This window comes from Populus nigra, chromosome 3, assembly GCF_951802175.1.
Source record: "Populus nigra chromosome 3, ddPopNigr1.1, whole genome shotgun sequence".
In the NCBI taxonomy this organism is placed as follows: domain Eukaryota; kingdom Viridiplantae; phylum Streptophyta; class Magnoliopsida; order Malpighiales; family Salicaceae; genus Populus; species Populus nigra.
In genome coordinates, this window is record NC_084854.1 from 3,110,305 (window position 1) to 3,180,298 (window position 69,994).

The window sequence follows — 69,994 nt, forward strand, 5'->3', positions numbered from 1 at the left end:
ATTTTGACCTGAGACACCTAGAAAATACCCTAAACACATGGATAAACTCATATATGGTCTTAAACAACTCAAAAGTTCATCCAAAAACCTAAAATCAATCAAATACCAAAAAAATTTTAAAACTCAGATCTACCATATCAAGAGAGGTGAAAAGCAAAGAACACAACACCTAGGCTAAACTATCCTCATCAAATGGAATCTATTGATATCAAAATCGACATTTTTCATGATTGGTATTAGAGTCAACAAAAACTTTTTCTTTTTATTACCAGAATCGTCCGCTTTCTCTATCATTTCTCAAATCAGGGGCTAAAAAATAAGAAAAATTAAGCTTAGAACCAAAATTGAATTCTTGAAATATTAAGGGGCTAAAATTTTGTGATTTGAAAAGTAGGTGGACTGTGAAATTTGTTTACTCAATTTTGAAATTGCCACATGTTTTTTCCTTTTTTTTCACTTCAATCCATTTTCTTTTAATTTTTTCATTGCTCAACAAATTTGAATTGATTGGGCTTCAATTTATCTCTGAAGAATACAATCAATAAAAAAAAGTTTGATGACCAAAAAAAAAAAAGAAAAAATTGTCACACTGAGTCCATGATGAAATGTGAGCATGTTTAGTGTTTTGTCTACAATGGTTTTACCACAACATTTAGAGTGTTTTTATAACTAGATCATTGTCTATGCCATATTGCAAGTTAAATAAAATTTTTCTAAAAAATAATAGATTTTTAAAAAAAAAAAACGTATGAGGTTGGCCTAATATGATCCTGTTGATTTGACAGGTCCAAAAGTAACTTGGACAACTGGTAAAAATATAATTTGATTTTAAAAAAAAATTCAAAACAACTTTTCTAAAAAAAAATATAAAGAAGAAAACAAATTGGATTGATTTAGGTTAACCTGACAAATTCATAATCCGTATCATGATATCATAATAACCTAGAGAAAGCATATTAAAATAAATATCGAAGTCCAATTCTCAATAAACCAAATGTTTTTGGGAAGGAATTGAAAAAATAAATCACTTAAAAAAAACAAAAAACAACACGAGTCAACTTAGGTTACCCTGCAAAACATACGACTCGAATAATGAGATGAGGGTAACCTTAAAGAAAGCAAATTGAAAAAAAACCATGAAGCTCAACTCCTAATTAACCAAATGTTGAAAAATAAAATTGAAAAAAAATCAATTAAAAAAAAAGAATACAAACAAGTCAACTTGTTAAACATATGACATTGGTCATAAGACTAGAATAACCCGATAAAAGAAAAACTGAAGCAAATTATAAAGCTTGATTCTAGTAAACCAAGTATTCAATGATAAAATTAAAAAATAAAGCAAAAATAAAAACAAAAACAAAACAAAACATTATTACAGTGAATAATGCTTTATGAGAAGGTGAGTAATGAATTCACTTCCTTTTTAGTTTTTGTTAATTTCAATAAAACGATTTAATAACATTGTTGGTTTCTATCAAAGCTATTAAACCTGACATGACTTGTGACCCAAGCTTTGGACTAAGTCACAAGGCTGGGTGGGTCAATCCTAAACGACGTTATTTCAAAATTTTTTAAAGAAAAAAAAGTTAAAATAATATTGTTTTTAAAAAATTAAAAAAAATCAAACTATATTTTTACTAAATTAATCGAGTTGAACTGGTTGAAACTCGATCTAAAAGAGGTCCCAAATCAGTGAATTAGCAGGTTATACTGTTGAGCAAGCCGAGTTTAATAACAATAATTTATATGACTGGGTGATTCTATCACATGGACTTGTGGTTTGGAAAAGAGATAATTACAAAAACCTTTTGTAATTTATTTATTTTTCATTTTGTCTTCAATCTCTTAAAAATTATACTTTATATCCTTGATTATCTAAAATTTTTACATTAAATAAAATAATTAAATTACTCTCTTATACAAACGAACATAACCAAAATCAAACACTCTAACTTTGTAATAACAACAAACAAATCCATATCATAAAACCATAGAAAATCAAGAAACCCATATTATTAATTGATCTAGTTTTAATATTCCTTTTTATTGATTTTCAAATCTGTTTTCTCTTCTTCTTTTTTTGTCTCTCTTTTTTTTTAAAAAAATAAATTTTGCAAGTGGGTTTTATCAAATTTGTGCTGGGTTTTCGGGTTACTGAGAAAGGAGCTTTTTATTTCAGCGAAGAGAGCAGTGCCGGAGATGTTATATGTTGCTTTAGGCATGGGGTGATGGGTGGTGAACAAACCCAAATCAAGAGGAACATAGGTGAAGAGATGGAGGCGTGGGCACTTCAAATATGTTCTCTAGTCTCAAGCCTTGAACATTCTATTAGATAAGCTACTAATAACCCATGATTAAAAACTAGAATTCATTTTTTCCCCTAATCTAATCATAGTTTTACAAGCATTAATCGCTTCTTCAAGGCAATGAACTGGCCTTCGATTTTGAACCCTGCGTTCGTACTTGCTGCTTGACAATGTTTTGACTTTCTTTTCTATTCCACAAAGGGCAAAGCATTTAATTTAAATTAATTAGGATTGGAATAATTTGGGTAGTGTTTGTTGGTGCAATTAGACTATACTTTTAAGTTTTTTTTTAAAAAAAATTTAAATTATATTTTTAATATTTTTAAATTATTTTAATGTGCTGCTGTTAAAAATAAAATAATATTATTATTTTAATATATTTTTAAATAAAAAATATTTTAAAAAATAATTATTTCATGGTATTATCAGTTGTGACGAGAATAAGAAGGAGTTCACATTTATTGATTTGTAGAGAATCTAACAAATACTACAGGGAAGGCAAACACAATTTTTGTGGCATCTAACTTGATATGGCAGGGAAATTCAAGATTCATGCACACAAAATGTTCCCCCCAATAATACTGAGCATATCGTAATTTAATTTTTAAAATAAAATGATAAAAATATTAGAAATACCCATTAAATACTTCTTAAGTTATAAATTTTTAGTTACAAGTAGCCGAATAAAAATAAAAATTACAAGTAACCTAAAATTTAGTCTGAAGCTAAGTTTTATAACATGTGTAGACATTATAATCATTACTCTAAATTTATAATCCCCTCAGGAGGTACCTATACGTAAGTGTAATTAATAATAACTCACTCATTGATTACTCCCAGAAAGATACAATGTCAATTATTAATTACTCCAATAATTACCAGCGCCCAATTGCATTGAAAAAAATTTCTAAAGTTTCTAGTGCCTGAATCATTATGATTGGCAGAGACAGAGTATGTGATGTGAAGTATTCCTATCAGATGACATCACTCCCCCCCCCCCCCCGCCCCCCCTTCTCTCTCCCCCCTGTGTCTAACTCAGATTCCTATTCCATTTTCAAAGTTTAAGTCTTTCTCTGTTCACTCTTTCTAATTCTTGATCCTTAAAACATCAAATACTTTAGAGGGTGTATATACTTAACTAGTGAAACTTTTCAACAAGACCCAAAGCAGCGTATTTGTCAAATCTTGAAAAAAATGTGGTCTTTAGCTCCTAAGATCCAGGACCCATTTACCATTGCAGGGTAATTTCAAGACCCATTTCGTTTCACTGATACTTCCAAGCATTTTGGGCATCGATCTCCTTCCTTTGAGGGTATGTACTTACCTAGTATTTTTGGTTTTACGGTTTGTTTAGGTGAAGATTTGTGTTGTGGAGCTCATTATAGATCACTGACTTGTGAAATTGCATTTTGGGGTTTGGTTTTAGCTATTTATGACTGTGTTTGAGGTTGCAAGAGAAAGTTGCTTTGCTCTGCTTAAAGGGGTAGTTATACATGAACTTCGGTCCCCATAAACTGTTTGCAACATAGGAGACAGGTTTTAAATTTTGGCAATCCAAGATTTGTTGCTTGGCCATGTGTGTCTAGTCAAGGGTCTATTTTGGGTTCCAAGCAGTTGTTAAGATATTGAAGAGAGTGTATGAAAGAGAACATCTTTGTCGGCTTTGAAACTTTATATTTATGGTGATTAGTTGGTAGGATATTGAGATTTTAAGTGGATTTGGATGCTCTTTTTGTTGTAGTTGTAATACTGATTTGAAATTGTAAGGAGGTGGATCTCGAGGTTAGTGATATTCCGGTGGATTAGTTTGGATGGCATCTATAAGGAGAACATTGTCTCCTGTGCCTAGAGCTGGAACCTTATTAAATGGGGAAGCCTGTCAAGTGGCTTCTCCTTTGTCCAAGTCCTCATCGTCGTATTCTCAGAGCTACCCAACTTCTGGTGGATTTCTATCTTCAATTTTTGGTTCATCAGACGTTCAAGCTTTTGCTTATGGTGTTTTTTCACCAAGATCTTCGAGACCATTGGAGAGGTCAAAATCCAAGGGGCAAGTTTGGAAAAGGGCCCTTTTCCATTTCTTGGTTTCTTTTGTGATTGGGGTTTTTATTGGACTAACCCCATTTGTCTCGATGAATTTATCAACGAATCCCATGTCAAAGCACCAAGCGTTTTCATTTGAGGTGGTATCTACTGTTGGGAATTTTGATAAGCATGAAGATATGACAAGAAATGCAACAACAATAGCAGAAAGGGGAGGACTTGAGAACAGTACCACACTGGAGCCACAAGTGAAGGAAGATGAGTCAGGGGATGGGAATTCTAATGGTACCTCCATTAGCCTATCGCTCTCTGAAGATGTGAATTTGGTGTCTCGGAAACTCTTGATCATTGTGACCCCAACTCATGCTCGACCACTTCAAGCCTATTATCTGAGTCGTTTGGCACACACATTAAAACTGGTTCAACCTCCTCTATTATGGATAGTTGTGGAAATGACATTGCAATCTGATCATACGGCTGATATCCTGAGGAGGACTGGGGTTATGTATAGGCATCTTGTTTGCAACAAAAATTTAACTGATATAAAAGACAGAAGTGTTCACCAAAGGAATGTGGCATTGTCTCACATTGAAACCCACCACCTTGATGGAATAGTCCATTTTGCAGATGATTATAACACTTACTCTGCAGATCTTTTTGAGCAAATGAGGCAGATCAGGTAACTATCGGTCCATGCAGGCTACGCATCCCCATTCCTGTACAACTACTCTTTATTGGTTTTCCCTTTGGAATCTGCTATATTTTTATTATGTGACTTTGCACCTTCCGTGAAATTTTGCACAAGCGTTACAGTTCACAGTATGTTTGAAATTATGTATACAGTTTCCTGCTGTTCAGCTCTCTAATGAAATAAAGTAGTATCATTGGAATTGCATCACCAGAACCTGGACTTCAATGTATCATAATATAATGGACGATGGATATTTTTTCTTTGCTATAGACTGAGTTCCTGCTGTAGTGTGTGGTGTTAGAATGGATAGAAAAGCCAAGAAATACAAAAAATGTTGAATATGAACTCATATGAAAATTTCACATGGGAGGAAAAGATTGCATATTTGTTTTTTTATATAATTACTGTCGTTCTGAGAATGTTGTGAGATTGTTGACATGTATTAGGCTACAATTTCTCACAAGTGATTGGAAACTCTGCATTCATTTTTATTTTTTTTAATAAATGCTATGTATCTGCTGCAGATATCGTCCGCCTAGGGATTTGCATTTCTTTGCATGACTTCCAGCTCTCTGTTCTTTACTCACATCACTTGCTTATCTATTCTTGGTTTTATACCAGTTTAATGTTAGATGGATCACCCCTTTAAAGATATGCATTTTATGACATCACTTTCTGGTTCTCTACCTATTGTCATGAGAGTGTGTGCCCTTTTTTACTTGCAGGCGGTTTGGGACATGGACAGTTGCCAAGTTAACAGGAAACAAAAACAAAGATTTTGTAGAGGGCCCCATTTGTAATGAAACTCAAGTTATTGGATGGCATGTGAATGACTCAAGGAGGAGATTTCGGAGATTCCATGCTGACATGTCAGGGTTTGCCTTCAACAGTACCATCATTTGGGATCCAAAACGATGGCACCGCCCTACGCCCGAACCTATTAGGCAGCTTGACACAGTAAGGGATGGCTTCCAGGTCAGTACCTCTTCTTGTCATCTTATCCATTGAGTACACCACATTGCAATCTGTTCCATTAAAAATGAACCGGGAATATTTTCTGGCTTTCCTTTATGGGGAAGTGAAATATAATGAAAGAATGAACCCTGTTTTTGACAAATTTGTTACTACCAGGGGTTTATTACTCTTAACTGGGTGACAGCAATACAGACAGAAGCTTTGCCTCCTTAAAGATAATCAATCGTTCTTTTTTCCATCCTTGTCTTTTTTCATTTTTTTCCACTGAAAAGGGAAACATTCTCAATCCAACAATTCGCTCCTTATACCGGGCTTTGGCTTTAATAATTAACTTCACTTATCTGCTTCTGCAGGTTAGCTCATTTATTGAGCAAGTTGTGGAAGATGAAAGCCAAATGGAGGGCTTATTGGAGGACTGCTCAAGAGTCATGGTCTGGCTTCTGCAGCTTCAATCATCTAATTCCTTGTATCCTCCTAAGTGGTTCCTTGATGGTAATCTGGATGTCATCACCCAGGCTGCATGAAATTCTTGCTTTAAAACGAGTCCATTTGGACAATTAAGGTAGCTCAGTTTCCAAGATGTTTGTCTTTAATTCACCATCTCTTGCCAATTAATTGGATTCTTTTCTATTTGAAATGAATGAGGCGTGCTCATATGCTTCATGAAACTAACTGATTCTCGTTTACAATTAGACTAGTCATTTCACATTCCAGGGAGTATGTCCCCTCCAATTGGTTAACAAGCCTCGGCTGGAATCAGTTTCCTGCTTACTAATAGCCTATGGGGAGCAGTTCTTTGATTTTACTTATGCCATGTGGCATTTCAAGTTCTATGCAAAATAGTATAGAACTGGTTCCTCTCATGAGATGCGCAGAAATCTTACTCAAGAAACAAAATGTATCATGTAAAATTGAGCTAACACATCACGCCTTTATGATTTATTTCTCGGTATCTCTTCTATCTTTCTCCCACTAACTTTTCATGTTAAATGTAGGCCCGGTAGGAGGGATGCATCCAGAATCACAGATCTTCCTGCTCATGGGTGAAACCAGTTATTTGGACAGACGGGTGCTGGGAATGGCCTTGGATACCACTGGCTGATATTTTGCCTAATACATCAGAGTATAGGCAGCAGCACTGTTTAAACATTGCTTTTGTACAGTCATATCATTTGCCCATTTTCAGTGTTGCTGCTCTTTCCAAACAAATTGGCTAAATTTTTTATTACTTGAGGAAAGGGTGGTTAAAATTGTAAACCACCCTCAAGTTCAAGCTTGGCAACAACATTTTTTATTTGTTTTAACGTCAAAGGTATCCTGTGTGTAAAACTCAAAGCAATTTTGGAAAATCTACTTGGTACTTGTCTGTGTCTAATCCATTGTATAGGCTTCTCCTCAAGTTTTCTTTTTCTATACACGCAGTGATACCACTGATGCAATGAGCTTCTTTATTCCTTCCTGGATTGCCATCCAAGAGGGTGATCATGTCAATTATGTATGCTACAAAAGTTAAGGTCTTTTGCAATCTTTCCCACACAGATGGAAGGAGCTGGGGAAGCAACTTTAGAAAATGTAGCTGTGAAAAAAAAAAAAAGGAATTGATCAACAGTTTCATTGCTATTATGGCGAGACCAAGTGACAGCTCTAGCTAATAAACCGTTCAGCGAAAACTTAAATGCTACGCTGCCTTGAAAATGGGTGTAAACATCGATAAGACAAGGTTGATTTTAAGATTAAATAAAATATAATAGAGAACCTTTACTAAACCGTCGATATGTCCGAGTGGTTAAGGAGACAGACTCGAAATCTGTTGGGCTGTGCCTGCGCAGGTTCGAATCCTGCTGTCGACGTTTCCATCCTTTTATTCCTAGCACTGATGATTCGGACTACAGTCGTTTGTATGCCCTGATAATTTTGCTTCTCGCAAGCTATTCTTAGGACATGTTCCTTTCTGTCTCTCTATATATACTCTCTCTCTATATATATTTTTATTTTGGGGTTAGATGGGAAAATTTCACTTGACATATCTTTTTATAACAAAATAGAATGAGTGCCACTCACTTCATTCCATCTCTTCTTCCTCTGATGCATAAGCTTTCCCCAGTAATCCTACCTACCTAGCTTTCTCCTATTCACAATATCCAACACATTACTAGTGATGGAGCCTAAATTGGAAATAATCCTCCTTGTACTCCTCTGTGCATGGATGTTTCATTGCTTGTGTACGTAGTACTAGCTAGCTATTATCTAATTTGCCATCTTGAATGCCGCATTACTTGCGTTCTCCCTCACAATCCTCTCTATTGCTGTAATTGATCTGCAATCTTTTGTTTCTCGGTTTAAAATGCCTCCAGAGGAAAAGTCTGAGCTGGGTTTTGCTCTCCCTCTCTATATCATCATGTATCATGTCATTTTGGCTTCAAAACCTTTCTTCGAACGCACGTTTTCCGAATTCAAAGTGAAGGCTGGACATGTTTTGAACCGTACAGAAGCTTTTAGCTAGCTCTTTTTGACTCGAAGAATATTATGATGATCTTCTTATCAGCTCTTTTTTTTACCACTTGGGTACTGCTCACGCAATTGGTGCAATGGAGAATTAATGATGAGTAGCTCGCTGATTGCATATTTTTAAGTTCTATATGTATCTTAATTCCATGCCTAAAGAAATTGCCTTCATTCATGGTGTACTTAATGAGAGACATTTTTCTACTGAAAAATAACGGAACATGTGCTGTATGTCTTTACGGTTGTAATTTATGAATTGATGAAATTAAATTATATAGTTTTCTTTTCCTTTATTTGGTAGTCATATTTAAGACTGGATTTTTTTTTAGAATAATCATGTTTTTTTTATATAGATTTTCTTAATTCAAAGATATGAGATGTTTTTATACTTCACTCAAAATTCTCATTTCTTTGACAATTTTAAAAACACATCCTTCATATTAATCTAGTATATAAAATCTTTGACAATCTAGGCGGATAATCTCATTTCTACAATGACTCAAAATGAATGAACGTGCAAGTGCTGGGACGAAATGTACAAGAGAAGGATTGCTGGCGAAACGCAAAAGAACTATTAATGAAAAAGACAGTAATCTTTGAATCCAAGCATATGCATAGAAAGTAATTTTCTATTTGTATTATGATGAACTTTTGACCACTTGGTCAATGAATAATTAAGAGATAGGTTTGCATGAATAGTCATAGATGCGAACAATGATATCAGCCCTCTTTTGTATTTATATGCTTAGGATTGTGCACAATAATAATAGTAGAATGTACTACGCATGATAACAAAGCTATATAAGGTATATACATATACAAGGTAATTCCTACTTGAGACACTCTTTCCATAATACTTAGAGATTGAGTTGAGAGATTTATGAGGGCTCCTGTAATATATGATCAGAAGTTTTGTGGGAATCGGACTGTTGCGATTTGTTTTATCGCATGCCTTTTCTTTATGTCAATGGTGTATTAGGTAAATCATAGTCATGGTCACAGCTGGTTGCGGAATCTTGAGCTGTGGCTTTTAATACAATCCTGTGCCTTATACGTGGCAGGAACATCAGCCCGTTTTCCAATGCCTCAGGATCCAAGCTAATGGGTTAAGTCTTAAAATGCTCTGTTAGTCCACCACCCTGTCTTTGTTTGAGTTGGTGACCAACTGATCATCTGACTAATGGTTGTAGATCAAACATACTCTTGCTGGCGAGCTGGAAAATTGACTCTTTTTTTTTGTTCTTCAGTTGTTTTCAGTTTGTTTGAATATTGATATTTTGGCATGAGCAGAACTTCTAATTGCAGGACACATTATGTTAAAACTGTGAAAACTGCTCGTTGGGAGTGCAGGACTCGGCCCATTTATGGATGGGGTAGTGTTGGGTCTAAGCAAAATTCTACTGCAGGTTGGCTTGCTGCTTTTCCTGTATTCGAGCCTCATTGGCAAATATGCATGGCAAGCGGGCTTTCAACAGACAACAGGCATTGATTAGTTTCCTTATTTTTCTTTGGCAATTAATAATCCGGCTTTTTTGTTCATATTATTTTTGATATCCATCTTTTAGTTAAGCTGTTTGATGTTTATTTATCAGGAAAAAAAAGAAGGATTATCTTTGTAAAATTCTCTTACTTCTTATTGATCGGTGGGTCTTCCTTCTTGTATCCATCCTTTCGTTTTTCCTTTCCTTTCCTTTCCTTCCCTCCTGAGATATGGACAATGCTACAAGATCATTGAATGAATATAGAGAATATGGATCTTGAGTGTTTGAATAGTGGGCCCTCCTGCTCTAGGGGTCAAGAGGGATTAAGTATGTGAGACCACAGCATTCAGAGGCTCGAGGGATGGTTATATTAGAATGTTTTTTGAATATTTTTAGTAGACAGTCTTGCGGAAAGTATTGTGATGGAAGCTGATGTATTCTCGGGAATAATTGTTGGGTTTTGATTGGATTGCAGGCTGGATAGAGTGGGAGGGCGAAAGATTTGAGTTCAAAGATGCTCCTTCTTGTTCAGAAAAGAACTGGGGTGGAGCCTTCCCAAGAAAATGGTTTTGCGTGAAAATCCATTTGTTTCTTCACAAGTCGCTTGTAGTCCATATACTTGAGTTTCATTGTTGCTTGTTCCATTATAGAGAACGAACGACTTAATCTAATTTTCAACATACAAAATATGCTACCAGGTCAAAAGGTTTTTCAAATTATAATTTTGATGCCTGAATTTGGGATGGCGGTGCTTTACTTGGGCCAATATGCATTATAAGATGCAGTAACTTTTTCTGTGGTTATTGAGCCTGCTTTTTTCCTGAATCTGGTCAGATGGCTTACTTTTGAATGTTCTGTATATCAGTGCAACTTATTTGTTAAGACATCGTTTCCTGGTAGGTCTTTTATTGGATAGAGCTTATTTAATTTTCTAGGATGATCCCCGAGAAAATGAGCTGCTGAAGCATCTGTGAGTTGTAATTGTCTGCATATAAGTAGCCTGAAAAAGGAAATAATGGCAAAGAAAAGAAAATTTAATTGTCTGTATGTTCAATTGTTGATGTTTTGCTGCAGCTTCAGTGTAATGTCTTCGAAGGTACAAGTGGAGAAGTTACTTTGACTGCAGCTGGTGGAGTGAGGCAGTTGCCTGGACCAGCTGGCTCTGAGAAACAAGAAAATGCTGCACTGGTACTTCTCTATAACAATTTCTTCACTTTCCCATTCCAGTTAAATTTTTTTTCTCGTAAATCTTTTGAATCTGTCTTTAATTCTCCCAGGGAAAATACTCCAACAGGTGTAGAAAGAATGAAATACCAAAATACTAAAATTAATTAGTATTTTTTCATTTTGATTTCTTTAGAATGCCATTTGGTATCCTGAAATATCAGAAGAGCCAACAGTGCTCACAATTTTAACCAGCTGGGATCATAAGCACACACCATGATGTTTACTGGTGCAGATTGGAGTACATTCTGATGGTATTTTCTATGAATTTGTGCCCTGGAACGGTATTGTGAATTGGGAAATTTCTCCATGGGGTTACTGGCACATGTCTGCAGAGAACGAGAAACACTAGGTAAACTGTTAAAACAATCTCTTCTTTCCTTGTGCTAGACTGCTAGTGCTAATAGTCTCACATTATAAAACCTCTCAATATAATCCCTGTAAATTCTGGTATTGTTTTCTGCTTGAATGAGTGAAATTTAAAATCAGGATTCACGAAGCACCAGCAAATCCATATATTACAGAAAGTCTCAAGTCTTGTTTGGAAAAATACACTGGATGTATAGGGCGGCACAGTTATGAGTGTAATATGTTGCTTCTTGTCAGGTTGAATTGGAGGCAAGAGCAAAGTATTTGGGAACACCTATACTTGCTCCAACAGTGGAAGCTGGTCTTGCTCCAGCTTGTATAGATACATGTTCTGGTGTTCTGAAATTGCAAATGTGGGAGCGGAGACAGGACGGAACTAGGGGAAAGGTACATGTTATTAATCATACCAATATCAAATTGGGTGTAGTAACTTTCAGTTTTCCAGTTCATGCTACATGATTCTAACCTCAGCAATCATTTTTCTGTGGCATCAATAATCAACTGGCTATGAGACATGAGATCAAGAACTCTAAATCTTAGTTGTACAAACATGATTCGTCACCCGTATTCACCATTGATAGTTTACAGAAGGTTGTCCCATTTTTGCTCACATTTTGGGATAAGATATTCTTATTCTTTTAAACTTCGTTGTATTAGGTAATTTTGAAAGTTACGAGTGACATGGCAGCAGTGGAAGCTGGAGGAGGACCATGGTTTACCAATTGGAAAGGCAAGACATCTGCTCCAGAGCTCCTTAGACGTGCTCTTCGAGTTCCCATTGATCTGGATGCAGTGTACAATTCTGTTCCATTCTTCAAGCCCCCCGGTTTATAGTCAGTTGGCTCATGCTTTCGTTCCACCAAAGGAATCTCCTTTTCACTACTTGAAACAGAAAAGGAATTATGGCAGAGTGTGGGTGGGACGGTTTGCATGAACCTGAGGATCAGTCTGGCCAAATGCTATGGATATCATTGCTATCTAAGAAGCAAATATATATACGTGGCTTTGAATATAATCTCTAAATATTGAAATGATTTGCTTTGATTTTTGAATGATTATTTGCGTTAATGAATATAAGTTTTTTAGATCGTTAGTTCATGAGTTTTATCAAACAAACATATATACAAGTTATCTGAACATAACTATCTAGTGTTTTTGTGAAACATATTAACATCCTATTAAAAATAAACTAGTATACAAGTTAGGATTATGATTGCTATTATCTTTCTATATTCTTAGTCTTAGATTGCATGATACATATAATTTCCAAACTTATAAGACATAATTTTATTAGTATGGTAGACAAACAAAACAATCCATGTTGACTAGTCTAATTAATCTAGTAATTTTTGACAACACCCTTGTAATAATCAAATTGGTTTGCTTCTACTCCAGCAGGCGCTCCTCCTTTTCGTCCTTAGTGGGTCCATAAGTCCGACAGCAAACAAGAAAATACACAAAATTGATTATACTCAAGACAGTAATCAGCCAGTAATAATCATCTAACCGACCCTTGTTAAGATTACTAGACAACCAGCTCTCTTGCCCTCCTCTGGATGTAACTCTATCCACAACATCCACCAAACCACTCCCTATCATGTCAGCCATGGCAGTTCCGAAAGTGAAAATAGCCACCGCAATGCTAGACATGCTTTTAGGGAACTGAGAGTAGTAGAATTCTATCTGTCCAATTGAATTAAAAGCTTCAGCCAATCCAAGTAGGATAATTGGTGGCAAAAGCCAGACTACTGACATGTTCACCACACCATCTGGTTGGTCTTCTAGTCCTTCCTCAATAGCAGTTCTCCTTCTTATGGTTTCTACTACTGCTGACATTCCCCTTGCTGCAATTGGGATTAGCAAACCAATTCCTATCCTAACTGTAGGACTAGGCCCGCAGCGTTGCTTGCCAGTGAATTTTGCTAACAATGGTAGCAGAATTCGGTCATAGAAGGTTAGCCAGATTGTGAGAGTGAGAACCAGAAACACATTGAGAGATCCTGCTGGGAGTTCAAAATTAAAGATTTGCCTGTCCATTGTATTTGCTTGGAGGGTGGCAAATGAGTTTTGATTTAAGTTGATTTGCATCATGATGCCTGTAGACCAAATGGGGATGACTCTAAGCAGAGCTTTAAGTGACTCTACCTGATCAACTGTACATAGACGCCATGGATTTGAAGCTGACCCATCCGGATTTACATCCCTATCAGGGTCTGTTATGATACAAGCTCGGTTTAAACACCTGCACGGAGTGTTGAGAAATGTTAATCAACTTGTCATCTAATGTTCCTTAAAACAGAATTGATTTGGATTGTCAAGAATCCCGAGAAAAACTTAGATTCATCACCGTGCAAATAGCAATACTGCTGTACCTTAAATTAACCGTGGGGATCTGGAACTCAGAATCATCACTGTGGTAATAATACTGTTCAATGCTACTGTGAGATAGACTGAGCTTTCTGTTCCTGAATGCTGCAACTAAAACCTGAGCAAACCCAGTAAATAAGCTCGTGGAGGCCTTCACTTTTACGTACTGGGAAGAACCCACCAAAAACATTAGAGCAGAGAAGAACATGAGAACTGCAGGAATAGCAAATCCAACTTTCCAACCGAGGTTATCTTGAACGTAGACAATAGCAGTAAATGCTATAATTGTTGATAATCCTGTCGCAGCATAATACCAATTAAAGAAACTCTGTAAGACACTCTCATTATTGGGGTTCTCTTTATTGTCTAGTTGGTCTGCACCAAAGGCAATAGAGCAAGGTCTAATACAACCGGCTCCGATTGATATAAGGCCGAAAGAGGAGAATAAAATAGCTAGTTGGCCTGCAGTAGCTGAGCTGCAGACATTAGTAAAGCGGTCACAAGGTGGAGGGGTTAGTTGTGGGATCATGGCAGTTAACCAAAGAAGAATCATCCCCTGCATGAACAGAGCAGATCAAGAAATCAAGACTCGAAACCCCTATTTTCCCTAGAAACTTGGAAACAAGGCAAACAAAGAATCAGTGAATATGATAGCAAGAAATGGACTTACAAGAAGGCTGCAGAATGATCCCAAAGAGATGACCAGATACCGACCCATGAATGAATCGGAGAGGAAGGCTCCGAAAATGGACAATCCATTAGACATAGCAGACCACAAGAAGAGAATGGTTGACCCACTTGCAGCCTCCATGCGATAGTTTTTCATCAAGTAGAAAATCATATTTGGCATCAGCCCATAGCTAGCCACCCGCTCAAATGCCTCATTAACTATAAATTCACAGAACAAGAAAGCAAAGAAGCCAACATGATTCAACCGAAACAAAGAACAAATCATGAACAAGACAGAAATTTTAACAGTAGACTCTGGAAATTACCTATGATGAAGGGCATGGTCCTTAGGCCACCCTTTCTGGGGTCCTTGTCCTTAGGGATGAGAACCATCTTCTCCTCTACTATTGAGTTTTCCATTTTTCCTCTTCTCTAACAGTATTATAACACCATATAGTATATTGTAAGGTGGAAAGAATCACACACAAACACTATGTATAAACACAATGTTTGGAATAAGTTCCACAGAAGCACTGGATTCCCAACAAGTTCCACAAATCATATCATTTTAGCCTGATTTGTCAGTTGCACATAAAATTTGTGGTTTTCAAAAGAAAATAATTAAATTCTTGAACATGAAGTGTCCAAACAAATTAAGCAAAAATAGACTCAACAGAATCAAATTCTACACTTAAAAAGGAGTTCCTAAACAAACTGCAACTTTTCTTAAAAGGGTAAAAAGAGGGGTATAGCATGCAGTGGACTTTTGAAGATGATAACGAGGAAGGTGAAGCAGCAGGGTTTTTTGTTTTTTTTTTTGAAAAGTATACAGTTTTTTTTTGTTTTTTTATTCATGATGTTTTTTTTAGTTTTGTAATTTATTTTTTTATAGTCATTATTATTAAGATTTTGTAGTAAACTAGATTAGATTTAATATAGAAAAGAAAAACGTCCCCTTCATAATGGAAAATGGAATAGATATGCTTTTAGGTGTCCTAATCGTGGGGTTTATATTTTCTTTGAAAGGCTGATTCATGTGTGATGACTAACAATTTCTTCCACGAACTACCCAAATTTGTATTTATTGCCCCAATTTTTGCAGTCACGTATGATAGTGATTTGTAAAATATAATACAATAATCCCAAAAGTTTTGGAGCTCAGCAATGACATCAGTTTTTTTGGCTGGTTTCTCTCATTCTTTGTTACTAGTCTAGTAATTTTTAAAAATATTTTAAAAAATATTTTTTTATTTTAAATTAATATTTTTAAATTATTTTGATGTTTTGATGTTAAAATTAATTTTTTAAAAATAAAAAATATTATTTTAATATATTTTTAAATAAAAAATAAAAACACGGGAAGGGAAGGGAAGGGAAGAGAAATGTCGATAAAGAATTAAATGAAATATTTAATAGACAGCCCCTCGTAGAAATGCTTTATTTATTTATTATTATTTTAATGAATTATCAATTGTCAAGGATCAAGATTTGGACAAAGGTAGGAGATAGGAATAAAGACAAGGGTTTGGTCTTTTAGTACAAATTGGTGGCTTGTCCGATTGTGGTGGCTGCAGACTTTTTGTTTGCTCTATTTTGGCTTTTGAACGATGACCTCTGTATCGCAAATATTCCAGTCGTTGGCCTGGGTTTTTTTTTTCTTTTCTTTTTAGTCCCTGGATTCTTTTTTTCGTTGTATATCCACACGTTTGTGCAATGTGTTTATGTTCTTAGCAGTGTTTTGGGATTTGATTTCTTTTTTTAAATGAAAACCAAGCATTTACTGTGATTCTGATAAGGTTAGAGGATGGATCCGGGATTTATTAAGTCTATAATTTAATTAATAGTGAACTCTAATATATATATATATATATATATATATAAACAAGGGATAGCGTGTGTGTGTAATTAGGCAAACTAAACGTAGATTTGAATTTCATATTCTAATTTGACCAAATACTTATTAGAAAATTATGAGAAATGGCATCCCTCTAACTTTGAAGAAATTACATTTCATTTTACATTTGAAAATGTGTTTAGATGCAATTTAAAAGTGTATTTATTTTTAAAAAATATTAAATTAATACTTTTATTTTATTTTTTTGATAGTTTTGATGGGATAATGTTAAGAATTTTAAAAAATCTTTTAATATATTTTTAAATAAAAAAAACTTTTTAAAAAGTATACTGCACCACGATACCAAACACTCTATTTTCATGGTTTTAATAATTAAATAAATTAAACTATATTCTAATTAAAAGGATATATATATAAAAAATTAAAAGGAGAGATACTTGTGTCTTTGAATCCAGGATTGTTAATGTTAGATGAAGATGAAGACTTTGACTCAATTTATATATAAATTGGGTTGAAAATATTATTTATTGTTGAATAAAAAAAATATGTGAATATATGTAAGAGTATTATAACACTCGGTTATATTATATAAACTAATATGCTAAACAAATAAATCGAGTCAATAAAGGGGGACAGAATTAGAATTCCAGGTGTGGGAATGCTGACATAGAAAAAAAATAGAGCAAATAAAATAATAAAGAAATACAATACATAATTTATGGAGTGCAAAAGTAATTATTTTCTCTTAAATAACCCTTGGTTTGAATGGTCTAATTAAACTTTTTTTAAAAATCTTGAGACCAAAATGTAAACTCTTACAAATTTAACCTTAAATTCCCAACACGTAAGTAGTGGATGGCTCCTCTTCAAACTGCTGCAACGAGGAATCAACCTTGCGAGACCCCACTTTCTTCTCAGCAACTCCAACCTTCAATTCTGCGTCAGGACACTTTTGCCTTCTAGCACAGCACTCTCCTAACCTGACATTATCCAAAATTAATCAAATTGAAAAAAAATATTATTAATTAATTAAAATAAAATAAATAATGAAATCAAATCTAATAAATATTTAAATTGGAAAGAAGAGCAAGCAATAATGAAGAAAAGTATTGGTGATTATCAATAATCCAAGCTGTTTATTCAAGACCTTTGAGTTTCTTTCAGATTGTTTGTGTTCTCATGGACAAATATGCATGAAGATCCAGCTAAAAGTCATGATAATATTTAACACAATTCCCTCACTTTTAACTACCAATCCTCACCTGTCAAGACTCCCCCTTCATCTGCATCATTGCTTCCATCCTCTCACTTACAAGGACCATAAGCCTTGCTACAACCAAGATATTATATGAAGTTAACCAAAAACTCAAACCAGCAAGGAGCCAATGATTGCATTCATAATGCCCCTTGTTGATGTTGCTTGCAAGCCAACTTTCCTGATCTTCTCCCTTGATGCATGAAGTTGCGGACAATAGTTACTATCAAGCTCGCTACCAATTTTGCGGCAGACAGTCCCATCTCAAACAGATTGGAGGCTACGCTAGACATGCTTTTAGGCAACTCAGTATAGAAGAACTCTTTCTGAACAATACCACAGAAGCCTCAGAAAACTCATTTATGAAAAAAATTTAGCAACAACCACATTGCTGACATGTGTAGCACGGCATTAGGGTCGTCTGAAAATCCTTCCTTGATTGCGGTTTTTTGCCAGACACTCTCTATAATTTCCAATGCTGCCATGCATGGCAGTAGAAGACGATAGAATGCCAATTCCTATTCTTTGTTTTAAGCTGAGACGAATTGGCTTTCTCCTCATTTTTTATGCTAGAGGGATGAGAAAATATATAACTGAAATGTAGTCGATCGGTCCATAGTTGATGCCTGGAGTACTATAAAAGAGTGTTGAAGTACATTTGTAGACATTAAGACTCCTGTTGACCATATTGGGATTACCTTGATTAGTGCTTCAAGTTCTTCTGCTACTTCATATACTGCACAAATTAAGATTCCATGGATCTGAAGCTCTTCCATCTGGGGTCAAGTTTTCTTCAGGGTTTTGAATAACTCAAGCTTTATTTAGAAACATAAGACAGAACAATGACCTTTTGGGAGTCCTCTAAAAATCCTTGGTTTGATACCTCTCGTCTTTGGCTTGGGATGATGATTTGATACTTGTATTTTTAAAGGAGGCCACCAAAACTCGAGCAAATTCAGCTAGCCAGCTTGCCTTGGCCTCTGACTTGACGTAAATGGGAGAAGCCAAGAAGAATGAAGGAGTTGACAAGATCACAAGCACCACAGGAATGCCAAAACCCACCTTCCTTTATTCTCTTACAATTCTATATTTCTGAAATTAAAACAATATTTTGGATTTCAATCTCTTTTTGAAATAGAATTGTAAGTTCATGGATTCCTTTTTTATTTATTTTTTAAAAAAACTTTGTTAAATATTTTACGGTCCGTTGTTTAGCCATTGGAATAACAAAACACTAATTTATTTGCACCTTACAAAAAAATTATGTGGGGACGAGCTAGTACTTTTACACAAGGAACTTCCACTGATAAACTTCGACGTAGACAATATACACAGCGTGCCATTGAAAGCTTTAAATGTATGTATTTGATTGTTTGTTTTGGTTGAAGGAATTCGTCGAGAATTTAAATCTAAATTTTCAACTTTTTTTTGGAGAAAAATGATCCTTGCAATTACTGGATAATTCATACAGAAAACAGGCATTATATCTTTGATAAATTCTGCATTATTTAAGAATACCAGAAAGCCAGAGCATCAAGAATCAATAAATAGTCCATAACTTACCCTGCCACCCCATCAATATTGGAGATTTCCCTGGGTGACCCTTTGCCTGAAAATGCTTAATATATTAACGACGGGTAAGTAAAAAAACTGAAAAATTAATTAAATTGAAAAAATTAAAAAAAAATAACTAAAAAAATCAAAGTTGAAAATGATCATATATAGAGAACATCTTAAATCAAAGTTTAAATATTAGCTTTCAATTTATCTAAGTAAAAACATTTTACAAAACATGTGTTAAGAAACTGTAGTTCACAGTTTTTCATTAAAGGTTTTTCTCATGTTTTCTCTTTTTAATTAAACTTGGTATGGTGTTTAATTTTTATCTTTTATATTTAGATACGTGGTAAAAGAGATTCATTTAGGCACCGTTTGGGAACGCGGCTGCGGCCGCGCTCCCAAAAAATTTGAAAATTTTTTGTTTTTTTTTTTTGCTAAAATTTAATATGGTTTGTACGTTTTGGATCGTTTTGATGTGCTGATGTCAAAAATGATTTTTAAAAAATAAAAAAACATCGTTGGCATGCATTTTGGCACGAAAAGTTATTTGAAAAGCACCCGCAACCACACTGCCAAACACGCTCTTAGTATCATAGAGAAAAAAGCACACAAATATATATAATTAATAAAAAAGAAACATGTTAATAATATTTTCCAAAAATTGTGTGCACACAAAGAAATCAAAATAAGTAGTATAATTAACCATCTAGGTGGTAATCCAGTGGTAAGAGCTTGGGACCAAGAGGTTTGTTTTCTCTGTGATCTCAGGTTCGAGTATAGTGGTTGCTTATATGATGGCTACTGGAGGTTTACATGGTCGTTAACTTCAGGGTCCGTGGAATTAGTCGAAGTACGCGTAAGTTGGTCCAAACACCCACATTAAACAAAAAAAAAATAGTAGTACAATTATAAAACTACTATAAAGAAAACACACATAAAAACGTAAAATTAATATTAAATTTCAATTCATTGAACTTAAAAAATCAATTTATCATATTTATGAATAAAAATACACTCAAAACACAATAACGAATCAAAGAATTTCTAAAAAAAAAGAATCAAAATAAATAATAAAATTATAGAACCACCATAAAAGGAAGCACAAATAAAAACATAAAAAAATTAGATTTAAATTCAATGATCCCAAGTATTTATTTTTGTATTACAATCTATTTTTAAAATTGCTTTTTACATAAAAAAATATTAAATTAATTTTATTAGAAGTTCATTTATAGTTTTGATATCCTAATATAAAAAATATTATTTTAATTTATTTTTAATAAAAAAACTTCCATTACAATAACAAAGACAAATAAATTAGATATGATCAACTCAACATGCTAATCATAATCATAAATAAATTAACATTTATGTTATTGAAGCCGAGATCCCAACAACGCAAGGGCAACGAGTTCAGTCCTAAAAATTATCTTAATCTTTAAAAAAAGAGAATGGGGTTGGCACTTGGGACTCGGGGTTGGTCGCGTGTTCTTAAGTCGTAGATCGAGTTGTCAGTTACGCAGCAACCGACATGTCATTTTTTCATTCTTATCCAATTCACGTTTTCGAAAATAACAAAAAAAACAAAAAACAAAAATAAAACAACGTTCACCAATTGCCCTCCTCCACCTTCCTCTTCCTCTTCCTCTTCCTCATCGCGACCCTCTCTCTCATTTTCTCTCGTTTTCTGCTAGCTTTGTCGCCTCCTCTCCTATCGTCTCTTATCAGCTCTCTCCAGCAAATAAGTTTCTGCGTTTGATGCTTGAGAATGGAGAGAATTATAGGAGAGAAGTATAAATTAGGTCGCAAAATCGGAAGCGGATCCTTCGGTGAAATCTTTCTCGGTACTACTTTTTCTTTAATCTCTCCAATTATTTACCCTAACTATTTACTCTACGATTGATAGATTTTCGTTTTTTTTATCAGCTACTCACATTCACTCTGGTGAGATCGTTGCTGTCAAAATTGTAAGTCTCGATTTTTTTTTAATTTTGATTTTTGATCTTGATATTTTTTTTATTGTTAAGCTTTAATTGTAATTAATTTGTAGGAAAATAGGAGTACGAAGCATCCGCAATTACTCTACGAAGCCAAACTGTATAAGATTCTTGGCGGAGGAAGTAAGTATTTTTCAGAAATTTTGTATGAGGAAATCTTGACTGTTGATTTTATTTTATTTTATTTATTTTAGGTAATTTAATTTGTGGAAATTGTGTTGTTCAGGTGGTATCGCGAATATAAAATGGTGTGGAGTTGATGGAGAAGATAATGTGTTAGTAATTGATTTGTTAGGACCGAGTCTCGAGGACTTGTTTGTGTACTGTGGGAGGAAGTTTTCGCTTAAAACAGTCTTAATGTTGGCTGATCAGATGGTAATGATCAATGATAAGATTCCGTTTATAGTATTTGAATGCATTTCTCGGGTTTGGATGGTGAGTTTTGATTGTTGGTTGTTTGGTTTTTCTTAATGGAGATTGCGAGGATTGAATACATGCATGTGAAAGGGTTTTTGCATAGGGATATTAAACCGGATAATTTCCTCATGGGCCTCGGAAGGAAAGCTAGTCAGGTAATTGTTTGCTCTCTCTTTTTTGTGCATTTTGCGTTAAGTGCACTGCTTATATGTGGATGATTATTGGGTTTTTTTGTTAGTTAATAAATTTCCCTTAATTTTGTTACGCGTGCCAGGTCTATGTCATTGATTTTGGACTTGCGAAAAGATATAGGGATCCGACAACACACCAACATATTACTTACAGGTAGTTATTCTTATAACCAAGCTCATGTTTGATTTCTAGTGGGATCTCTTCTCTTAAGTGTCAATGTGAGAATGAAAATGGTAATGCAGTTTTCATGTGAGAAAGAGGGTTGAATTATTTATGATTTTTGAAACTTTGTAGTTTAGCTATGGACTTAGCTTCTGTTGTCAGGTTTAATGGTTACAAGTGTGGTATTTGCTAGATAACATTCAAAAGTGGTAATCAGGACATCATGTTTCTCATTCACAAAGTTTATATTAGCTATTCATCAAATTTAGTTGGAAAAGGCTTGGTTTTGCGTAGTCGAGTTAGGCCTCTTATCTTCAGGGTTTTATTTTAAGATGATGTTACTGGCTTGTTGTTATTCTGGAGGTGTCTATTATTTTGTTTAGCATCAAGATATGTGCCTTTGTTGACGATGTGCATGCATCTATATGTTCCTTTTCTCAGCGCCCTTGTTTTTGCATATCATGTAAACCCCCCTCCCCTGAATCTTCATTTATCTACCATGATTGACTAAGGCTCCTTTTTCTCCTCCCTTTCCCCCCTTCAAAAAGAGAGAACAAAAACTTAACAGGAACTGCTAGGTATGCAAGTTGCAATACTCATCTAGGAATTGGTAAGTCAAAGATGTTTTGCTAGTGTGTTTGACATATCAAATGAACCATTTGTTCCATACTCATCTTTTATTTTCTACTCAGAGCAAAGCCGTCGGGATGATTTGGAGTCTATTGGCTACGTTCTTTTATACTTTTTGAGAGGAAGGTATGCTACTATGTGATCATTTTTGGAGGCTGTGATGTTTTAACAGGATATGATTAGTTGGTCTCTGATTTTATGATAATTGGTTTCTGTGTTTAGCCTTCCATGGCAGGGTCTGAAAGCGGCAACAAAGAAGCAAAAGTATGATAAAATATGCGAGAAGAAGTTATCAACTCCAATTGAGGTATGTGGTCAAATGCAATTAATCAACTTGGAATTTGTATCCTGGATTTAGAGGGAGAGGTATTTACCCTTTTCCCCTATGATAATAAGACTGGTCCCTCAGAAGGAGACCTTTTTCTCAAATGTTTTCATCAAATCCTATTTCTTGTCATATATCACATGCACGCTCATCTGAAACCCAAAAAATATATTAGCAACCTGAAATTCATGGAATTACCAACTTCTCTAAAAAATTAAGACTCCATAATCCATGTTATCTATTTGAAAGAAGCTAACCTCCTTGCATTTCCCCTGAATCAAGATATCCCAACATAGTTCCTTCTCCCTTAACATATATAGAGATTTATCTTCTTAAAAAGTCTGGGAAACCTACTAAATGCTTGGATAGCTCATTTGTCATGGGAAAGAAGAAAAAGAGCTTCAAGAGTTGTGGTTTTGAAAATTGAATTCTGATACTGTTTTGGTTCCTTGTAATAGTTTGAATATCTACCTTCTATCTTTAATAGTCTGTTGACATCACATTTTCTTTTCTCTGGAGGTGCTATGCAAGTCGCATCCTGTGGAGTTTGCTTCTTACTTCCATTATTGCCACTCATTAACTTTTGACCAACGGCCTGATTATGGATTTCTGAAGCGCCTCTTTCGTGACTTGTTTACTCGGGAAGGTAATTGTTTAATTAAATTGTGAGGAATTCTTTTTAATGTTGGTTTGGAGGGGGGATGATAGGGAAGTTATGTTTGTTGGTCATTGAGGACTGCGAATCCTGGAAACTGATAACTGAACAATTGTTGGTCCATTACTTGAGTAGTCCATTTTGTTTTAGAGTCACATCCATGTGGGCCATCGGAGTTGACAGTTATATTCTATGGCTTCATCTCCTTTTTTTCCCATTTCTGGCAGGATTTGAGTTTGATTTTGTTTTTGACTGGACCATCCTGAAGTACAAGCAGACACAGAGGCCCAAGCCACAACCTCAGTCATCTGTTAGTTATTCGAATCTTCTCTTTTTAAAATATTTATAATGAGTCATGCAAAGACTTTTATTCTTGAGATTGTAATTTATATTCTTTTTTTTGTGGTTATTTTTCTATTTTTTTTTTTTGAATTGGTCCAAAATTACCACCAAATCATTCTGTAAACTAATCCACTCTGCTTCTGGAGTAGCTTATTAATCTTCTTTTGATTTTTTCCTTTTTGTGTGATTTTTCAGGACCTGCAGCCAAATTCTAGAGTGACAAGCAGTCGAGCAATGGCAATGGATCTCAATAAGGATAAAGGTTAGATCTCAAGGATTGCCATTCTGTTCTTGTTTAATTTTCCATCATATTTGAATCTTGTGGCTTCCTGTTTTTTTGCGGTGAGAAAGAGGGCTTTGGCTTTTTGCAGGAGTTGTGGGGAGGATGTTAGTGGGATGTTAGACACCTTAATACAATCAAACCAGTCCATTTTAAAGCAGCACATTAATGCTTAATTCATTTGCTTGGGAATTGGTTGTAGGCATAAGCTTAAGCATAAAAATATAAAAGTAGAAATGAGGGTTTGAAATCTCAAAGTGAACTTCTCCTTGATAGGTTCTTTGTAGTTTATTTTAACAATCATGCCAGTCTCATTTTATGACAACATTAATGTGTGATTTCTGGATTTAAAAGTTCATCTGCTGTACTGCAATGGCTTAGTAAATACTGAACAATGATACAATGACCTCAATTAGATTCTGACAAATTTATAGTTAACCATTCTAACACCTAACTAGAACTTTTTTAATCCTTTTTTCTTCGTTCATGTTGAACTTATACTCAATCCATAGTGAATCTAGAAAACTGTTTTTATGTTTTTTAGTCCTTTTTTTATGCGAAGTCATTCCATTAGGCCTTTTCTTATTGGATTCTCGATTGAAGATGCACCTGAGTGAATTAGGGACAAAGTTTTGTAGTGGACAGGGGATCATGGAGAGGGATGCCATGAAACTTATCTGCATAGGATATGAAAGAGTTTGCTCTATTGGATTCTAGAAATTCATCTATTTTTATATGGTATTTACAGAAAACATCATTTTTATATGTTCATTTTTTTTCACTTTCAGGGGTCAATGGTGCCTCTTATTCTGCTGAGGTTGCTGATCACAGAGGATCAAATAAGGTTGCTCGTCCAGATACTCATATGCAGTTGGGGTCATCATTTTCTCGGAATTTAACTGCTGATAATCCACTTGACAAACATGTGAGCCATCTATTCTTGTGATCCATTGTATTTTCTTCTCTATGTTCTCTTCATATGCCTATATGTAGCTAGAATGCATAGCTGATATTGTACTTTGATGCAACTTATTCTATTTATTTGGTGACAGTTTTTTTCTTACCAGTTACTGTCACTATAATCACTGTGCTGTAAATTTGGTGGAATTACAGCTATTTGAGATTTTGTTTCTGTAGAATATGAACAATGCATCAATGCCGTCAACTTCTTTTGTTCCGCCCAGTGCATCCAGAAGGGATTTTATGAAACTAGATGGGTCGACTGATGCTGTTAACATTGGCCGCGGGCTTGGGAACAGAGCTGGTGCTTCAAGCAGGTTGATGAGAATTTCTTCAGCGAAGTAATTGGTATGGCAACATCACTTTCAGAGATTATTCTGTATTTAATGCATCGTGATTGTGTTCTACTGTTTTTATTCATGAATATTTTCATGGCAATAATTTATATGAAACAATGTACCATCTCTTCAACTACTGATCTTTCCTTTATATTTACAGCTGTAATTTGGGGGACAGAATCCAGGATAGCAATGTCTCTGACATGAAGTTTGGATGGCTTGATCTCTTTGCATCAAGAATGTCAAGTTACTTAAATGTATTATTCACAAGGTGACTACAAGTAGACACATTGGATGGTGCTGGCCCCATCAAAGCTTGGTTTTATTGTTGTTTAAGATGGAAAAATGATTAAGTCTGTTTTTTGTTTGTTGTTCAATTGAGGATATGTAGATTGTTTCGTTTGATCCTCTATCCTTGGATCGTGTATGGGTGTTTTGACATGTACTTATTTCATTCATAATAAAGTACTTTCCATTATTAGTGCTTTATTTTTCAATCCAAACCTTGGTTTTTTACCTGGATCAATTTGAATCTAGGTACCTGCATTCTTCATAATCTGAAAGAAGTACCAAAATCTAGTGTTTCAGGTACTGTGTCATCTTGCCTGTTCTTGTGGAGCTTTCTCAGTTGCCATTATTTTTTTTTATCTTGTAATGAAGTTTTGGGAAACATTTTTCATGCTTAACTCTATATATTTCCATTTTCAGATTGCTATAGTTAAAGTTTTGTATGAAATTCGTTTATTGAGTGGAAAGAGCTATTGGAAGTATGGATGCAAATGAAGATGGTTTGTTAGATCTTTGAATTGGTGTGTGGATTCTGGAAAGCTTTGAATCCTAGACATTGAGGTAATTAACATCTTTACTCTTAATTTTGAACCAATCTAGATTACGATTCTTCTTGTTGCCATTCTAATTTGCCAGGGAAAGAAAGAATATGCTCTTTCACTCGTCTGTGTCAGATAATTTATGTTTCCAAAGTATTATTGTTGTCAAATAATAAGAATCAGTTGTGTATGCCTAGGTCTTGGGAAAAGTAGATATTTCAAACTGTCATCGAAGGCTGTGACAAAGAATACGACAAGTGGACTACAAGATGTATACGTGAGAAATTCCACAGGGATTATGGAAAAGAAGTGCTACTCATAATGCAATATTTTTAAAATTAGTAACAGCTCTTCTTTTGTGGGTTCATACCATGTTTCAACATTTAAATTCTACTTGTGATGTATGTTTCATTATGAGTCAACTTCTACAGAAATATGATATTCTACGACTCTGACTCAGGGTTGAAGAATAAAGCTATGCAGACATGCACTATCTAGAGAGAGTTAAGCTACTACTACCAGACGAGGAGGCTGCTGATAGACTTGCAGGTAGTATGCTTGCATTTAAATAAAGCTCTGGAGTGATAATAACCAGAGTATTCAATTTTTAGCTGAAGGCAAGTCACCTATTGCGTATAGAATATCCTGAGCGGTAGCATGATTTTATAAGCAGAAATGACCGATTTATTCTAGGTTAAAGGATATTGATAATTTGCTTATTATTTGATATGCTTCACCAATAATCCCCATCATGGGTGCAAAACTTGCAAATTTATCTTTATAGGTTATGCGCGATCACTGTCGCAATTATTGCATGGAGCCTGTAGATCATTTTAGGCCTACAGGCTCCCACTTGCGGCGCTACACAGCTAGATTTTTCTCTTAGCTATGCATAGCTGAGTTACACTTTTTAGACTGTTAGTTGAAAGGGTAACATTTCACATTTGTTAAGGTTTTGTATTCGGCGAAGCTTTCATCCATTGGGTTAAATATGCACACCAACAGATTGTGTTCTTTTATGGGCAGATTAATGTCTGGTGAGATTACCCCATCGCATAAGCCATGTATGGTTTCCTGGTACCGCTATTAATGCATGCATTTTCTTTAGACCCCCACCACTGCATTCCTTGCAATAGCACCAATCACTTGCACTGCCATCAACATGCTACTCACGATCCCCCATCATAGTACCTTTACTGCCACATCCACTGATCTGTCACCTTTTAGATTCGCCACCGTAACCATTTCTTACATACTGTTATGCATATATATCATGACAAAAGGCCTTTTTCTGTTCCTTAAGGTCCACAATCCATGTTTGCTATTATTATCATGTCTGTTATTATTATTGTCTGAATGCATGCATTATGCAATAAAATGATGCGATTTTGAGGAAAATTTGACCTTTTGTTCATATAAAAGGAGACCCAATTGAAGAATGCCTAATACGTTTTGAAGATCCAACTGACAAAAGTTTTAGTTTGGTGACTACATGAAAGTTTCTAATTTGACGTTTGCACAATCATCTTTTTTCTCCCTTCACCTTCATATTAAAACGTATAATGTGGGTTTAAACCATCAACATTGTTGGACAATATCGAGGTTGCTTTAAAATATATTTGGGAAAATGGCTCTATGTATTCTTATATTTCAAGAATTTTTTTTAATATATTTTTTATGTATTTAATTGCATCTAATCTATTTTTAAAAATTTCCTGTGCTTTAATATTTCATTTTGTTAGATTTTTATCATAAAAATAACAAAATAATATCATGTGATCAAAATACTCATTAAAAAGAATTTAAAGGAGATGCTAGAATTCAAAACTTGTCACTGAAATAATTTGCATGTGCAATTTATGAAAATTGATTATTAAATTTTAATTTATTGAATCTTAGTTTACTAACCCTATTTTTCAATTTTTTTTTCTCTCTTTTAACGAGGGGTATTTTGGATATATATAAAACTCAAATTTGGTCATGTACAAATCGTCTATGTATTTTCATTAGTTTTACTGTGAAAAATCTAAGAGGGTAAATTGGAGTAAAAACAATTTTTAAAATATAGATGAATGCAAAACAATTTTTAAGATAGATAAATGAAATGAAATATAAAATGATAAATTGAATACGATTTTTAAAATATAATTATATATGCAGCCATTTCCCCCAAATATGCTATCCAAATTTGTGTTCGTGCACGATTACAAATATTATATAGGTTGTTATCATAGCCTACCCGCACTGTTGCCTTTGTGGATTGCTAATTTGAGTATCAATCTTGAAAATCTGGTAGCTAGTGAATTGGTGAGGATTGAAGCCTTGAAGGTAAGAGTTTTTTATGAATTGTTTTTTAAAATATTTTTTATTTTAAAATGTATTAAAAAAATATTTTTTTATTTTTTAAAATATTTTTTTAATATTAGCATAGCATTAGGATGATTTAAAAATAAAAAAAACAAAATTTATAGAAATACTTTTTAACCACAATTACCCCCCAAAAAAAAAAAAAAAACCCTTATCAAGCAGCTAGGAGGGTTAATCACCATATTTAGATGGTAATGGAGTGTGGGACCTCTAATGGGCTTTAGACATGATGAGACTTAAAGCAAATGACGAAAAAGCAAATGCAGAGATACCGCTGGCTGGTCGGCATTTTCCTCTTCTCTTACTGGTTTCGAGAAGAAAGTAGTGCCAAAATTTGTGTTCTTTTGGAGTCAAAAAGGGGGTCAGACAGTACAACTCTAGGCAAAAAGTGGAAAAAATAAATACGATGGGTTAAAAGAGAAAAGCATAAACCCTACATTACTCTCAAAGCATTCTCAAGGACTTTTCTTCCTCCTTTTTATTGGATAAATTGTAAATTAGCATAGTTATTTTTAAATTTCAGTAGAATAATACACTTCGAATTTTTTCAGATAAAATAGTATATTTTTGCATGTTGATACTGCCACGACATTTTAATGATATCGCACAACCACAACATTTAAATTGATATCACCATTGAAAACTAGTTGATATCCTAGGATTAAAATCACAAAATAACTATTCTTTGTCTGAAGGAAAGTCATCATTTGTGCTCTCCACTTGCAGCCATGACTTAGCAATGGGATCCCGTGGTGGATCTTCGGATGGTGGGTCCATGAGAACCTTTTCTGAGCTTGTGGCCTCTTCACAAAGAGGGAGAAGAGGGAGGTGATCTTTTGACAGGGAACACTTTGGTGCTGGCTTTGGAAAAATAAGTGGATGTAGCAGTAGGTTATCGTATTCTCCCTCCTTAGATCTGCAAAACTGCGGAGCTTGCTCAAAGTTCTTGACAGAGAAATTTGTTTGGAGTAGGCAAAGAATTGGATGGTGGTGGTGATGTGATTGGATGATGTGGTGGAGGAACCTTTGGAGAGGCTGGTAGATTATATATCTTTTTCTTCTTCCTACTATCTCTGTGAATTATAATTCAAACAAAAGATAAATTTCCTCCTATACTCCAATTTCTATGCAATTATACTTGCACAATGAGTTAAGATTGTTATCTTCAAGTCTTAGATATGCATGTTTTACATGATGCTGAAGCGTTTCATGATGTACAGACAATTAGATAAGAAAGTTGTGCTATTCACAAATGATGCTTGCTGCATTTTCCTTCTACCAATTGCTTAGCAAGGCCCCATTCCTCTCTATACAGTGATAGTGATGATGGAGATAAAGGAGAATCTAAGTAATCATGAATCCCGCCTTTCAAGAAAAATCGAGCCTTTAGCTCTTTACGTATCAAAGCACAAAAGAGTGGAGATGAAAAGCAAGTAAGGTTTAAGCTGAGGACAAAGATGCACTATCTTTATTGAGAGCCCCTTTTCTTGTATCACAGAATGTGTGCCTCCATTTTTGTAACTCTTAAAGCCCATGTTTAAATATCCCACTGTTCCCCCTCTCTTCACCAGCTTGCTTCTTGCTTTTTTCTTCTTTAGCATGAGAAGTTGCACCAAAGACCAAACACTTGAGTTCCAACAAAGTGATATAGCACAGCTTAGAAGTAAGCTTTTTTTATGACTTGAAAGTTTGCTTCTTAGGAAAGACAAACATAAAAATTAAAAATCATACCGATCTCCAACCTTCAGGATCCAAGGATGCAGTAATCTTGGTGTTGATAACTGGTTTAGGGCCAGGCTCACGGACAATTTTTCCTCCACAGAGCTTGACTGCCTCTGCACTCTTGTAGGCATCAATTGTGCCTATTGCAATCCGGTAGAGATATAAACATCCAGTTTTCACATATAACAACTCAGAAAAAAAACCAGATGAGAAGACTAAAGATATGACATAATGATAACCGTGATAGGGAAGAATTATTTAAATGGAGTGAAACTAAATTATTGGAGTATATGCTGCTAGAGAAGGTAAGAATTCACCTGCGTGTAGCCATTGTCCTTGTTTTATTCTGTAATCCCATAGTTACATGTCAGTTCCAGACCTGCATTTTTATCTTCAGGGCCATAACCCATCATGGCTATGAGAAGGTAGAATAATTAACAAGCAACTAATTAGAGTGGCATCTTATGCCTAGCAATATACTTGAGGAAAATGGGAAATGCTTCTATGGAGAAGAGCTTGTAACAACAAGGATTAAGAACAGGTTAGTAGGAAACTTGAATTTGGTGCATCTGAAGAAGCAATGCCACTGCTTTAATTTCAATGAACGAAGCAGCTTCTTACAGCATTGATTACGTCTAACCTTCTTATAAAAGTCTATGGAGCGATCAAGATCACCCACTCGAAGCATCACTTGGCATAGGGGCTCAGGAGTCAGGCCTCTTTCCAAGAGCTCAAACTTGTAGCCATTGGGTCTTCAACAAATGGGATTTTTGTAATTCCACCTTTAACTGGACCCGGTTCCCTAGTAACCTGTTAAGAAAGATACTCAACAGTCGAATTCGGTAGCAAGCAAACACTTTAAGAAAGACTAACTAGCATCCAGCCATCCACCACTGCAGTACCAAAATGTAAAAATCCATTTCCATTATCATACTTGTTATCTTCATGATCTGCAAACATTACCAAATAAATAAATAAAAAATTGAAAAGACCAGAAGTTCATTCGAAACATCAATGGTGGACGCAGGAATATGCATAAAACAATACTACAGTACAGATCCAATTAATGAAAGAAAGATAATTACTCTCTATAAGTAAGTTCAAGAGTAGAGTCTTCAGGTCCATATCCAAGAAAAGCATTACTATATCTGTCCTCAGGTACATCACTTTTCCTTAACAACTTCATTCCTCGAAATTCAGTATAAAATCTGAATATCCCAAACATCCAATTAGCCACAGTTATTATATAAAACCTCACATTGCTACATGAACACAAGAACAAACTTTGCAATATTCAAAGGAGCTAAAGAGACATACTTTATAGCCTTGTCCAAGTCCATTATAGGCACCATGAAGCATGCGTTCTTCTCTTGTCATTCTCAACCCACTCTAGTACATTTTTCTCAGCAACCTCACTACTTCTTGCTGGTGCTAAGTTTCCACTTAAGAACTGTGATTGTGGGATATCTGTAGAAAAACCCAAAATACTTAATGTCAGTTTAAGCATCGCTAATTACTACATTTAGTAGTAAGAGATAAAGGGAAGTAAAGGGTTGCTTACCAGTTCCAAGCTGAAAGAGAGCTAGTCTCCTTGACGGATTGTAATTGCTAGTGACTGTTTTGTTACTATTACTCTTGTTATTGGCATATTTGGATGGGGAAGAAAGTTAAAAGGAATGTAGGAGAAGAGAAGGTTTATTCTGTGTTGAGACATTGAGACAAGAGAAAAGAAGAAGATGATGGCACTGTTACTGTTCGTTAACATTTATCTGTTCCTTCCCTGTCTGTTTATAGTTTGGTCTCCTGTCTTCCTCTCCTACCTCTACCTGCTTGCTTGGTTCAACTGGTTCTGATTTTTCTGTTAATTGTTGTCCTCTTGCACGTTTTGCCATTGGCATCCGGGCTGTTTGCATGTGGCTCATATTCTAAATACTGGGCTTAGCTATCTACATGGATATATTTATGGGCCTAATTCTACTTTTTTTTTCTTTTTTCTTTTTTGCAATGGAAGGCTGGGTAGACAATAAAATATAAGCAATTCGTGGAGCAATTATGAGCTCTTATTGGTGGGCTATGATTGGGATTTAATTTTCAAAGAAAGCCTAACAAAAATATAAAATATAAGGTAAAAGTAGTCAAACATCTGTAACCAGTGACATACTTATTAAACCGGGTCTAGCATTTTTTTTTAATATAATAATATTAATTTTAAAAAAAAAATTCAGAAAAAAATTAGTGAGATTTAATTTAGTAAAGCAACAATGAACTTGAGTTTTTAACACAATCATACCAAGTAATTCTCTTCATTTTTTTTAAAACTCGGCTTGAGCCAAACCTCAAATCAACCCACAGCCAGATTTAATATATATTATATAGATAAAAAAATATCATTTTCAGCATTTCCATGTTTTATATATATATATAAAAGCATGACACCACACCCTTTTTTATTTCAATTCAAAACGAACTTGTTTTCGCTAGCCAATTCGATACAAATTCATTTCCTATGCTTAGTCAATTGTATAAAGACAGTTAACTGGTGTTATAATTCTTGCATCAAGCGTGGCATATGATGGGAGTTTTTATTTTATTTTTTATTATCCTTTTGGGCTCATTGTCGCAAACGTGATGAAGTTTGCTTAGTTGGCAAACTAAGAAGATTTTGCCAATCAATTTTAGCTTCCCATTAACAATAAAAAAATCGATTTATATAGCATTGACCAAATTAAGAAACCCTACCTTAATATTTAATCATACTTCAAACATGGGATTTTATAATTCAAAAAAGAAATTGAAGAATCAGTCATTAGTAATTCCATCTATGAATTATTGGGTATCTTTTGACTTCAAATTCTGCTTTGGAGAGATAATCCTCGCCTCAATTTGGCATGAGAAAACTGCTTGGAAGTGGCCAGGATCAGCATGACAATATGCTATGCAGTTTCATTGGGTCAATTTCTCATCCATGCACTGCATAGCTTTCATTCTTGGGTGTTTTTGCCACTAAATAGAGTACCTTAGTAAAATTTGTATTTTAGTAGTAATTATTGTCATAATTGGACCATACAATGGAATCATGATGGCCTAAACGACAAAGAGATGAATCAGTCACCTCTTTAAATAATTAATAAGGCAACATGGTGCTCGCCCTAGCTGGGAATCACAATAATGCATCCTCCGTTCCATCTCTAATTGTTATTTTATTTTGTCAAGAACGTAGGCTTTTTCAATATGTTTTTTCTCACGCGAATGTGAACCGTCCTTGTGTTGCCTCTATCTTGTTTTGATGTCAACATTGTATGAGACATTGTTTCAAGCCTTCCTCCATGTGCCGACGAAGTGGCCTTGTCACTTGGAGAGAATTCTGGCTCCCAAATTAAGGATATTGAAAGCATGGACATGAGAGATGGAATCTTAATTATGAGCTCTAAGTATTGCAAAGCTACCCCAAAATTCCATTATTTTATTTTATTTTTAGTGGTATCCTACATTTTTTTATGAATTTGTGATGGAAGAATGACATGAATGATGAGGGGTGGAAACCATATTTTATTTTGGGAGCCAGGTACTCACACTCAAAGTCTTGAAAGTTTTTAATTAATTTGACTCTTGAATATTTTAGTTTTTCGTAATAATTAAGCATTTTAACCCTTCAAAAGTATTATATATATTTTATCCATATATAATCTTTCCTAGTTTTCTCATTAATTTTAAAATTCATTCCAGCAGTTTATTTCTTTCGACACCCCTCTTACGAAAATTCATTTCCTTCCTCTAAATGACTATCATATATATAAAATATATTTTTTAAAGAAATATTAGCACGTATCCTGCCTATCAATCTTATTAATGAAAGAATGTCTAATTAAACATATTTATTAATGATCTTTTATGTATATTACTGATCAGCCAGAGCTAGTTCCTCTTCAAGAATTTATGAAGAGAGCAAGAATGGTGTAGATATAGAGTGTAGATATAGAGAGAGGGATGATCACATGGGTGATAAAATGAGCTTCACTATTAAAATGTCAAAGAGGACAATAAGACATTGGAACCGAATTGATTGAAAAGAATGAAGAAGACGACACAATGTACTCATGCTCATTATTTGAATATGACATTTTTCTATGTCAACATCGAACCAGCAACTCAGCTTTTGTGGTGGTGGGGGTATATCATACTGTTTAATTTCCCATACTAAATGGAAAGCTTGGTGTATGATTGAACACAAACCCTTCTTTTCTTTAAATTACAGAAGCAGCGATCGAAAAAAAGAAGAGCATTAGGGATTCCAAAAGGAAAAATCATCGTGGATGTTGCATACATGATGTGTTTTGCTTCATGTGGATGTTGACCTAATGCTTAATTTGAACCTCTGAATCGAATCCTTTTTTTTTAGAATTCACCATTGAATCATTCTTAAGGATTCGGATCAGTTTTGCTTTTTGAGTTTGGTGGTGGATCAGTAATGATGCATCATGCTTTAGAACAATTATAACTTGGTAGGGTCCATATCGATATAATTATGTGCTGAAAGTGGACTTGAACTCGTATGAAAAGGAAGGCCAAAATTAATCTTCATGTCTTATTATCTAATCCTTTTCAACTCTCAACTCATTTTGATGATCGATTGTTTCTATGAAGCTGGAAAACTTATGAAGATAATAAACTCAAAATATATATAATTGCATTTGGGGATTTGGAGATCATTCAATTACATATATACCAAACTTCTCCAAGATTCCCACACACATATATAGAAGACGGTCTTTTCATTTCTTCTATTTATACAGTTTTCATTATAGATATATATCTGTGTCTGTGATCAGGAGGAAACAAATTCAGTTCATCGATCACTGTAAATTACACGGCAGATGAATAATCAACCTGGTCTTGTCACTTGAACCTAGATATCGATCCACACATGTTCTTGACGATCATTAATTTGCACCCTACCTACTTCTCGTTAGATGATCATATAAAAGAGTTTTAGTAGGAGCTAATGGGCTCCATAGGTAGTGTACTTGATACAGGAGGTTTTTAAGGAAAGTTATTAATTTTTAGTTATTTTTATTATTTAATTTTAAAAAATTAAATATTATACTTAATTTATTTTTTGTTTTTCCCAGTTTCTTTAGAACTTTTTTTTATTTTATTTTTAGGTCTTCCTAGTTTATTAAGATTAATTTTCTGTGAATTTTTAAAGAGATAAATTACTTGAAAAGATATATTCAATAATATTATTATGAATTAGAGTTATTTATGACAATTATATTCGACTTTAATTATATCTTTCTAGCTTTGTATCTTCTTGTTTGCGTTTTCATCTATGTTAGTTGGTATTGGAGACCAACAATTCTTGATGGTTAGTTGTTGTATTATGTTGAATACTCATGGCTAAAATAGGTGGTCGTAGATTATAGAAGGGAATGAGGTTTTCTCTCAGGAAAGAGATGTTTATAAACTGGTACATAGTAGAAGACATGCAGAGATAAATTACAAAACTAATACATTGATTAAAGATAATAAACAAGTAGAAGCAAATTGAAGAATTATCCTATCAATTAGTGGAATTGAAAATGAAAAAATTGAAGGATAATAAAGAGAGTTGTCATAGATAGATTCATGACTAGTTTCAAGAACTCGTTTAAGAAGTATTAGTAGATGAGCAACTTCTTAATTAGAATAAATATCATGGAGATTTTGGTGATTCCATTTATGATGAGATATATGTGAGTTGATATTCTATGTCAATTTATGACGTTTATTTTAATGATGATTATGTTGATAATGATAGAAAAAATAATGATATTAATGGCAATGATGATGTCATCAATTGTGTCTTTATTGATAAGTTAGAAATTGTGTGTAAAAAGAACATAGAAAATACTCAACAAATTTTTTTTATTAATTTAGGTTGTATTGTTCCTTTTGATTATAAGTTTACTATTATCACTAAGATCTATTTGTTTAAGGGTTATATAGATGCAACACATGTTGATTAAGGAAATTTGAGATTTTTAATTCATTATTCTATAAACTAGTGGAAGAGAAATCACTTGTCATTTGATGTTTTTTATGCAAAATTTAACATGAATGAATTGAAGTTGATATAAAAAACAGTTACACATCTGAAATGAAGAAAGAAAAGGGGTTGTAAAGTATTGATTGAATATCCATGAGATCGAGACAAAAATAATTTAAACTTGAAGGTAATTTTTTTATCCTAAGAAAACTGATGCATGAGGTATTTAAGGAAAAATTATTTTTTCTTAGTTATTTTTACTTTTTTCCTATTTAGTTTATAAAATTAAATATTATTCTTAATAATTTTATTTTTCCTAATTTGTTTAGGATTTTTGTTATTTTTATTTTATTTTCAGGTTTCTTACTTTATTTAAGTTAAATTTTAGATTTATGAAGGAGTTGTAAGCTTTTCAATAATAAAATTATGAATTTATTTTGTATAACTATCCTATCCTATCCTATCCTATCCTATTTTCCTAGCCCTAGCCTGCTATCTTTAGAGTTTGTTTTAACGTTTGCACTATACTCCAAAGTATGAATTTCAATTCTAAAATGATAATGATAAGTTGATCAAATCTCATCGTTAAAAAAAAAACAAACGAAGAAAAAGTTAAACACATTCGGTTTCCACTAACACGATTACCCAAGACCATGCAAATCACCAACGACTAAAAATTACCACATAGATTTGTGAGAAAGTCTAGCACTAGTTTTGCAAATCGACCTTTCAATTCTTATCCGTGCGTTTCCCTTTCCTATCATCACCAACATATATTCATACTTGGGCCCTATAAGGTTTAATAAAAAGGCATCATTTTACCCTTTTTAATCCCCCCCTGCCTGCATTAATTTTTGTCATTCTTGCACGAAAATGGATTAATATTGGAAGTTTTTCATACCAAAAGGGTAACGTAGAAATTGAATGGCAAATAAAGTTTTCCTTTTTGTACTGGTATTTATGTGGGATTCATCAGAGAATTATATTGCCAGAGAAAAACTCCTAACAATTTCAGACATGACAAATAAAAAAAACAAAAAAAAAACTAAGTCAACGGGTAATGGGTATCCAAGTAATTTGGCTACAAAATAATTCTATTGCATGATAACGTGCCATCAGTACTAGTTGCTAGTGAGGGCATCACATGAATGATGCCTATAAATATTGCAGCTCCAAACTTAATTACTCATATCATAAGCTTCCAATTAATCCCATTAATTAAGGTTTGTTAAGGCATCCACAATCACTAGGTAGAGTGGGTGAAGATGACAAAAATTGCCTTGGGATCTCGTCATGAGGCTGCTCAGCCTGACTGCCTCAAAGCCCTTGTAGTCGAGTTCGTTACCACCTTCCTCTTTGTTTTTGCTGGTGTGGGATCTGCCATGGCTGCTGGTACTTTCACTTAAATTTATGCCCCAACTCTCGTATTATAATTTCTTTCTTAATCTTCGTTGATAGTTAATGCCAGGATTTTAAATATCAGAAACAAGTTTAATGAAGAATTTTATGCTGTGCACTTTCTGTGAACAGATAAGCTAACAGAAGATGCTCTACTGGGCTTGTTTGTTGTGGCTGTGGCACATGCACTTGTTGTGGCCGTGATGATATCTGCTGGCCACATTTCCGGTGGTCATCTCAACCCAGCAGTGACTATTGGCCTTCTTCTTGGTGGTCACATCACTGTTGTCCGATCCATCCTCTACTGGATTGACCAATTGTTGGCATCTACAGCTGCTTGTTTCCTCCTCAAGTATCTCACCGGAGGATTGGTAAGGCAATTGGCTGGAGCCATTTATAGACCTTAGGGATAACACATGTATGTTTTAGAACATGTGCATCTAATCATGTATAGCTGTTATACCGGTTTGACTTAACAAATCTGAGACCTTATCAATTTAGAATCTAGATAGATAGGTTCAAGTCGAAAAAATAAAAGATAAAAAAATTTAGTTGATGTGAATAAAACCTGAATATTATTATGTCAAAATCCAAATCTTAAATTGCTGATTTTTTAAAAAAGTTTTATTTCATCAAAACAATATTATTTTAATAATATTTTTTTAGGGTCAACCCTCTAAATCTATAATTGAAGCCTTGCCCCGTGCAATTAAGTTTAGTACGAATTTAATTTAGAATAGTGACATAATCCATACAAAATCTGGAAAAATTGAAAAACTTTGGATATATATAAAAAAATGTTGATTTCAGAACTTTTTCCAGCAAAGTTGAGCTATACGAGGAACTTAGTTCCTTTTGATTCTTAAGTCCTAACATGTTTTAAAAATTAATTGTTGTGGCGTGTTTTTCAATCATTGTACTAGTATAGGCCGGAGATTGCTGTCGCCTACCCCATATTTGTTTTTATATTTTTTGCTACTTTTTTTCTAAGTTGGATTTCTAATTGTTTTTTTGCAGGCTACTCCAGTGCATACACTTGCAAGTGGGATGGACTATCTTCAAGGAGTAGTATGGGAGATTGTACTGACTTTCTCCTTGCTGTTCACAGTCTATGCCACCATAGTCGACCCCAAGAAGGGATCCATTGATGGGCTAGGTCCAATGCTGACTGGATTTGTAGTAGGAGCCAACATCTTGGCTGGCGGTGCATTCTCTGGAGCATCAATGAACCCAGCACGATCATTTGGACCTGCTTTGGTTAGCTGGGACTGGACAGACCACTGGGTTTACTGGGTTGGACCCCTTATTGGTGGTGGACTCGCTGGGTTTATCTATGAAAATTTCTTCATCACAAGATCTCATCGTCCTCTTCCCAGCGAAGAAGAGACTTTCTAAATCTCAAATTACCAAATGATCATGGATATGGTGTCCCCTCTCTTTTATCAATGTTTTAAGTTTCTATATGTGGACTATGCGCCCTGTGATGCTACTGTGGTACTAATTTACTTGATGCATCTTAGTCTCTTTGTTTAGTTTTGTCAATTTTGTGAATTAATTAATCAATAATCGTAAGTGCTTGAGTTTGTTATGGCATTAATTCTAAATATTTTTCCTTCTTCTATGTCTCGAAGCAAGCAAGTAATTTCATTAAATAACCTGATAATTTCTTTTTTTTTTAAGAGTGTGTCAACAGTGCTATTAATACCGACCCAGTCTATGAGTCGACTTTAACCAAACCAGGTTTTTAAAACAATTAAGTGAAAATAAATATTAATTTTTTTTAAAAAAATAAAATAATATCATTTTATCTAATTCATGTAACATTAAGGTATACAAATTACTATAGGAGTTTAATAATTTGACGCATAAAATTAACTATGGAATTAAAGGTGAGAAAAGCATCTAGTGACTTGTTAACCTGATTATAAATATTTTATAGAAAGATATACATAACTTTACATTTTTATTTTATTCTGCAAAACGCGTGCTTGTGTATATACAGGTAAAAAATCATTTTCAGCCCCTGTAAATTTCTATCTACGGCTACGTAATTTTTAAATCTCCTAATGTTATCTCTTACATTCCAAAACAATACAATGCTATCACTAACCATTAAATAGACTACATTTTAAATTTGGTTTATATATATATATATATATATATATATATATATATATATTTTCCAGTCACGTTCTTCACACTTGTAAGTATTAACTAGTTTCTAGTATTATATTCAATGTTATTAAACCCGGATCAACCCGACAGGTCAACCTGGTGATTGAACTGTCCAAGTTTGTTAAAAGATAGGCCGGTGTAACAACTCGACAAAACCTGGTCGACCCAGCGGATGGATCCATGACCCAGGCGAACCCGGACAGATTCGGTGTTCTTTTTTCTTCTCAAATATGGTTTTTTTCCTATATTTTTTTTCATATTTTTTCGTTGGTTATTAATACTTTTTAAGTTCATTACATAAATATTAGAAAAATATTTTATTTTTTCAATGTAAAATTTGAAATCCTTTAGTATATATACTCTATTTTTTCAAGAAAAAAGTTATTTTTTCAATGTGAAATTTGAAACCTTTTCGTATATATATTCTATGGTCACAAGAAAAAAGTTGTGTTTTTTCAATGTGGGATTTGAAACCCCTTAGTATATATACTATATGTTTCTAAGAAAAAAATTATTTTTTCAATATGCGATTTAAAGCCCTTTCATATATATACTCTATGTTCACAAGAAAAAAGTTATGTTTTTTTAATGCGAATAAAAAAAATTTTGGTTTAAATACTTCAACTTAGACCCCGTTTGTTCGCTGGAAAGTAGTTTCTTTTTGGAAAGTGAATTCCGAGAAAGTGAATTTCAGGAAAGTGAATTATTTTCTGATGTTTGGTAGCATAATGAAAAATAAGTTGGAAAACACTTTCCAGTGTTTGGTTATGTCATGGAAAATGAGCTGGAAAATAACTTATCAATATTTTATTTTTCTCAAGTTTATTAAAATAATGAGGAACAAATCTTACAAATTAAGAAGTTGAATGGGAATGAAATTGAAAAAAAATATAATTTCATAAATTATCTCAAATAAAATAAATAATAATCAAAATAATAGAGATCAAATCTAAAAAAAAATAATAAAAGATGAAGAAATTAAAATAATAATAATTAACATTTCATAAATTATTTCAAATAAAATAAGTAACAATCAAAAGAATGAGAACCAAATTTGATATATAAAAAATTTCAATAAAAAAATGATAAGGGAAAAACAAATAACAATTATAAAAATAAGGACCAAAGTTAATATAAAAATTAAAGTTTAAGAGATGAAATTGAAAAATAAATATTCAAAACAAAATATATACAACAATCAAAAGTTTGAGGACTAAATTTGATATAATCAGCAAATAATATGACATTTCTAAATTTTTCACAACTTCCGGAAAGTGTTTTCCACCCAAATTTTTCAAGAAAACACTTTCCTGGAAACCAAGCCAATTTTTATTTTGATTGGAAAGTGTTTTTCATTGACCAATTTTTCTAATGACAAACAAACACAGGAAAGTTTGGAAAGTGGTTTCCCGGAAAGTGAATTCCGGAAAATAAACATATCCTTAAAAGGATAACATAATATTTTTTCAATGTGAGATCTAAAACCCTTTAATATATATACTCTATGTTCCCAAGAAAAAAATTATTTTTTTAATGTGGGATTTAAAGCCTTTTCATATATTTACTCTATGTTCATAAGAAAAAAAGTTATATTTTTTCAATGTAGAATTTGAAATCTTTTAGTACATATACTCCATGTTTCCAAGAAAAAAATATTTTTTCAATGTGGGATTTGAAACCTTTTCGTATATATACTCTATGTTCACAAGAAAAAAGTTATGTTTTTTCAATGTGAGATAAAAAACTTTTTTGTTTAAATATATCAATTTAAAATGATAATATAGTATCTTTTCAATGTAGGATTGAAGTCCTTTAATATATATACTCTATGTTCCCCAGAAAAAAGTTATTTTTTCAATGTGAGATTTGAAACCCTTTCATATATATACTCTATGTTCACAAGAAAAAAATTATATTTTTTCAATGTGAAATTTGAACCCGTTTAATATTTATGCATTATATTCTCAAGAAAAAAATTATTTTTCAATGTGAAATTTGAAACCCTTTTGTATATATACTCTATGTTCCCAAGAAAAAAAGTTATTTTTTTAATGTGGGATTTAAAGCCCTTTAGTATATATATATACTCTATGTTCCCAAGAAAAAAAGTTATTTTTTTAATGTGATTTTTAAAGCCCTTTAGTATATATATATACTCTATGTTCACAAGAAAAAAATTATATTTTTTTAATGTGGGATAAAAAATCTTTTTTGATTTAAATACTTCAACTTAAAAGGATAACATAATATCTTTTCAATGTGGGGTAAAAAAAATTTTTAAAATATTCTTTTAAACTTTATTATTTACAATATGGATAGTCTATATTCACATGGATTTTTTCTTAATTTTTTCATATGAAATATTAAAACTTTAAATATATATATATTTTTAATTTTTCCGGGTTGATTCAGATTGACTCGGGTTGACCCATGAAACCCGGGACCCGACCCCTTGGCCGGATCAACCCCGGGTTAGGTTTGAAAATTATGATTCTATTCCTATTATATTATTTTTGAATTTTATATATATATATCAGGTATATATATATCAGGTATGGTAATTTTCAGTAAATTATTATTTTTATTTTAAAACATAAAAAATATAAATTTTAATGGTACTAAAATAAAAATTAGCAGCACAGATTGAATATATACAGAAACTCTGTATCTAATTATCCTTAAAAGAAAAATTATATATAAGCATATATAATCAGAACTTGAAAAAATATTTTTCTTATAATGTTCGTTCTGAATAAAGTTCAGTACCTTTACTTGAAAAAAATAAAGTTTAATTATTTATTATGATGCAGGTTGACAGATTTTTCAAGTAAAATAAAAGGAAATATTTTGGGTTTTAATTTTATGATATGTTAATTTGATTATATGATCAAATTATAAATGACCAAATAAACTATCGATATGATATATTGGGAATTATATGGTAATCCGTTGTTGAAAAAAAATTTGAAAGGTTTAGAGAAGAAAAATAGATGCCGGATACTAATATTCAAGTTTTAATAAATTTTAATTATTTATCATGAAATTTTATTATATATTTTCTGATTTTAACATTTTTTTATTGATTTGGTTTTTTTAGCACTTTTATTGTTATGTTATTCAAAATGAATAGGTCAGATATGTGGTAGAATATTTTTTAGAATTTTTATTTTATACTATTAAGGATTTTATTTTATTTAGAAATATAAAATTAATATAAATATAGGAATAACCTATTTTTTAAAATTAATATTTTCTTAAAAACATTTCATCAATGTTGGTATTTTCTTTAAATAGAGATGAGGTTGGATTCAAAGAATATAAATTGAAGATAATCACAAAATTAATATTTAAAAAGAAAAAAAAACTAATACAGAAAGATAAGATCATACAAATCTGAGTCTCTAACAAATCAAATATCAAAAGATGAAACCTAGAAAAAATCAATTATACAAAAGGATTTAAAAAATATTAATTAAGAAAATGAGAGTGAAAATAAAATAAAAAATTAATTAGAGGGCAAACAAAGATTTTCGATTAGATGGTTAAATTGAATTGAAAAATAACTTTAACAAAAAAAAATCAAAAGAACGATAATCAAATTAAAAAAAAAATAAAACAAAAAAAACGCATGGTGACTTATGCATGATTAGTATATTCCAGCAGCTTTTTGATTAAAAAAATAAAAAAATCAACGTGAAAATAAAAAAACGACCCCATAACTTTGATAATTACCCAAAAACCTATATGAAAGTACAAAAAATACCCCCAAATGCAAACATTATTTTTTTTCTTTTTAAGATCAAATATGTATTTTAACTATACTTTAAGAAGTGAAAAACTAAAAAAAACCTTTGTACAACATCCCAATATTTTTTATTTATTCAAGGATTAAAAAAGTATTTTTATTATTTAAGAGTTTATGAAAGGTCAAAAAATTCATTTGTTAATAACTCTAAATTTTGTTGACCTGGAGGTAAAAATATATTTTTACTGTTCAAAATATATAAAAAAAACTTAGATACATCTAAACAATCTCTTAATGACAATGATCTAGTGAAAAAGACCAAAACACCCCTATAAAAAAAGCTTTTTTTTTCACTCAATAGCAAAATACTTATTTTTTTTATAACAATCCACACTAATTTGTGTTTACTATTACAATGAAATTACTATGCACTATATATTTTTTGTTATATATATATATAAACTTAAAAACTAAATCATGTGGGTGTTTTACTATAGTCCAATCCACAGTAAAATGTGTCTTAGGTTGCAGTGAAATTACTATTTTACCATTAACTATTTTATTTATAAGGCATTGCTTGAGATGTAAAATGATTTTTGCACACAATTAATTTGTTATTATTTATTTGTTTGGGGCAACAATATCTTTTCAATTTTACAAAGTACAATTACCTTATTCCCCTTAAAAAGTTGAGCCTTATAGAATGAATGTCTCATTTTTACAGTACATTTCTTGGTTATTGTTAGCAAATTTTATTTATTTATATATATAAATTATTATCAATTTATTTAGATGATTACATATATTTTTCAATTTATACTTTGATTTTTTCATATACAAAAACATGTTGAAGCAACTTGCATACCTAGTACTTTTTTTAAAAAAATTATAACCCACGACATGCAAGGGCAGAACTAAGGGGAGACAAGCAGGGCTCGTGCCCTGCAAAACATTTTAGATTTTTTTTATTTAGTATTTAAATATAACAACTAATAGTTTTTTTTTATTTTAAATAGATGGACTTTCTAAAAATAAATTATTATTTCATTAATTATCTTTGACTTTAAAACTATCTTTCCATGGAGGTGAAAAATAAAACAAATAACTTTTTCAATTTAATTACCTTTGTTTACCGTTTCTCTCTCCTCTTTTTCTAAAGTCCTAACAAAATAGTATAATAATACAAAGTAATGTGGAAAGATAAAAGCAAAGCTATTTATTAATTCATTATTCATAAAAATAAAGTAATTAATGATCTCAATTTTAAATTATTTTTTTTATATTTGTTAAGAATTTGATAAGGTTTTTTTATATATATAATTATGCTATTTTTTTTCCAGTTCTACTAGTTTTATTATTTTTTTAATTTTTGGTTATAGTGAATTTTTTAAATTAATTAGATATATTTTATGGATTTGTTTTGATTATCCTTAAAAAATTTTATGTTTTTTTGTATAGTAGTCTTACACATAATTCATTCATATTACCCCCCACTCCATCAACAAGAAAAAGAGAAATTAAATGCATGCCCAAAAACAGATGTGGTTACAGAGAAAACAGCACATCAACTCAGTATAAATATATATGAGAGGACTCATGGTGATCAAGAAATGATAATGCAAGCATTAAATATAGATGAGCGAGCTGTCACAAATTGTACAATGCAGGTGAATATGATGGCTCAACAATTTGCAGACATCCGTTTACAGGACCTCATAAAATTAGTTTTTAGTTGGTCTGTTCTGTTGGAGCAGGGATATAAATACAGACACCGAAGCAAGGCATCTACATCTATATATACTAAGTTTTCATCTGTCTTGAACCTGCCACGATTATGGCAGTACTGCACTTTATATATATATACTGGTCACACTACCCAGAAAATTAGAGAATGTTAAGAAGATATTTCGTCAGAATTTTAAGAAAATTTTGTAGATATTAGAAATTACCGATGAAATACCGTTATTAAAAAGTAGCTCGTCGGCTTTTTTATTTCGCTGGCATTAGAAATGACTGGCGAAATAAAAAATTTTAAAAATTGAAATTGTTGATGGAATATTCCTTCCGTCATAAATTCTGTCGATGATTTTCATTTTTTTTTCTTAGTATGAGTTTTAAGAAATTAACTCGCATCATTTTTTAATATTCGACTGGTGATGGATTGTATTCACTTTGATGGCATAGACACCAAAGCAAATCAAACCCATATAAACCTACTTCCTACCATATTCAGCTTCTATTGTAATTCTCAAGGATGAAGAGGGAAAGCTAAAGATGTATAATAAACCTGTTTTAATGCAAGGAATCTAACGTATCAATTTCTTTGACGAAGATGAGTGTTGTTAACATGCAATTCTAGAATAAAAAACATACCAGGGAGAGAGGGGGAGGTTTCAGCTAAAAAATAAAAAAAAGGAGAGGAAGATTTGTTGAGGTTGTGTTTGAAAGAGTTGTCGGATTGGATTTAATTTTCTCTTGAAATCATTGATGGGATTTCTATTGGCTTTTCCAAATGTTATTTGACATATTAAAAATATTGATGAATTTCTTATTTAATTTTATTCTCGTTTCCATTGAAAATTATTGATAAAATTTTTTCGTTCAACCATGATAAAATATATTTTTTAGTATTTTCATTGTGTTTTATTAATTTTTTGATAGCATCATTTACTTTCTTGCAATTAAAATTAACTTGGGATGATGTTAGATGTAGTATGCAGTGAAAAACAAATTAAGATTTTTTAAGTTTTAAGGTTACAGTCTTAGATTATTGAGAAAAATATGTTTTGATGTCTGCCAAAATTCAATAATTTTTAAATCTGTTCTGAAAATAAATGACAAAACTCTTTAAATTAATAATTAATGGCTAAACCAACCTAAATAATTAAAACTAAATTAAATAAAAAATTAAAACCTAATTAGAAAAGAAAACAAAAAATCCCAAAATAATAACTTTTGGATTTAATTTGATCATGAAAATGACCTAACTAATTACAACAAGTCAACTCATTATAGAACCGAATCCGTAGATATGTGGGATTTTTTATGGCGTGTTCCTCAATCATTAAATGATTTATTTCAAGGCTTGGTTTATGGTAAATTTTAGAAAAGATCATGGCAATGATTCTTCTGACAGGTTAGGAACAGATTTTTATTTGAAAAGGTCAACCTGGATTGAGATTATGTTCTCTGTCTTTTCTTTCATAAAGCATCAACTTGGACCAATTCCTACAGTAAGAGGTTCAGCTACACCGGTAGAGGTATAGATATGTTACGAAACATGGAGGGTGTTATGCTTGGAGTAATAGGCGCCATTAACTATAAGGCTTCTTACTTCATTTTTCATTTCTCTGGTTTTCCATCCACTATTGCCAACTTTATAAAAATTCTCGTCTTTATTTGAATTAAGTTCTCACAAGCTGGATTTGTAGGAATTAAAGAGATTTGTCACACAAATGGTAACAGCATATATATATATATATATATATATATATATATATAATACTATATTCAGAAAACGATATATACTTCCACCTGCAGTAAGGTATACAGATTCTACATTGAAACGTAATTTTCAGTCTTCAATTTGATGATGATCATGATCTATTGAAAATAGTCTCCTTTAAGTTTCTTCTTTACCCATGAAGGAGACAGAACAGGACTCATCTCATATTCCACTACCTTTGACCTTGAATCACTGACTTCTCTATAATCCAAGTACCTTTTCTCTTCAGGCAAAACCTTAACCCTCCATACCTTGAAAGTTTGGTCCAAGCTTGCACTGTATACCAGAAACCCCATCACAACTTTTTCCATCTCCAAACAAGCAGCCAGGCACCTCACTGGTCCTCTATGCCCATCTAATACAGCTAGACATTCATGAAAATAACTTCCTTCTTCTCTCCTCCAAACCCTAATGGTTGTATCCTCTGAGCCACTAAATAGCAGCTTCTCTATAGCTACTAGGCAAAGAACTGCGAAACGATGGCCTTGTAAGAATCCACCATGGTTAAACCTACCAGAAAATTTCTCCTTCTCCCAAAAATTTATGGTACCATCCGATGACCCTGAGTAAAGAAAGCAATTGTTGAAAGATGAGCTGAAGGCCAAGGCATTGACAGGTGATTGTTGGAACTTCAGTGTCATGGTTAGAGTATGAGAATTCTCTCTATATACTCTCCTCCATATTTTAACTGACCCGTCAACAGAGCAAGTGAAAACACACCCATCATCCTGGTTCACCAATAAAGCGTTGACACTATCTTCATGAGCCACAAAGGAATCTACACTTTTTTTGTCAGAAACCCTCCAAACTTTAACTGTTTTGTCATATGATCCAGTGTATAAAAGTCCTTCTGCATGATAATAAGCCATGCAAGAAACACAGTCCTTGTGTTGTTGTGTGTTAGGTCTGGGAAACATAAGAAATGAGCTTCTTTTAGGTAATGTAAGGACCTTTTTGGCTCTAAAATTATCTGAAACTGCGAAGTTCCAAATTCGAATTTTAAGGTCTTTATGTGCAGAGAAAAGAATATTACCATAAGCTAAAATGGCTCTTATCTCACCAGAACTCGCCTTGAGATAACCTCTTTCCATGCAATCCGGCTGCTTCCATGCACGAATACGGTTGCTTTCAGAGCCGGTGAAGACTATTCCTTTTGAGACAGCAATAGAATATATATTACCTTCATGTCGATGAAGCGAGGCTATGCAATGGTAGAGAAGAGAAGGTGATGGGGTATGATGAGGAGAGAGTGTCCATGGTGATTCTGGGCTAGATGGTGGCAATAGGGTAAGCTTGCTGGAATGAGTGGTAGAAGGCCTTGGAGGGCTAAACTGAAGCTCCTGGTCATTCATTTCTTGATAGGCCGCCATGCTAGTTGAAGTTTGAATAGGTGCATTCACCCTTCCATTAAATTGAATAGGCGCATTCTTGATAGGCCTTGGAGGGCTAAATTGAAGCTCTTGGTCATTCAGTTCTTGCGGTGCATTTCTCTCTTCAGTTATGAAGCTAAAGAGAGATTTCCTGCCATAGAAATCCATGGAAAAGAGTGTTTTCAAGAGGGATGGAATTGGTTATCAGACTTTGGAGGCAGGGAGTTCTAGCTAAAGATTTAAGGACATGAGCTTGTGTATTTATGAAGATAGTGAAGTGGCCGGGTTTGACAACAAGTTTGTTCCCTCGCTTTCTCTTTATATGGAACCATTCATATGGACAATTATAAGCAGTTGCAGGGAGCACTGACATCTATAAATTAAGTTCTAATTAAATCAACGTGGAGGACAGGAGTACACTTCCTTTCATCAATCCAACAACCTGTTTCCGCTGTAATTTGAATGCTGCCAACATGTTTGCTTTAAATTGTATATCCGATAACGTTTTCAGTATTATTAACAACTGCAATTTTTTTAATTATATTTATATAACAGGAGAGGCTTATTTTTATTTTGCAGCTCAAAATCTGTTGAGCCTGCAACAAAGAAAAAAAGGCATTGCAGGTGCTCAATGTATTATATATCTAATCGTTTTAATACGTTTTGTTATTACCCAAGACATTGTTTTAAATTATTTATAAATAGATTTATTTATTGAATTCAACTCGTATAGAGTTTCATATATTATAATTAAATTTATCTCTTTGATTTTTTAAAAAATTAAAAATAATTGTTAGCTATTAAATCGAATTAGGAACACACAAGTACGTACTCTTTCAATATTTATTGATTAATAAAAAGAAATAAAAAAATAGTGGCTATGGCTGTGGGAAATGGTCATGGGCGTAAATAAGACTGTTGAGATCATTAAATAGTGGGCCTTTACATTGGTTACACATTTATTAGCACATAATTTTGGTATTTATTTCGGTGAAACTATTAGGTAGGGGATGGATATATATAGTACGATTATAATTTTTAAATTTGGAAATTTAATTGAGATACATATATATTTTAGTCATTTGAAAGAATTTTTTTATTCAGTATTATAATATATTTTTTTTAGTTTTTCTATTTAAAATAAATAGTTTTTCTTATTTTATTTTTTCTTATATTCAGTATTATTAAGATTTTCTACTTTTTAATATTTTATAAATAAATTTTGATGAATAAAAATTAACTATTTAATTGTTTTTTAGCTATAATATCTTTATTTTTAAGGGTTGTAACTTATAATAAATATATTATATTATCCTTTGATTTCAACTACGTAAATATTCAATATAAGCAAATCCATGAAGTTAATTAATTGTGGCATTCCTCGCGTAGTCTTGCTGTAGTTTTGCCTGCCTTAACCTTTATAATTCTTTGGCTTGCTGTTTGTCTTGGCACATTTGGCTGCATTGTCTGCCTAATTGCCTAGACTCAGCCTGCTCCTGGTTGGCACCTTTAGAGCCCTCTGGAGTTTCCCCTACTCATACAATTAATTAGTTATTGGCTTATATAAAAAAACTCTAATTAAGCAAATCGTCCACGATCACAAGTTCCATTTCCAGATAATTCTATTGACACCATTGTTTAATGTCTGCACAGCAGCAGCTAGGTGATAAATAGAGAAATAAAACGAAGGGCAATTTAAGGCGGTGGTTGTGGTTGCTTGCATGGGAATTGTACAAGCAGAAAACGAAAGGGGGAGGGCTCGCCGGTGGTGGTGAGTAAAGTGATAGATTTGGGATTGGGAAAACTGAATTCCAGCCTTTAGCTGTTTTGATATCCATGGAAATGATCCATTGGAGTGTGGTTACAAAGCAGTTGAGCTCATTGATGATGGTGCATGGCAGAGCTTGTAATAAAATTTTAAATGTATCAAACACAAAGGCCGGTGTTAGGGCTTGAAAGTAAGGGTAAAGAGAGAACACTATTTTATGTCCTAATACCCAAACTAGTATTTCTCTACAAAGGAACATTGTATTTAAACAGAATTGTTAAATCAATAATATTCAAATTGAAACAATCGCAAATTTTCCATTTAAGAGAAAATTTGATATTCAAGTTTTCTGAAATATGGAGGGGAGGCAAATGTCTAAAAAAAAAAAACTTTTAAACCCTAAAACTAATGAGAGCTGCTATGGTTTTTTTTTTTTTTAAGTTAACAGGAAATTTATTTTTATTTGCTTGGGTAAACCAATCCAATTCTTTATTGTTGACACAAAACAAACTAATTTCAACATTTATAGATATCTTGTCATGGAGGGTTCATAAAAAGACCTACTCGTTGTATTTTTTCTGTTTCCCTTTGGGCGTTTCTAGCTTTTGCCAATGGCCAGAAAAACTACAGGAGGCACTCTCATAAGGCCCAGTATCTAGCCCTAGACCAAATCTGACAAGCCCATGTTAAACAAGTGAGCGAAGATCTAAAGATTAATGAAGCCCAGCAAACCATATGGAAGGCAAAAATGGAAACAAAATAAATAAAAACAGATTGATCATGACGTTGCGATTACGACCTCAGTTTATTATATGGTTCTTTATTGTTCATATACTTATTAACATATTTACAACTTGAATTATATATTATCAAGGATAAAATTGATGGTTTAATCTTGTCTTGAAGTCAATATCTTGAGCTTATCTATACGCAACCCTTAAATACACGTGGTTCTAACGAAATATCAGACTCAATCTCTTTAAAATTAGCTATTTATTGAACCCAATTGTACATGAATCTAATAAGGTGCTAGACCCATAACTATTCATATTCTTATTGTATGAAGCATTTATCACGCATAACAAAGAACAATTAATATTTTTGTTAAAACTTATTTTTTTATTTATTGTAATTTTTTATTAAAAATTACTGATTTTATTATAAAAAAAATTACTAAATCTCATAAAAAATTATTTTGCAAGTGTTAGATCTTCCAAACTTTAAAAAAGATAATATTAATATAAATATATAATCATTCTCTATCTAAATACTTAAAAACCTTATTCTTAAATATATTAAATTTTAAAATATCATCGCTATTGTTAGTCAACGGATACAAATTAGAAGCAAATCCATGCACCTAAACTTGGTTATAAAACCTGTCCATTGGTTGGTGTTGAGTTTTTTTTTAAGTCGATTTTTTTTATTTGAATTAAACCTTCAAATTAATTGATCCATTCTGGGTCGGCAAAAAAAAAAAGAAAAAAGAAAGTATAATTAGTTGACTTTATAGGGCTGCAAGAATAGCTAATAACTAACCGTTGAAAATCCTTTAATAGACATATACTTAGATGATATAGATGAAAAAAACTGGTTAAACTTTTTTTTTCCTGCCAGATATTTTAAAATCCTTGTTAGGACTGGACCCTACAATTTTTGCAATTTTGTTCACTGTTGTTTCGAGTTTTTAGCCACGATTAATGAAAATATTAATTACTTTTCCTAAACATTGAACCTTATTAAATAAGTAATTATTTAAGTTTTTCCACAATTAATGGCAAATATTTTAGTTATTTTTCCTAATTACACTTTAATAAATTATTAATTTTTATTACACTTATACCACTTTTTTTTTAAATGGAGAGTATGGTGGAAATACAACTGAATACAAGTTATTTTTTATCTTTAGAAAATTTTTAATTTATTCTGCTATATACCAAACGAGATATATATATATATATATATATATATATATATATATATATATATATATATATAAAAGCCTTAGAAATTGTTTTTTCTTAGATTTTAATGCTGCATTATTTTGTTGCATGAATGCATTAATTGACGCATTCTATTCTATCATATTTAACATTCTATAAGAAAATGAGTTACAAGTACTTGTCAATATAAATTTATTATAACAATGTTTTTGTGCCTTTCGTCATGTTACTTTTTTTTTTTTTTTGATAATCATTGATATATTAAAAAGGCTATAAAATTAATAGCAAAAAAAAAAAATACAAGCATATGAGAAAAGAAAAAAAATTAATTTATTGTAGCAGGAAAAAAAAAACAACCTAAAATTTCTTATTACACCACAATTTGATATTCTTATTTTTGGCTAAAGGGAAGGAATATTTGCGTATATTATTGCTCCAACTAGCTAGAGGTCTAGATAGTAATTCATGAGAACAATAAGTTATAATTAAATTCATACATTAATATTTACTCTATAAAAAACAATGCTTGTAGACTTCTAAAAATAATTATGTCAAGAACAAATTAATGCCAATTAAGGATTGCAGGAATATGAAATTCAGAACTTTTGCGCTGTTTCACATCAATGATGATTGGCATGAACGAAAATTTTAAATTTCTTGATTTAACATAATTAGCAAACAGCTAAATGTGACAATGTCATCACCAAGGTTTCATGTCATCATATAACATGAAAGCTATTAGAAACACGTGAAAATTTACAAATTAAGCTGCTAAGATGAAATTAAAATCACACGTTTGATGCTTGTCTTTCGTACTGTAATTGTCGTAAGTTTCTTTCTCGACCGGCAAACCATTGTACTGTTCGCCGTGCTATTGGCAGCCAAAGCATCCTGATCCTCTCATCTTTTCCTCCATTCCCTAGGGATGCAGATTCTTTCATTTTGTTCTTTGCGCTTAGCTGTCTGAACCTTGAAAAAATTGTGATCTCAGACGTTGACCTCTTCCCCACAGGATTAAGCATTTTTGACGAATTTAAGCTTGAGCTTGGAACAGAATTACTTCTGTCAACAGTAGTAAACTGGGGCTCGAACAATCTCTTTCTTTCTGTATCATCCTTAACCTTCTCTAAATTTTCAACCCTGGACAAGTCATTGTAGAATCTTGCACTACTTGATTTCAGAGGAGAAAATCTATTGCTTGACATGACTCCAAGCATCTCAGTGTTCAGGGACAAAAAATCTGAAGAATTAGCATCGCTCCATCGACTCTTGATAAGAACATCTGAAATAATGATCTTGTGCATGAATTTATGAAAGAGTTTCCTGTTATCATCAGCGTTACCACCTGCTTGAACCAGCAACTCTTCCTTTTTGCTGTTGTCATTGCTAATTTGAAAGCTGCTTCCTGGGTTAAAACATGATGAAACTTGACGATCATGCTCTCTTTCGACAAAGATCTCAAGATTAGGATCCTCTGCTAGATTTGAAGGATTTTGCAAGTGCCTCCAACTTCTTGAGTAAGTGAAGCTCTTGACATCTTTAGGATCTATCTTGTATCTGCAAAGAGGACAGCTAGAGTGACTTTTTAGCCATTGGTCTATGCAGTTATCGTGAAATGCATGCTTGCACTTAGGCAACAGTCTGAGGACATCAGAATCTTCAAATTTTGATATGCAAACTGCACATTCTAGGCCTTCTTTTGAGCCCTTAAGTGAAGAAAACCTGAAAAAGGGCATGGAATTGATCACTTCTTCGCCAATCCCAGAAAACCTAGAACTTGATCGAATAAGTCCATGAAAATTTTGGTGATGGAGATAACGGCCTAAGAAATTATTTTGGTTTCTCCCGCAGTATTTTGCGTAGGCAAGTACGAAAAATGTTATTAACAGCATAGTCGAGAGGATCCCGAGGATTAGTGGAAGGCCTTGATGGACTGGTTTGAGGGTAGCTGAATCCGAACCGGAAGTGATTTGGGCTTTGACATGGAAGAAGAGGGTAAGAATTATGATGAGAAGTAATCGATTCATAGAGATAGCCACAATCTATGCTGTCCAACTTTCTGTAGACAAGGACAATTTGAAAGAACCAAGAAAATCCTCTAATTTATATAAGCAAAAGAATGGAGACTTTTGATCAAGTAAAGGTGCATTTTGAATACAACCTAAAGCCGAACGCATTAAGAAAATTAAAACATAATTCAAAATAAAAATAATAAATTTAAAAAATCCTATAAAAATAACAAAATTGGCCCAAAAATCAACTTCTAAACCTAATTTTCGAAGATCCAGCAATTCAATAAGCAACTGAATAATATGTTATAGGAAAAATACTCGTAAAATCACCTAGAAAAAATTAAACTTAATCTAACAGTAAAATCTCTTATTATCTCTATTTTAATATGCTAACTTAGTATAGCATGACCAGATTTCTTTTTAAATCTAAATTTGTTTTACTAATTTATAAAAAATATATGTTAGACTATCCACACAATCTATTTAGATTAAATTTTTATTTAATTGTGTCGGATCATCGCTTGAATATTTAGAACCTCTAAATTTTACTGTCTGGATTGTATTGATTTTGTTGGGGAGTGTGTGAGCATGAGTATTGGTGAATTATTTTCTTTTCTTTCAAAAATGCAACAAATTTTGAGTGTTGGAATACTCCTCCTAATTAAGAGCGAATTTTTTATGCTCATACTAAACTGATTTTCGATCATTTTTTTAAAAAAATATATAGCAATAGATGTCACTTCAGATTTGGCTCACATGAAATATGCCGAAGCAAAGCGTGTATAATGATCAATGAAGATAATAAAATACTTGTATATATCCAGCTCTAGGGAATGCGAGAGGGTCTCTAAACGTCACTATATGTATCAAATCAAGAGGAGCATCAATCTTCAAAGCACTAGAGGAAAAAGGTAATTTAGCCCATTTTGCAAGAGAACAACTTTGACAAGTAGTATTAAAGAAAATAGTTCTCACATTCATTTGAGTAGCATTCCAAACATTGAGCGTGAGAGAGGCCAAGATGAAGATATATAAAAATGGTGCCGCAAATTTACTTGCTAAAAAAAATATCTGATGTTGATGGAGATAAGAAGCACTTTGATGGGAGCTTTTTGTTTATTGTGTCTGATGTCAATATGAATAGCCGTCCTTGTTTTGTGCCCCTTGCCCACCACCAAAAGCAAATAAAAAATTATATTCAACAAGTTAAACCAGCTGAGATTAGATTGACAAGTAATTTAAGAACATAAAGAGTGTCAGAAAAATTAGAGTTCTTGAAAGGTGAAGTGCCAATGCCAGTACGAAGTATTTCTTCACCATTGGCTGCATAAATTGGCTGGATATTTGCTAAGAGTACTTGTTGAGATTCTAGTGGCTGGATATTTGCTAAGAGTACTTGTTGAGAATCTAGTGGCTGGATATTTGCTAATAGTACTTGAGATACCCCCGTCATGGGATTGGAAACGGCTGAATCAATGAACAAAGATTAATTAATGAGAAATTGAGTTCTTACCTGTGATGCCAGAAGTAGGGATAGTAGCAGAATTAATTATTGTACATCATTGTGAGAAAGGACTATGTGATTGGTTGGTTGTCCTTGATTTTGGGAGTCCAATGTGCTTAAAGTATAAAAACTCGCTGTCCCTTTCGGCTAGAATTTCTTTTTAACTGTTGAAAATCATGAATTATATTTCCTCTCAGAGCAAATCGGCAAGGATTGCATCAATATTAATTCGGCTGATTTTCATGGCGTAAAATGTTAGTACGAACAATTTCAAATTCTGGTCGTAGCTTCATAAGAAATTCCATAGCTCTCTTTCATGGGTTTCTCAAAGGTTGTGAGAGAAGGCACACTCAACCATAAAATTGAAAAATATTAATGAAATATTTTATCGGTATATATAAAAAATTTTATTAGTATTGAAAATTACCGGCAAAAATAATAATGAAAAGCTACTATCAGAAAATAATTTACTGGCCAAAAAATTAATAAATAACAACGGGATGACCAACATAAAATATTCCACTAGTAATGTTAGATGAAAACAACGATAAATTCAAAAATATGTTACTATTTTTTTGCATGAAAAGTCCATCAGTATAATAAGTTCTTGATGGAATCGGTGATAAAAATAAAATCCTCGAAGAGGAATTAACTAACTATATTATTCTGTTTGTAAATAAATGTTGATGCATGTCAAGCATAAACATCAATAGAATATTCTGTCGGCCTTTAATATTTTTCAAGTGTGATTGGTAATTCCGCCTGCAATTTTAAATATTGACGAACTCATTAACAAAATATTCGCACCTAAAAATCAGCTTTTACAACCCATTTTTTGTTAGAAAATTTGTTGTTGTTTATTGTTCTAATAGAATATTCCATCAGTAATTTTGTCATCGAGTTCCTACACATTATGTAAGTTTTATCAAAAGTTCTAGAATGAGTGCAGACATCCTAGTAGATTTGCTTATAAAAATGGTAATGAAATTGCCTTTTCTTCTGTGATTTCATTGAAGATTGCAAATTTTTTATTTTGTTTTGTTTGTTATGATCCACAAGCTAATAATTATTTGCTCGCAATAAATCCATCATCACAACAAAAAACATTTTAAAAAAATAATTTATAAAAATTTCACAATGAATAATGTTAATGAATTAAACAGACCTATGAGTTTTCACAGTTAAAAGATTTTAAGTATTAAATTCATATCAATAGCACATAACAATGAGATAGATAAAATTCCATACAAAAAAATAAAATAAAGAAATAAAAATGAACAATAAAAGATATCCATAGGAAGCCATTCAAATCCCAATTAAAAAATAATCAAATCAATAATGTGAAGTGTGTGTGTTTGTGTAAGATAGAAGAAGTCAAATATATTAAAACATATATATGCTAAAACTGTTGAGGGATTAGTTAAAAATCTTCCTGACATGTTTTGATTATATCGAAAACTTTGACCATTTAACTCTCCCTCCGCCGGGCATATTAATTTGTTCAGATGTTTTAAAAATACAATACAATGGATATATATATATATATATATATATATATATATATATGTTATAAATTATTTAAAATGTTTTTCTAGATTTATTTATCACTATTTTTTTTTCAAATGTTGTTATCTGAAGTGACAGTAAAATTGATTTTATTTACAGTCTAAACCTACTGATCACTCTCATGTTACAAATTACCTGACAAGAAATGCCCCTGAGAAATCTAAATAAATTGAGAAAAACAATTAATCCATGTACTCGTACAAAAACAAAAAGAAAAAGGAAAAGGAATCCATAAATACCATGTTCAATTATTCATAGATTTGGATTTGATGATTAATTGGAGATCAATTTATAAAGTGCACCACGTATGGTTTCATCATGGAGATAATCTTCATAAAATCACATGAAAGATTCCTATCAATCACTCGTTATTCCATTATGAAACATGCAACGTTTCAATCAAGCTGAAAATAACAATTATAGACATCAATAAACAAGAATAAAACCCGGAAGCCACTCAAATTTTTCTACTTATCGTCCTTAGAAAGTGCTTCAGAATCAGAAGGCTAACTTTCTGACAACAAATGGTACCATTAATATTCTGATGCAGTCTAATTTCCCAACAAGATAGGCATGAAAGCTCCGTGAAATCCATATGGGATTCTGCAAGGCAATGTGATTTTGGCAACTGGCTCACTGGTGAACCTTCTGGTGTCAATTATATAAGCCTTTAGAAAAGTAAAACAAATACATTAGAGGTAATGACACATCCAATAATATGATCATTACATACCAAACCGCAAGATTATTTGACTTACTTTAGACATGTTTGTATCTTCATTGTGGACAAAAGTGATGATCCAACCATCATCTTCTTCATGACTTCCTGGTTTAGGAACAAAGGCAGCTCCAGTGCAGAAAGAGTTCTGTTCAAATTTGTGGTAATCCACCTTTATCAGCTCTTCACATTGGCCATCTTTCTGGTTCACAGAAACAAAGTAGTGTCAGCATGATTTAAATGTGTTGGGAAAGAGGGTTAGCACACATAAGAGCTTAATTAACTACCGAATTGGTTTGATCAGTGTCTGGCTCTTCAAAGTGTAGTTTTGCTAGACCTCCATATTTAGCCATACCTGAAATGTTCAAGTGTTAGTAAGCTTATCATCAGGATATAGTAAATTTCTATAGAAAGAAAAATGTTATTTATAATCACCTGAGTCAGAGCTAGCACTGCAATCAATAACTTGGGTATAGCCATATTTATTTTTAACACCAGTAAAATCTCCATTGATCATTGGAAAATCCATAGAGAATTCAGTTCCTGTCAGGTATCTTTCCTTGACATCTCCAGTTTTCATATTTAATCTCCATTCGCAGCAACGACTAAAAAGCGATCCATCTTCTGAATCAGAACTGTATTCATCAACTGATTCTACTTGCTTAAGCCTTCTTGAAAACCACTCAAATTTATCCACACCCATATCAGGTCCAGGTATGATTGAATCAAGAGCCCTACATGCCCTCACAACAACCTGTTTGCAACCACAGAATCGCATTTATTTGTCAGAAGTTGAAAGGTTAAAATCGAGTGCATGTTTCAAATAATATAAATACATGTCTTAATACGTGATGTTCTTATTACTTTACCTGATGACCATCCTCAAAACAATTAAGAAGGTGAAATGTGGAACTTGATTCCACCTGAAACCACTTGATTGAGTCTGCGTCGCCATACCGAGGCATGATTCCAATTCTTGCATATTCTGCCTTGTCATATTTTATTAACCTACATTTATGCACGTATATTGTGATTCTGAAAAGATAATTTTCCAGCATTTTTCATGTATAGTACACGTGAAGTGAAGAAGGATATTTAGTACTCACGGGCCGCCTTTAAGCAGTCGTTGTATGTCTAGAGTGAGTGGAAAATCCATTATCACATTGTACCTGCAAACTCGAATTCATGTTGATCAATTAATGATGTCCACATTTTGAGACTAATGAAAAGATACCGGACCTTAGTTTACCTCCGTGTTGTGAAGAGAGTAAGATTTACGTAGAAAAGGAATAGAGATGAAGAAAAGCAGAGAGTGATTCTGTTAAACAGAGAAGAAGAAGAAGAACTTTAGCACTGATTCTTTTTATTAATTGATTACTGTTCTCTTATCTCACATATGTTTATATATGCTATAGTAGAAAGGTTATACACGTTATCTAGTCTCTCTTTATTTGCACTGAAACAATGCTAACTAATTCTCTTAACTGACAAACAATACTACCAGCATTCTAACAATTTCATTCTCTAATCTTTTGATATATGGCAGGACTAGAGCCTGTGATATCTTTACACGTGTAAGTCCTATGTCATGAGTAAGGGAGCACCTGTTGAATTTGAGATCAACTTTATGAACCAATCTTTTCCCATCAGCTGAAAATTTGTTTGAATAGGTGCACAGAATATCAACAAGCTTTAAGAGATATTTCGTAGGTCAAAATTTATTTCAGTACTGTTCTAATTGAAATGCATATACCTGAAACTATTCCTAGTTGCATGAACGGTTTTCTTGCATCCACCCCAATTATAACCAGCTCCCCTGTATCCGGGGCTCTCTGCAACATCAAGAAGAAGAAAACGTCAATTCAGACAGAAAACAATACGGTATCTTTATAGTCTAAGGTATATGGAAGAACAGGAACCTTCGGATGGCTGGTAAAAGGCCGATCCCAAGCCCCATTGACATCCCAATTTCCTAAAGTTTCTAGTGTAAACATGTTGATTTCTTGAGGCATGTGATTTTCAGCAACGGAGTAGTACTTCCCTGAATGCTCAAAAACGTTGGTGTTGCTAAGGTACTTGTTAACTTTGCCAAATCGCAGCTGCATATCCATTTAGGAAGACACGATCAGTTTATAAGCCATGGTCATAAAGCTTCCAACAATTCATTTTAGTCATATTTTCATTGGCGCCAGGGAACTTGATTATATATATATATATATATATATATATATATATATTGCATAGATATGGCGACCCACCAAATTTAGCAAGTAAGCTGATAATATTGCCGGGGAGCTGCCTTCTATTGCAGGAAGAAAAGATGGCTTGTTTCTTTGCTTTTCTAACTTGAATGTTTCGGATTCGACATATTTGTTTTTGTAGGTGACTGTCCAGCTTCCATCTCTAGCTTTATCAAAATACAAAACATGAAGCATCCCTTCTCCTTCTACCCAAATGTGACTTGACCTTCCAAACATAGATACAGCTGATTTTAGTCCCCCAAAAAGAGGATTCGGTCCTGCAAATTTACATATTAGAGTAAATTGTTATTTCATCCCTGTTTCTTTAATTAGTTTATCCCTATGTCTTAGAAAAACTGAATATTGAGTCCCTTTATTGATATATTTTCATACCCATTTGTAATTTAGTCCGTTATTGTTTTTTCATGACAATTTTATTTTTTATTTTCTAAAACATCTTTCCATCTCACCTACTATAGACAAGATTAGAAAGGCAATTTAGAAATTTCAAAAAAGAATTTACAATCGACTTTGGTCAAGGCATTAACTTATTATTTTAAAACCTCAAGGAACAAATTACAAAATAAAAAAAAATAAACCCAAGGATTAAACTATAATTCACTCTACAATAAACGCCCTGTTTTTTGAAAAAAAAAATATGACAATACGACGACTTCAAATGCCTTTTGGATGTTTATCAATGGCATCTACCAGTTAAAAGCAGATGAGATTCTTCTAAACAAATAGTTATTATACTATAATATAATTTGTACTCGATGTGACGTGTGGGAGCTGACTGATCATAACGAATTTAATAGTTTAGGTGCCCAAAAAGAATAATTTCTCCCCACATTATCATCCTGCTTTGATGATTCGTCTGCTAATTAGTTTTATTAATATATCGGTTAGATTATAAGTAGTTTATTTAACACCCAATATGTGAAAGAAACTTAATTACAATACATAAAAATTATTCAAAAACACTCTGAAAAGTTCACGAACAAAAAAAGGGAAAAAAAATTACTTTAAATAGTGAAGTCATTTTCACAAGTTGTAAGAAAACGTCATTTAATTAAATTATGTTTCCAAAAGGGATGTATAAATTAAATAGTTAAAACTTGAAATTAATGTCTTATTGAAGGTTTAGCACCCAATCAAGGAACAAAGGAAAGAAAAGGATCGTAATATATAAAAGTAATAATAGTACACCTGATTTTCAACATTTATAGTTCATTATTAATTAGATATAGCTAAAATATTTTGAGTGTTTGGAATTCCAGTAGTTTTTTTTTTTAACGTGTTTTGAAAATATATTTTATTTAAAAATATATTAAATTATTTTTTTCTCTCGAAAAGTACTTGACAACAATATTCCTAGGCAATTGCGCTTCTTGACCTTGTTGGCATGTTTTCTTGTTTGGTCAAACATGGGCACTTCTATCGTTATTATTATAAACAATACCACACAAAAACAGCAAGTATCATTCATTGAAGCAATGCAATCTCTATATATATGCATGCATGTGTTGGATTTTAATGTCTTCCAGTGCTTGATGCTAGTTTATGGATGTATTACACCAACCAAAATCCAAGCAACTTTTCCAATGTTAATTTGTCCTCATTAATGGCATTTCTTTCAGTGGATTTACGCGTGAAATATATATATATATATATATATATATATATATATATATATATCGAATTTAAAGCATAATGAGGATTAAATAATGAAGAAAACGAACCATTTCTTACATAGACGCCCTCTGGGAAATCGTTTGGAACTTTCCCTTCGATGTTGGTGACAAGAACAGTTTCCTTTAGTTCATCAACTGGAGCAAAGTTACTCTGCAGGAGCGAGCATTAATTGAAACAAATAGTATATATGAATTTCATTATTTGGCAAAGTTTCTTAGCAATGGACACACATTCACGTTAATTAACGTACCTGAGAAGGGAGCAATGGTTGGTCAACAAACTCGAACATGGAATCGACAAAAACATCCAGTAATCTCAAAGAAGTGTTCTTGAAGAAAGCCTTGGAAACATCGATCCGCAAAGAAAGTTGTTCCAGCTCTCTCAAGAATGGCTGCTCATGCATGAATCATGAGAACAGTATTAATTAGTATCTAAAACGAGCTGAAATACCCGACCAATAAATGATTCATGTCAAAAAGCTTGATTCTGGAAAAACCTTCGCTCATTAGAGATAAAGAGAAACTTACCTTCAAAGTAGAAGAGAGTGAAGTTTTCAAACGATGAAAGTTGTCTGAAACAGACGGCCTCTGTAGACAACAATTCACTCGAAAAGCCAAATGCGATGAAGATGCCATTGCGTAGGATGAATGGGTTGAAATGGTGTACAATCTACGGACCATAAATAGTCGGAGAGGGAGGTGAGGGGGGTATTTAAGGGAGGCTTGATAGTTCAACTTTAAATATATTTTTTTTGTTTGGTATTTCTCAATGCCATATAATTGTATAATTATTATAGAAAAAATTAAAAGGAGTAGTGTTTTCATTATACCCCCAAACGCCATTGTGTACCAAGATACAACACACTTGAATTGCTATAGTACTTTGTTTTTTTTTTAATTATTATTTTTTATCTTTATATATAGGACTGAATTGATGACCAATTTAAATGAATTTGTTGGAAAAAAAAAGAAATATTCAAAGTTTGGTGACTAAAATGAAAAAAAACATAGAAAATGGGTGACAATTTAAAAAATGGAATGAAAAGTTCACTTTGATCCTTCTACTTTTCATTTGATAAATTTTTAGTCCCTACAGTTTTTTTATATTCAATTTTGACACAAAACTTTATTTTTTTTATTTTTCATTCCTTGTTTTGAAAGATAAAAGAGAAAGTTGGTGGATTTCGGTTGAAGAGAGATAAAATATTACTTGACACTGATTCTAACCATTACATGGGTTGTTTTTGGTATCAACAAGTACCATTTAATTCAGGAAGTTTCACAAGAGTGTTCTTTGGCCTTTTTATTGTCTGATTGGTAGATATAAACTTGAAATATTTTTTGAATTTGGGTTGATTATGAGTGTTTGGACCAATTTTATGGTTATTTTAGGTTATATATAAATGGTATATTTTAGGTGTTTTAGATAAAAAAAAATTAGGTTAAAAATAATTTTTTAGATATAAAGTATCCATGCCTCGATTTCGCAACATTTTTGTGGTCGCCAGTTAATGTGATTGTAGATGATGCATTGTCTTTTTTTAAAAAAAAAATATATATATATATATAAAGCGAACAACTCATAATCTACCGTTTAATAAAATAAAAATAATAGGCCTAGAATCTAGGTCAGATCTCTTTTGGATGGGGCAGGAGCGCAAGCCCACATGCTTGCCTAACTTGTTTCATTTTTTTTCCTATTTGTTTTTATTTTTTTCCTACATTTTACACTTCGGTCCATTCAAATAGTTTAACTACAAAATAATTTTCAAATTTTTTATTGGATACCATTGAAATTCTTATTTTTTTAATGAAATCGTAGCCTCTTTTTATATCAACGAGCACTCTTTTTTATACAGCTCTTCATAATTATTTTTTAGATTTTATTTGATCATTGCATGTTTTTTTAATTAAATATCGTTTGGTTTTCTTGTTTTATTTGTGAAATTTTATAATAATATTTTTATAACATTAGCCTGCTTTTTTTTTATAACCCTCCACAATGATTTTTACTCACAATAAAATAAACTTAATTCACAATAAAATAATTTTTTGCTGCTAAAAAAATATGTTAAAAAAATTACCCAACTCATATTGGAGCACATGCCAATAGAATAGGTATCTCTAAAGTGCTCAGAGTTTTAAAGAGTTTTTTTCATAATGATTATGAATGTATAATGTGGGTTTTATTATATTATTTAAGTTTAAGATATTATCTTTTCGAAAGATTTTTGCAATCTTCTAGGTTCCTTAAATTAATAGTTTTTGTGGAGTGCATTTATTTTGCATGATTGTATATTTTTGTAATCTCTTTTTTTTTTTATTGTGGAGAGTATGAAAAGGTTTTATTTTGTGTTGATGATTTAATATCTTTTTTTTTTCATATTTTTTTGGCATTGATTTTTCACTCATTTTTTTCATGTATTTTTTTAGATTAAGTTATTTGAATCTTATTGGGTTCCTTCAATATTTTTATTTTCAGAATGTTCCTTTAATCTTATATTTGACTCTATTGATTTTTTTTTCCTATATGCTATATGTATTTCATTAGTTGTGATTATTATGATTTTTTTATTTACAAAAAGTTTTCTTTAATAAGTATGTTAAATTAATATTTGGTGCTTTTCGAATTGAATTTCATTTTTTTGGTGTTTTCTTTACATTTGTTTTACTATTTATTTTGATTCCCTTTTTGTTGTGCTTGCATCCAATTTTTTGAATTTAGAATTTTATTGTTCTATGTTTTATTTGCGTGTGTGCTTTTATTTATGGTAAATTTATTTTTTTTGTTTTTATTTTGATTTTTTTTGAAGATTTTTTTTTACATATAATTACTTTAATTTTTTATCAGTCAATATCCAATTATATATTTATTATTATTTTTAGTAATATTTTTATCTTCTTGTTATAAGATTATTTTGTTATATATGTATTGAAATTTATTATTCTTTATTTATTTGATGTTTTTTTGATCTATTTTTGGTAAGAGAATATTATTTTTATTTCATCATTACAAATAAATGTGTTAAAAATACTTATATTATATTTGTACATATTTTAGGTGAATTGTTTTTTTTATTATTAATGTCGAACCTTGATAGATCTTTATATATGAGTATTCTACATTAATTTGTATATAAATTTATATTTTAATTTCTTTATGCTATGTGTGTATTAATTCCTTCATATATATTGTGATGCTTGTATAAAATAACCTTACTTTCTCCAATGTAAGATATATTCTATAAAATAAAAATACCGGATGCTCTCGTATAACAATAGTCACAATAATAATCTCCAAACAAACCAATTCTCTCTTACTTTAAAAAAAAATTACATGATTTGACAAAATTCAGCCATTCTCCTAAATTCTCACAATAATTTATCAATTATAAAAATATTAGATAATTTGATAAAATTCATCAATTAACAAAAAATTCTCACCAATCACATACACCCTAGCTAATTCATCAAATTGATACCTAATTAAAGCAATTTATCAACTCTCAAATGATGTAGTTTATACCTAATTCATATAATTTTTACGTAATTGATATAATTTCATCTAAGGCCTAACCTAATAAAATAAACCATTAGCATAATCACTTAAATCCTATTTGATCAAGTTTACACCTAATTAATGTAATTTATACGAATTAAAATAATTCATAACTAAATATTGATCTAAATTCAACCAAACTCTTGCATCATAAAAAAAATCCTAACATAATTAATCGCCAAAATACAATCAATTCCATAAAATTGAGAGTGAGAGACATAGTGCTAGCTTTAAATTGTTGAGGAGGAGGCGGGGGAAGTGGCAGAGGTGGCGAATGAGGTGCAGGAATGTGGAATGATGGACCGAGACAAAGAGGCAAGGGAAGGAAAAGTCAGAAGAGAGAGAGAGGAGTGGTTGTTCTGGCGAGGAAGAAGGAGAATGAGAGGAAAAAAACAAGTGCGACCAATTAATATTTTCCCTAGCTGTGCCAGTTTCGAAGTTTTTTTCTCAATGATTAATTTGAAATAATAATATAAAAAAAGGCCAATAACGTAATTATCTGGATTAGAATGATGTAGCTGGGCCAGTAATAGCGTGCTCATATGAGCATCTTAGGCTTTTTAAAATGCCTCCTGACGTTTCCGTTAGTCCATCAGAATATTGTTTCCTTTATTTTCTTGGATGCATTCGGAGTTGCAATACCAATGGAATATGCTTTAGTTTATAGAAAATATATATATAGTCTCTTAGGATTTAAATTTTAATAACATTATAATATATATATACACAGATCTTTTAAGTCTTCAAGAATATAATTAATGTTTATTAACATATAGCTTCTTACAGTGGCGGATCCTGACTAGAACTATGTGGAGTGGCAATACCAACAATATAATATTATCTATTGTATTGTTAATTTCATATCCGATTTGGTGACCTCCATTAAAAATTAAATTTTGAAAAAATAGATTTTTTATATCTTATTTTTAAATAGAAAAGGTTTTATTTAAGAAATCGTCACTTAATATTATAATCACTAGAAACCCTAACTGGTAACTGGTTAATAAAGATTCTATTATACGAGATTGGTTATGCAAAATAGAATATATTATCACCACCTAAACATCCTACTTCATGTAGGCTGCATTGCTGGTTTTGTCTTAAATTACTAAGAATTTGTTGGATTATGCTATCGATAGTCTGCTTGTAATATTCCTGACTTTAGCGCTAGTAAATATTCGAATACGAATACTTCCAACTCTAACATTGGTAAATATTACGTAACATAAAAAAATATGGTATTCTTGATTCTAGTACCAGTGAATAAACCAATAAAATTTAAATTGAAAGCAAAGCATACATATTTTTTTTATTAAAATACATATATATATATATATATATATATATATATATATATATATATATATCGCATACCAGATTCGTATTCCACAAAAACAAAAATTTACAAATCAAACATATAATGAAATTATCAAAAACAAAAGTGCAAGGGATCACAAATAAAATTAAAAGGGTTAATAAATTTATTTGAAATTTTATAATATAAAAAAGAGACTTGTTTGGTCATGTTAAAATTAAAACAAAAAGGAATAAAATAAAAGGAATTGAGCTTATTATCTGTTTCTTTTTTTTTATCTGGGTTCAAATCAGTCCTACAATCTAGACTGGACCCAACCTGATCACTAGTCCAAGCCAGTGACCCGGCTGGCTTGAAGCAGGACGCGTGAATCAACTCACGCGTGCATATAGTGCACAGTATCTAGTGAATTAAAGTTGTAAAACGGGGGAAGTGAAGAACTTACCTGGTGAGGGAGGCGAAGACGAAGACGATGGCTTGCATTGGATCCCTCTGTTCCTCCTTTCGTTTTCTTTCCCTCTGATTTCTTTTCTTTTGTTTTCTCTCTGTGCAATCTTTGTTGGTCCTTGTTTCCGTTTTCTCTCTGTCTCTCTCTGCGTCTGGCTCTCTCTCTCTCTGTATTTTCTGCCTTCGTTTGTTAATGCTTCTGTATTCTGTCCTGTGCTTCTTCTTCTTCTTCTTTTTCTGTTCTGTATGTATCTTCGTTGTCCTCTGGTATTCTCTACTCTTCCCTGTGTTTGCTCTGTTATGTTCTCTGGTTCTTCTCCCTTGTGTTTGTTCCCTCTGTTCTCCTCTGTAAGTCCGTGTTCTGCTTTTCGTTCGTCCCCTGCGTGGCTTTTCTCTGGCTTTTACAAAACCAGAGAATGCCATGCGGTCGCCCAGACAATGAAGCGAACTGGCAGGACCGTTACAGTGGTAACGGAGATGCATCGTGGGGCGCGGGGCAGCTTTTTTTTTCTTCCTGGTCTGGTCTGCTGAAGAAGATGAATAGTGTTCTTTGAAACGGCGCCGTTTTTCAGGTAAAATGGCTATTTTCAATTTACCCCCTGAAGTTCTGAAATTTAGCAATTGGAACCTTATTCATGGAAAAATATATATATTTTTTTAATTTTTCCCTTAGATCAATTTCAATTAGACCCCTAGATTTTAGCGTCATTTACAAACAAGTTCTATGTAATGCCTATGGTATCACCAACTATTTATTTTAGTCATTGGGCTATAATTTCTTGCAATTTCAACCCAAATTAGCCTTAAATTTTGCTATTTTTTCAATTAAATCTCTGATTTCATTAATTAAACTAATTTCAAGTTTAATTAAATATCCAAACTTATTAATTCTTCTAATTTTTGACCAAATTGACTCTTAAATTTATAATTTCATCCTTATTATCTTCAAACATTCAATCTGTATTCTCTTAACCCCATTCTCAAATTATTTTTCCATGCATTCATTTTTTTATTTATTTATTATTATTATTATTATTTATTTTTTAAAAAAAATTGGGTTATAACAACATTTTAAAATTGTGTTCAAATAAAAAAAATGGTAGATTTGTTTACTTAAGGTAGAGAATCCTCAATAAAATTTTAATTAGAACACGGATGTTGATAAATTAAGTGTTGTGGTGGCCGGATTTGTGGTAGCCGGATTTGTTGTGGGAGGTGACTGATTATTGCAGGAAAAAAATGCATAAGAAAGAAAGAGAAATGAGAAAAAGGAAGAGGAGAGTCGATTGTCAAGTCATAAATTAAATATAACAAATGGAATGATTGACAAAATTATTCTTTCAATAACTTCATCGGTCATTCTATTGGTAAAAATACAACGTCACTGTATGATTTGTCTTTTTTGAATCTCATTATAATACCATTCGTAATTCCGTTAGTATATATTGAAGGATATTTTGCATCGGCATATTTAAGGACATACTTTACCATCGGATTAATTCATTCAATAAAAGTCATACGTCATCGTATTGTTTGATTTTTTTTTATTTCTTATTTTTTCACTATAATTCTGTCGGTATATATCGACGAAAAAATTCTGCTTGTTTTACTAACGGATACAAGGATGAAAAATTCTATTAGTAAAGTTCACCGTAATATACTGATAGAAAAATTCTATTAATATTTTTGTTTGTATTTATCAATTTTTTGAAGTACTCAAAAACTTCATATATATATATATATATATATATATATATATATATATATATATATATATATATATATATATATATATAACCGATTAAATAAATGAAATTCCTCAAATGATAAAAGATGTAACGACTCTCGACAATAAGAGGGGATAGGTTGACATTTCTCTTACTCCCAAATCCCAATCACACACGCAACTCCCATATCAAGACATTTCTCAGTTTTTGTCCGAGTTGTGATTCTATTTTTTAGTACTGTTTTTTTATTAATTTTACAGTTTGCATAAATGTATCTCTGACATAAATGATGGGTCAATTAATTACTTGTGGATTGGGACCGGCATAAATGCTCCATGAAATCCATATGGGACTCTGCATGGCAATGTAATTTTGGCAACAGGCTCACTTGTGAAGTTCTTTGTGTCAATTATGTAAACCTGAATTAGGAGGAAGAAAAAAAAAAATTAATGATTAGGGACCAAGCTTTAGAATTGCAAAAACAGTTCTACGCTATTGCTTTCCAGCTATAAAATTAGCCTACTTTGGATGTATTAGTGTCTTCATCATGAACAAAAGTGATGATCCAGCCATCATCTTCTTCTAGACCTCCTTCTTTAGGGACAAAGGCAGATCCAGTGCAGAAGGTGTTTCCCTCGAATTCATGGTATTCCACCTTTATATGCCCTTCCGATTGCTCCCCTTCCTAGATTAGCATAAATTTATGAGTGAAAGTAAAGAAACAATAATGAGATAATAAAATCGGACCAGCTATCCAGCAATTTAATTA

At 32.3% G+C, this 69,994-nt stretch overlaps 8 protein-coding genes, 1 long non-coding RNA gene, 1 other non-coding gene and 2 pseudogenes across 21 annotated transcripts in view; 5 read left to right on the plus strand and 7 right to left on the minus strand.

Moving 5' to 3' along the window:
- The first annotated feature begins 3,237 nt into the window (after positions 1-3,237).
- On the plus strand, positions 3,238-7,390 carry LOC133689802 (probable beta-1,4-xylosyltransferase IRX9H). Of its 2 annotated transcripts, XM_062109851.1 has the most exons (4): positions 3,238-5,028; positions 5,766-6,015; positions 6,369-6,577; positions 7,011-7,390. In XM_062109851.1, the coding sequence occupies exons 1-3, from the start codon at positions 4,121-4,123 to the stop codon at positions 6,537-6,539; spliced, it is 1,329 nt and encodes a 442-aa protein (XP_061965835.1). In that variant the 5' UTR covers positions 3,238-4,120; the 3' UTR covers positions 6,540-6,577; positions 7,011-7,390. The 2 variants fall into 2 exon arrangements, with proteins under 2 accessions (XP_061965835.1, XP_061965836.1); XM_062109852.1 differs by lacking the exons at positions 6,369-6,577; positions 7,011-7,390 and adding an exon at positions 6,172-6,351.
- Positions 7,391-7,783: 393 nt separating this feature from the next.
- Positions 7,784-7,865, plus strand: TRNAS-CGA (transfer RNA serine (anticodon CGA)). The gene has a single exon. It is a non-coding gene; the product is annotated as a tRNA-Ser (tRNA).
- Positions 7,866-10,270: 2,405 nt separating this feature from the next.
- LOC133688329 (tocopherol cyclase, chloroplastic-like) lies at positions 10,271-12,692 on the plus strand (annotated as a pseudogene).
- A 162-nt stretch (positions 12,693-12,854) lies between these two features.
- LOC133688629 (protein NRT1/ PTR FAMILY 1.2-like) lies at positions 12,855-15,488 on the minus strand. The gene is made up of 4 exons (XM_062108176.1): positions 14,957-15,488; positions 14,632-14,849; positions 13,967-14,517; positions 12,855-13,836 (listed from the first exon to the last, which is right to left on the minus strand). The coding sequence occupies exons 1-4, from the start codon at positions 15,048-15,050 to the stop codon at positions 12,981-12,983; spliced, it is 1,719 nt and encodes a 572-aa protein (XP_061964160.1). The 5' UTR covers positions 15,051-15,488; the 3' UTR covers positions 12,855-12,980.
- A 2,302-nt stretch (positions 15,489-17,790) lies between these two features.
- On the minus strand, positions 17,791-19,316 carry LOC133688334 (protein NRT1/ PTR FAMILY 1.1-like; annotated as a pseudogene).
- Positions 19,317-20,860: 1,544 nt separating this feature from the next.
- On the plus strand, positions 20,861-27,450 carry LOC133689142 (casein kinase 1-like protein 3). 7 transcript variants are annotated; one of them, XR_009841253.1, is made up of 19 exons: positions 20,861-21,144; positions 21,227-21,267; positions 21,351-21,420; positions 21,524-21,672; positions 21,774-21,869; positions 21,989-22,059; positions 22,617-22,678; positions 22,761-22,824; positions 22,921-23,005; positions 23,543-23,669; positions 23,906-23,988; positions 24,216-24,282; positions 25,089-25,225; positions 25,438-25,608; positions 25,759-25,869; positions 26,136-26,186; positions 26,307-26,447; positions 26,623-26,783; positions 26,886-26,918. XR_009841253.1 is itself a non-coding variant. In XM_062108915.1 (15 exons), exons 1-14 carry the CDS (start codon positions 21,069-21,071, stop codon positions 25,603-25,605), a joined length of 1,296 nt encoding a protein of 431 aa, XP_061964899.1. In that variant the 5' UTR covers positions 20,861-21,068; the 3' UTR covers positions 25,606-25,608; positions 25,759-26,087. The 7 variants fall into 7 exon arrangements, 1 of the variants encoding a protein (XP_061964899.1); XR_009841252.1 differs by having other exon boundaries at positions 26,623-26,766; XR_009841251.1 differs by having other exon boundaries at positions 26,623-27,450.
- A 2,587-nt stretch (positions 27,451-30,037) lies between these two features.
- LOC133689143 (uncharacterized) lies at positions 30,038-32,446 on the minus strand. Of its 5 annotated transcripts, XR_009841261.1 has the most exons (8): positions 32,076-32,446; positions 31,832-31,981; positions 31,600-31,722; positions 31,417-31,464; positions 31,155-31,324; positions 30,832-30,929; positions 30,524-30,654; positions 30,038-30,384 (listed from the first exon to the last, which is right to left on the minus strand). It is a non-coding gene; the product is annotated as an uncharacterized LOC133689143 (long non-coding RNA). The 5 variants fall into 5 exon arrangements; XR_009841260.1 differs by having other exon boundaries at positions 30,832-31,324; positions 31,449-31,464; XR_009841258.1 differs by having other exon boundaries at positions 30,038-30,418; positions 30,832-31,324.
- A 5,272-nt stretch (positions 32,447-37,718) lies between these two features.
- On the plus strand, positions 37,719-39,534 carry LOC133687904 (aquaporin TIP4-1). Its single transcript, XM_062107242.1, has 3 exons — positions 37,719-37,931; positions 38,070-38,308; positions 38,955-39,534. The coding sequence occupies exons 1-3, from the start codon at positions 37,805-37,807 to the stop codon at positions 39,330-39,332; spliced, it is 744 nt and encodes a 247-aa protein (XP_061963226.1). The 5' UTR covers positions 37,719-37,804; the 3' UTR covers positions 39,333-39,534.
- A 7,817-nt stretch (positions 39,535-47,351) lies between these two features.
- Positions 47,352-49,031, minus strand: LOC133687983 (protein JINGUBANG-like). The gene has a single exon (XM_062107344.1). The coding sequence runs from the start codon at positions 48,898-48,900 to the stop codon at positions 47,461-47,463; it is 1,440 nt and encodes a 479-aa protein (XP_061963328.1). The 5' UTR covers positions 48,901-49,031; the 3' UTR covers positions 47,352-47,460.
- Positions 49,032-53,230: 4,199 nt separating this feature from the next.
- LOC133688336 (putative RING-H2 finger protein ATL12) lies at positions 53,231-55,908 on the minus strand. The gene is made up of 2 exons (XM_062107791.1): positions 55,702-55,908; positions 53,231-54,485 (listed from the first exon to the last, which is right to left on the minus strand). Exons 1-2 carry the CDS (start codon positions 55,906-55,908, stop codon positions 53,232-53,234), a joined length of 1,461 nt encoding a protein of 486 aa, XP_061963775.1. The 3' UTR covers position 53,231.
- A 1,947-nt stretch (positions 55,909-57,855) lies between these two features.
- On the minus strand, positions 57,856-62,889 carry LOC133690191 (carotenoid 9,10(9',10')-cleavage dioxygenase 1-like). Its single transcript, XM_062110412.1, has 13 exons — positions 62,706-62,889; positions 62,429-62,569; positions 62,226-62,328; positions 60,502-60,761; positions 60,163-60,342; positions 59,997-60,075; positions 59,816-59,893; positions 59,350-59,419; positions 59,113-59,251; positions 58,679-58,997; positions 58,531-58,598; positions 58,284-58,445; positions 57,856-58,193 (listed from the first exon to the last, which is right to left on the minus strand). Exons 1-13 carry the CDS (start codon positions 62,856-62,858, stop codon positions 58,077-58,079), a joined length of 1,869 nt encoding a protein of 622 aa, XP_061966396.1. The 5' UTR covers positions 62,859-62,889; the 3' UTR covers positions 57,856-58,076.
- Positions 62,890-69,447: 6,558 nt separating this feature from the next.
- LOC133688339 (carotenoid 9,10(9',10')-cleavage dioxygenase 1-like) overlaps positions 69,448-69,994 on the minus strand; it is a 4,068-nt gene continuing 3,521 nt past the window's right edge. Inside the window, exons 12-13 of the mRNA XM_062107795.1 lie at positions 69,749-69,901; positions 69,448-69,644 (exon numbers count right to left, since the gene is read on the minus strand). Of these exons, the coding sequence (XP_061963779.1) occupies positions 69,528-69,644; positions 69,749-69,901 (270 nt within the window). The 3' untranslated portion in view covers positions 69,448-69,527. The remainder of the gene's footprint in view (positions 69,645-69,748; positions 69,902-69,994) is intronic.

Coding starts and splice junctions, on each gene's coding strand:
- LOC133689802 (XM_062109851.1), top strand. CDS start 4,121: ATGGCATCTATAAGGAGAACATTGTCTCCTGTGCCTAGAGCTGGAACC. Junction 5,029..5,765: donor GAGCAAATGAGGCAGATCAG/GTAACTATCGGT, acceptor TTTTACTTGCAG/GCGGTTTGGGACATGGACAG. Junction 6,016..6,368: donor CAGTAAGGGATGGCTTCCAG/GTCAGTACCTCT, acceptor CTGCTTCTGCAG/GTTAGCTCATTTATTGAGCA.
- LOC133688629 (XM_062108176.1), bottom strand. CDS start 15,050: ATGGAAAACTCAATAGTAGAGGAGAAGATGGTTCTCATCCCTAAGGAC. Junction 14,518..14,631: donor GATCATTCTGCAGCCTTCTT/GTAAGTCCATTT, acceptor CTGTTCATGCAG/GGGATGATTCTTCTTTGGTT. Junction 13,837..13,966: donor ATCCCCACGGTTAATTTAAG/GTACAGCAGTAT, acceptor CACTCCGTGCAG/GTGTTTAAACCGAGCTTGTA.
- LOC133689142 (XM_062108915.1), top strand. CDS start 21,069: ATGGAGAGAATTATAGGAGAGAAGTATAAATTAGGTCGCAAAATCGGA. Junction 21,268..21,350: donor AGATCGTTGCTGTCAAAATT/GTAAGTCTCGAT, acceptor ATTAATTTGTAG/GAAAATAGGAGTACGAAGCA. Junction 23,989..24,215: donor AGCCACAACCTCAGTCATCT/GTTAGTTATTCG, acceptor GTGATTTTTCAG/GACCTGCAGCCAAATTCTAG.
- LOC133687904 (XM_062107242.1), top strand. CDS start 37,805: ATGACAAAAATTGCCTTGGGATCTCGTCATGAGGCTGCTCAGCCTGAC. Junction 37,932..38,069: donor GGGATCTGCCATGGCTGCTG/GTACTTTCACTT, acceptor TTCTGTGAACAG/ATAAGCTAACAGAAGATGCT. Junction 38,309..38,954: donor AGTATCTCACCGGAGGATTG/GTAAGGCAATTG, acceptor GTTTTTTTGCAG/GCTACTCCAGTGCATACACT.
- LOC133687983 (XM_062107344.1), bottom strand. CDS start 48,900: ATGGATTTCTATGGCAGGAAATCTCTCTTTAGCTTCATAACTGAAGAG.
- LOC133688336 (XM_062107791.1), bottom strand. CDS start 55,908: ATGACGGGGGTATCTCAAGTACTATTAGCAAATATCCAGCCACTAGAT. Junction 54,486..55,701: donor ATTTTTCTGACACTCTTTAT/GTTCTTAAATTA, acceptor TGGACAGCATAG/ATTGTGGCTATCTCTATGAA.
- LOC133690191 (XM_062110412.1), bottom strand. CDS start 62,858: ATGGTCCGTAGATTGTACACCATTTCAACCCATTCATCCTACGCAATG. Junction 60,762..62,225: donor GGGCGTCTATGTAAGAAATG/GTTCGTTTTCTT, acceptor GTAAATTTGCAG/GACCGAATCCTCTTTTTGGG. Junction 59,894..59,996: donor GCAACTAGGAATAGTTTCAG/GTATATGCATTT, acceptor ACAAATTTTCAG/CTGATGGGAAAAGATTGGTT.